Raw genomic sequence first — 72,089 nt, 5'->3', positions numbered from 1 at the left:
CTGCAGCTCTGAAGAGAATGTTAGCAAAGAGGTAACCGGGACACTGAAAACTGTACTCAAAGACAGGGAGAGCAAGCTCTACATTACTCTCTTGGCACTTTGGATGTGGGACATACAGCGAGATGTTTGCTGCTTTTACATTTGGCTGTTGGGAGATTTACAGCACAAAGATATCTAGTTGATTTGAAGCAGTTCCGAGAAAGTCTAAACATAAGCCCCACTTTTCCCTCCTGGCATTTTCCATGTGGGAGATATAGCAGGATGTATATTGGTTTTGAGGACAACTCAATGGACAGTGTGGGCAGAAAAGTTCCTGGCTCCTTGAATGCCGTTTCTGGAGACACTGCGATCAATGTGGGAGATATGTCAAGATGTGTGTTGGTTTTGAGGACGGCTCTCTGGAGAGTCTTAGCAAAGAGGTCACACGGATAATCAGAGCAATTCTCAGAGACACTGAGAACAAGATCGAGAATTACCTCTTGGCACTTTCCCTGTAGGAGATACCGCAAGACGTTTCTGTATATTGGGCACTGCGCTCTGCAGGGTGTTAGCAGAGACTTTCCCGGGACAGTGAAACCCTATGTCAGAGACACTGAGAAGAAGCCCCAATGTTCCTTCCAGTCATTTTCAGTGTGGGTGCCTTCTCCACGTGGTTCCTGGTTTCACTGCAGCTCTGAAGAGAATGTTAGCAAAGAGGTAACCGGGACACTGAAAACTGTACTCAAAGACAGGGAGAGCAAGCTCTACATTACTCTCTTGGCACTTTGGATGTGGGACATACAGCGAGATGTTTGCTGCTTTTACATTTGGCTGTTGGGAGATTTACAGCACAAAGATATCTAGTTGATTTGAAGCAGTTCCGAGAAAGTCTAAACATAAGCCCCACTTTTGCCTCCTGGCATTTTCCATGTGGGAGATATAGCAGGATGTATATTGGTTTTGAGGACAACTCAATGGACAGTGTGGGCAGAAAAGTTCCTGGCTCCTTGAATGCCGTTTCTGGAGACACTGCGATCAATGTGGGAGATATGTCAAGATGTGTGTTGGTTTTGGGGACGGCTCTCTGGAGAGTCTTAGCAAAGAGGTCACACGGATAATCAGAGCAATTCTCAGAGACACTGAGAACAAGATCGAGAATTCCCTCTTGGCACTTTCCCTGTAGGAGATACCGCAAGACGTTTCTGTATATTGGGCACTGCGCTCTGCAGGGTGTTAGCAGAGACTTTCCCGGGACAGTGAAACCCGACATCAGAGACACTGAGAAGAAGCCCCAATGTTCCTTCCAGTCATTTTCAGTGTGGGTGCCTTCTCCACGTGGTTCCTGGTTTCACTGCAGCTCTGAAGAGAATGTTAGCAAAGAGGTAACCGGGACACTGAAAACTGTACTCAAAGACAGGGAGAGCAAGCTCTACATTACTCTCTTGGCACTTTGGATGTGGGACATACAGGGAGATGTTTGCTGCTTTTGCGTTTGTCTGTTGGGAGATTTACAGCACAAAGATATCTAGTTGATTTGAAGCAGTTCCGAGAAAGTCTAAACATAATCCCCACTTTTGCATCCTGGCATTTTCCATGTGGGAGATATAGCAGGATGTATATTGGTTTTGAGGACAACTCAATGGACAGTGTGGGCAGAAAAGTTCCTGGCTCCTTGAATGCCGTTTCTGGAGACACTGCGATCAATGCGGGAGATATGTCAAGATGTGTGTTGGTTTTGAGGAAGGCTCTCTGGAGAGTCTTAGCAAAGAGGTCACACGGATAATCAGAGCAATTCTCAGAGACACTGAGAACAAGATTGAGAATTCCCTCTTGGCACTTTCCCTGTAGGAGATACCGCAAGACGTTTCTGTATATTGGGCACTGCGCTCTGCAGGGTGTTAGCAGAGACTTTCCCGGGACAGTGAAACCCTATGTCAGAGACACTGAGAAGAAGCCCCAATGTTCCTTCCAGTCATTTTCAGTGTGGGTGCCTTCTCCACGTGGTTCCTGGTTTCACTGCAGCTCTGAAGAGAATGTTAGCAAAGAGGTAACCGGGACACTGAAAACTGTACTCAAAGACAGGGAGAGCAAGCTCTACATTACTCTCTTGGCACTTTGGATGTGGGACATACAGCGAGATGTTTGCTGCTTTTGCGTTTGTCTGTTGGGAGATTTACAGCACAAAGATATCTAGTTGATTTGAAGCAGTTCCGAGAAAGTCTAAACATAAGCCCCACTTTTGCCTCCTGGCATTTTCCATGTGGGAGATATAGCAGGATGTTTATTGGTTTTGAGGACAACTCAATGGACAGTGTGGGCAGAAAAGTTCCTGGCTCCTTGAATGCCGTTTCTGGAGACACTGCGATCAATGCGGGAGATATGTCAAGATGTGTGTTGGTTTTGAGGAAGGCTCTCTGGAGAGTCTTAGCAAAGAGGTCACACGGATAATCAGAGCAATTCTCAGAGACACTGAGACCAAGCTCCACAATTCCTCCTGGCGCTTTCCCTGTAGGAGATACCGCAAGACGTTTCTGTATATTGGGCACTGCGCTCTGCAGGGTGTTAGCAGAGACTTTCCCGGGACAGTGAAACCCGACATCAGAGACACTGAGAAGAAGCCCCAATGTTCCTTCCAGTCATTTTCAGTGTGGGTGCCTTCTCCACGTGGTTCCTGGTTTCACTGCAGCTCTGAAGAGAATGTTAGCAAAGAGGTAACCGGGACACTGAAAACTGTAATCAAAGACAGGGAGAGCAAGCTCTACATTACTCTCTTGGCACTTTGGATGTGGGACATACAGCGAGATGTTTGCTGCTTTTACATTTGGCTGTTGGGAGATTTACAGCACAAAGATATCTAGTTGATTTGAAGCAGTTCCGAGAAAGTCTAAACATAATCCCCACTTTTCCCTCCTGGCATTTTCCATGTGGGAGATATAGCAGGATGTATATTGGTTTTGAGGACAACTCAATGGACAGTGTGGGCAGAAAAGTTCCTGGCTCCTTGAATGCCGTTTCTGGAGACACTGCGATCAATGTGGGAGATATGTCAAGATGTGTGTTGGTTTTGGGGACGGCTCTCTGGAGAGTCTTAGCAAAGAGGTCACACGGATAATCAGAGCAATTCTCAGAGACACTGAGACCAAGCTCCACAATTCCTCCTGGCGCTTTCCCTGTAGGAGATACCGCAAGACGTTTCTGTATATTGGGCACTGCGCTCTGCAGGGTGTTAGCAGAGACTTTCCCGGGACAGTGAAACCCGACATCAGAGACACTGAGAAGAAGCCCCAATGTTCCTTCCAGTCATTTTCAGTGTGGGTGCCTTCTCCACGTGGTTCCTGGTTTCACTGCAGCTCTGAAGAGAATGTTAGCAAAGAGGTAACCGGGACACTGAAAACTGTACTCAAAGACAGGGAGAGCAAGCTCTACATTACTCTCTTGGCACTTTGGATGTGGGACATACAGCGAGATGTTTGCTGCTTTTACATTTGGCTGTTGGGAGATTTACAGCACAAAGATATCTAGTTGATTTGAAGCAGTTCCGAGAAAGTCTAAACATAAGCCCCACTTTTCCCTCCTGGCATTTTCCATGTGGGAGATATAGCAGGATGTATATTGGTTTTGAGGACAACTCAATGGACAGTGTGGGCAGAAAAGTTCCTGGCTCCTTGAATGCCGTTTCTGGAGACACTGCGATCAATGTGGGAGATATGTCAAGATGTGTGTTGGTTTTGGGGACGGCTCTCTGGAGAGTCTTAGCAAAGAGGTCACACGGATAATCAGAGCAATTCTCAGAGACACTGAGAACAAGATCGAGAATTCCCTCTTGGCACTTTCCCTGTAGGAGATACCGCAAGACGTTTCTGTATATTGGGCACTGCGCTCTGCAGGGTGTTAGCAGAGACTTTCCCGGGACAGTGAAACCCGACATCAGAGACACTGAGAAGAAGCCCCAATGTTCCTTCCAGTCATTTTCAGTGTGGGTGCCTTCTCCACGTGGTTCCTGGTTTCACTGCAGCTCTGAAGAGAATGTTAGCAAAGAGGTAACCGGGACACTGAAAACTGTACTCAAAGACAGGGAGAGCAAGCTCTACATTACTCTCTTGGCACTTTGGATGTGGGACATACAGGGAGATGTTTGCTGCTTTTGCGTTTGTCTGTTGGGAGATTTACAGCACAAAGATATCTAGTTGATTTGAAGCAGTTCCGAGAAAGTCTAAACATAATCCCCACTTTTGCATCCTGGCATTTTCCATGTGGGAGATATAGCAGGATGTATATTGGTTTTGAGGACAACTCAATGGACAGTGTGGGCAGAAAAGTTCCTGGCTCCTTGAATGCCGTTTCTGGAGACACTGCGATCAATGCGGGAGATATGTCAAGATGTGTGTTGGTTTTGAGGAAGGCTCTCTGGAGAGTCTTAGCAAAGAGGTCACACGGATAATCAGAGCAATTCTCAGAGACACTGAGAACAAGATTGAGAATTCCCTCTTGGCACTTTCCCTGTAGGAGATACCGCAAGACGTTTCTGTATATTGGGCACTGCGCTCTGCAGGGTGTTAGCAGAGACTTTCCCGGGACAGTGAAACCCGACATCAGAGACACTGAGAAGAAGCCCCAATGTTCCTTCCAGTCATTTTCAGTGTGGGTGCCTTCTCCACGTGGTTCCTGGATTCACTGCAGCTCTGAAGAGAATGTTAGCAAAGAGGTAACCGGGACACTGAAAACTGTACTCAAAGACAGGGAGAGCAAGCTCTACATTACTCTCTTGGCACTTTGGATGTGGGACATACAGGGAGATGTTTGCTGCTTTTGCGTTTGTCTGTTGGGAGATTTACAGCACAAAGATATCTAGTTGATTTGAAGCAGTTCCGAGAAAGTCTAAACATAAGCCCCACTTTTGCCTCCTGGCATTTTCCATGTGGGAGATATAGCAGGATGTATATTGGTTTTGAGGACAACTCAATGGACAGTGTGGGCAGAAAAGTTCCTGGCTCCTTGAATGCCGTTTCTGGAGACACTGCGATCAATGTGGGAGATATGTCAAGATGTGTGTTGGTTTTGAGGAAGGCTCTCTGGAGAGTCTTAGCAAAGAGGTCACACGGATAATCAGAGCAATTCTCAGAGACACTGAGACCAAGCTCCACAATTCCTCCTGGCGCTTTCCCTGTAGGAGATACCGCAAGACGTTTCTGTATATTGGGCACTGCGCTCTGCAGGGTGTTAGCAGAGACTTTCCCGGGACAGTGAAACCCGACATCAGAGACACTGAGAAGAAGCCCCAATGTTCCTTCCAGTCATTTTCAGTGTGGGTGCCTTCTCCACGTGGTTCCTGGTTTCACTGCAGCTCTGAAGAGAATGTTAGCAAAGAGGTAACCGGGACACTGAAAACAGTACTCAAAGACAGGGAGAGCAAGCTCTACATTACTCTCTTGGCACTTTGGATGTGGGACATACAGCGAGATGTTTGCTGCTTTTACATTTGGCTGTTGGGAGATTTACAGCACAAAGATATCTAGTTGATTTGAAGCAGTTCCGAGAAAGTCTAAACATAATCCCCACTTTTCCCTCCTGGCATTTTCCATGTGGGAGATATAGCAGGATGTATATTGGTTTTGAGGACAACTCAATGGACAGTGTGGGCAGAAAAGTTCCTGGCTCCTTGAATGCCGTTTCTGGAGACACTGCGATCAATGCGGGAGATATGTCAAGATGTGTGTTGGTTTTGGGGACGGCTCTCTGGAGAGTCTTAGCAAAGAGGTCACACGGATAATCAGAGCAATTCTCAGAGACACTGAGACCAAGCTCCACAATTCCTCCTCGCGGTTTCCCTGTAGGAGATACCGCAAGACGTTTCTGTATATTGGGCACTGCGCTCTGCAGGGTGTTAGCAGAGACTTTCCCGGGACAGTGAAACCCGACATCAGAGACACTGAGAAGAAGCCCCAATGTTCCTTCCAGTCATTTTCAGTGTGGGTGCCTTCTCCACGTGGTTCCTGGTTTCACTGCAGCTCTGAAGAGAATGTTAGCAAAGAGGTAACCGGGACACTGAAAACTGTACTCAAAGACAGGGAGAGCAAGCTCTACATTACTCTCTTGGCACTTTGGATGTGGGACATACAGGGAGATGTTTGCTGCTTTTGCGTTTGTCTGTTGGGAGATTTACAGCACAAAGATATCTAGTTGATTTGAAGCAGTTCCGAGAAAGTCTAAACATAAGCCCCACTTTTGCCTCCTGGCATTTTCTATGTGGGAGATATAGCAGGATGTATATTGGTTTTGAGGACAACTCAATGGACAGTGTGGGCAGAAAAGTTCCTGGCTCCTTGAATGCCGTTTCTGGAGACACTGCGATCAATGTGGGAGATATGTCAAGATGTGTGTTGGTTTTGGGGACGGCTCTCTGGAGAGTCTTAGCAAAGAGGTCACACGGATAATCAGAGCAATTCTCAGAGACACTGAGAACAAGATCGAGAATTCCCTCTTGGCACTTTCCCTGTAGGAGATACCACAAGACGTTTCTGTATATTGGGCACTGCGCTCTGCAGGGTGTTAGCAGAGACTTTCCCGGGACAGTGAAACCCTATGTCAGAGACACTGAGAAGAAGCCCCAATGTTCCTTCCAGTCATTTTCAGTGTGGGTGCCTTCTCCACGTGGTTCCTGGTTTCACTGCAGCTCTGAAGAGAATGTTAGCAAAGAGGTAACCGGGACACTGAAAACTGTACTCAAAGACAGGGAGAGCAAGCTCTACATTACTCTCTTGGCACTTTGGATGTGGGACATACAGCGAGATGTTTGCTGCTTTTGCGTTTGTCTGTTGGGAGATTTACAGCACAAAGATATCTAGTTGATTTGAAGCAGTTCCGAGAAAGTCTAAACATAATCCCCACTTTTGCATCCTGGCATTTTCCATGTGGGAGATATAGCAGGATGTATATTGGTTTTGAGGACAACTCAATGGACAGTGTGGGCAGAAAAGTTCCTGGCTCCTTGAATGCCGTTTCTGGAGACACTGCGATCAATGCGGGAGATATGTCAAGATGTGTGTTGGTTTTGAGGAAGGCTCTCTGGAGAGTCTTAGCAAAGAGGTCACACGGATAATCAGAGCAATTCTCAGAGACACTGAGAACAAGATTGAGAATTCCCTCTTGGCACTTTCCCTGTAGGAGATACCGCAAGACGTTTCTGTATATTGGGCACTGCGCTCTGCAGGGTGTTAGCAGAGACTTTCCCGGGACAGTGAAACCCGACATCAGAGACACTGAGAAGAAGCCCCAATGTTCCTTCCAGTCATTTTCAGTGTGGGTGCCTTCTCCACGTGGTTCCTGGTTTCACTGCAGCTCTGAAGAGAATGTTAGCAAAGAGGTAACCGGGACACTGAAAACTGTACTCAAAGACAGGGAGAGCAAGCTCTACATTACTCTCTTGGCACTTTGGATGTGGGACATACAGCGAGATGTTTGCTGCTTTTGCGTTTGTCTGTTGGGAGATTTACAGCACAAAGATATCTAGTTGATTTGAAGCAGTTCCGAGAAAGTCTAAACATAATCCCCACTTTTGCCTCCTGGCATTTTCCATGTGGGAGATATAGCAGGATGTATATTGGTTTTGAGGACAACTCAATGGACAGTGTGGGCAGAAAAGTTCCTGGCTCCTTGAATGCCGTTTCTGGAGACACTGCGATCAATGTGGGAGATATGTCAAGATGTGTGTTGGTTTTGAGGAAGGCTCTCTGGAGAGTCTTAGCAAAGAGGTCACACGGATAATCAGAGCAATTCTCAGAGACACTGAGACCAAGCTCCACAATTCCTCCTGGCGGTTTCCCTGTAGGAGATACCGCAAGACGTTTCTGTATATTGGGCACTGCGCTCTGCAGGGTGTTAGCAGAGACTTTCCCGGGACAGTGAAACCCGACATCAGAGACACTGAGAAGAAGCCCCAATGTTCCTTCCAGTCATTTTCAGTGTGGGTGCCTTCTCCACGTGGTTCCTGGTTTCACTGCAGCTCTGAAGAGAATGTTAGCAAAGAGGTAACCGGGACACTGAAAACTGTAATCAAAGACAGGGAGAGCAAGCTCTACATTACTCTCTTGGCACTTTGGATGTGGGACATACAGCGAGATGTTTGCTGCTTTTACATTTGGCTGTTGGGAGATTTACAGCACAAAGATATCTAGTTGATTTGAAGCAGTTCCGAGAAAGTCTAAACATAATCCCCACTTTTGCCTCCTGGCATTTTCCATGTGGGAGATATAGCAGGATGTATATTGGTTTTGAGGACAACTCAATGGACAGTGTGGGCAGAAAAGTTCCTGTCTCCTTGAATGCCGTTTCTGGAGACACTGCGATCAATGTGGGAGATATGTCAAGATGTGTGTTGGTTTTGGGGACGGCTCTCTGGAGAGTCTTAGCAAAGAGGTCACACGGATAATCAGAGCAATTCTCAGAGACACTGAGACCAAGCTCCACAATTCCTCCTGGCGGTTTCCCTGTAGGAGATACCGCAAGACGTTTCTGTATATTGGGCACTGCGCTCTGCAGGGTGTTAGCAGAGACTTTCCCGGGACAGTGAAACCCTATGTCAGAGACACTGAGAAGAAGCCCCAATGTTCCTTCCAGTCATTTTCAGTGTGGGTGCCTTCTCCACGTGGTTCCTGGTTTCACTGCAGCTCTGAAGAGAATGTTAGCAAAGAGGTAACCGGGACACTGAAAACTGTACTCAAAGACAGGGAGAGCAAGCTCTCTCGGCACTTTGGATGTGGGACATACAGCGAGATGTTTGCTGCTTTTGCGTTTGGCTGTTGTGAGATTTACAGCACAAAGATATCTAGTTGATTTGAAGCAGTTCCGAGAAAGTCTAAACATAATCCCCACTTTTCCCTCCTGGCATTTTCCATGTGGGAGATATAGCAGGATGTATATTGGTTTTGAGGACAACTCAATGGACAGTGTGGGCAGAAAAGTTCCTGGCTCCTTGAATGCCGTTTCTGGAGACACTGCGATCAATGCGGGAGATATGTCAAGATGTGTGTTGGTTTTGGGGACGGCTCTCTGGAGAGTCTTAGCAAAGAGGTCACACGGATAATCAGAGCAATTCTCAGAGACACTGAGACCAAGCTCCACAATTCCTCCTGGCGGTTTCCCTGTAGGAGATACCGCAAGACGTTTCTGTATATTGGGCACTGCGCTCTGCAGGGTGTTAGCAGAGACTTTCCCGGGACAGTGAAACCCTATGTCAGAGACACTGAGAAGAAGCCCCAATGTTCCTTCCAGTCATTTTCAGTGTGGGTGCCTTCTCCACGTGGTTCCTGGTTTCACTGCAGCTCTGAAGAGAATGTTAGCAAAGAGGTAACCGGGACACTGAAAACTGTACTCAAAGACAGGGAGAGCAAGCTCTACATTACTCTCTTGGCACTTTGGATGTGGGACATACAGCGAGATGTTTGCTGCTTTTGCGTTTGTCTGTTGGGAGATTTACAGCACAAAGATATCTAGCTGATTTGAAGCAGTTCCGAGAAAGTCTAACCATAAGCCCCACTTTTGCCTCCTGGCATTTTCCATGTGGGAGATATAGCAGGATGTATATTGGTTTTGAGGACAACTCAATGGACAGTGTGGGCAGAAAAGTTCCTGGCTCCTTGAATGCCGTTTCTGGAGACACTGCGATCAATGTGGGAGATATGTCAAGATGTGTGTTGGTTTTGAGGAAGGCTCTCTGGAGAGTCTTAGCAAAGAGGTCACACGGATAATCAGAGCAATTCTCAGAGACACTGAGACCAAGCTCCACAATTCCTCCTGGCGCTTTCCCTGTAGGAGATACCGCAAGACGTTTCTGTATATTGGGCACTGCGCTCTGCAGGGTGTTAGCAGAGACTTTCCCGGGACAGTGAAACCCTATGTCAGAGACACTGAGAAGAAGCCCCAATGTTCCTTCCAGTCATTTTCAGTGTGGGTGCCTTCTCCACGTGGTTCCTGGTTTCACTGCAGCTCTGAAGAGAATGTTAGCAAAGAGGTAACCGGGACACTGAAAACTGTACTCAAAGACAGGGAGAGCAAGCTCTACATTACTCTCTTGGCACTTTGGATGTGGGACATACAGCGAGATGTTTGCTGCTTTTGCCTTTGTCTGTTGGGAGATTTACAGCACAAAGATATCTAGTTGATTTGAAGCAGTTCCGAGAAAGTCTAAACATAATCCCCACTTTTGCCTCCTGGCATTTTCCATGTGGGAGATATAGCAGGATGTATATTGGTTTTGAGGACAACTCAATGGACAGTGTGGGCAGAAAAGTTCCTGGCTCCTTGAATGCCGTTTCTGGAGACACTGCGATCAATGTGGGAGATATGTCAAGATGTGTGTTGGTTTTGGGGACGGCTCTCTGGAGAGTCTTAGCAAAGAGGTCACACGGATAATCAGAGCAATTCTCAGAGACACTGAGAACAAGATCGAGAATTCCCTCTTGGCACTTTCCCTGTAGGAGATACCGCAAGACGTTTCTGTATATTGGGCACTGCGCTCTGCAGGGTGTTAGCAGAGACTTTCCCGGGACAGTGAAACCCTATGTCAGAGACACTGAGAAGAAGCCCCAATGTTCCTTCCAGTCATTTTCAGTGTGGGTGCCTTCTCCACGTGGTTCCTGGTTTCACTGCAGCTCTGAAGAGAATGTTAGCAAAGAGGTAACCGGGACACTGAAAACTGTACTCAAAGACAGGGAGAGCAAGCTCTACATTACTCTCTTGGCACTTTGGATGTGGGACATACAGCGAGATGTTTGCTGCTTTTGTGTTTGTCTGTTGGGAGATTTACAGCACAAAGATATCTAGTTGATTTGAAGCAGTTCCGAGAAAGTCTAAACATAATCCCCACTTTTGCATCCTGGCATTTTCCATGTGGGAGATATAGCAGGATGTATATTGGTTTTGAGGACAACTCAATGGACAGTGTGGGCAGAAAAGTTCCTGGCTCCTTGAATGCCGTTTCTGGAGACACTGCGATCAATGCGGGAGATATGTCAAGATGTGTGTTGGTTTTGAGGAAGGCTCTCTGGAGAGTCTTAGCAAAGAGGTCACACGGATAATCAGAGCAATTCTCAGAGACACTGAGAACAAGATCGAGAATTCCCTCTTGGCACTTTCCCTGTAGGAGATACCGCAAGACGTTTCTGTATATTGGGCACTGCGCTCTGCAGGGTGTTAGCAGAGACTTTCCCGGGACAGTGAAACCCTATGTCAGAAGCACTGAGAAGAAGCCCCAATGTTCCTTCCAGTCATTTTCAGTGTGGGTGCCTTCTCCACGTGGTTCCTGGTTTCACTGCAGCTCTGAAGAGAATGTTAGCAAAGAGGTAACCGGGACACTGAAAACTGTACTCAAAGACAGGGAGAGCAAGCTCTACATTACTCTCTTGGCACTTTGGATGTGGGACATACAGCGAGATGTTTGCTGCTTTTGCGTTTGTCTGTTGGGAGATTTACAGCACAAAGATATCTAGTTGATTTGAAGCAGTTCCGAGAAAGTCTAAACATAATCCCCACTTTTGCCTCCTGGCATTTGCCATGTGGGAGATATAGCAGGATGTATATTGGTTTTGAGGACAACTCAATGGACAGTGTGGGCAGAAAAGTTCCTGGCTCCTTGAATGCCGTTTCTGGAGACACTGCGATCAATGTGGGAGATATGTCAAGATGTGTGTTGGTTTTGAGGAAGGCTCTCTGGAGAGTCTTAGCAAAGAGGTCACACGGATAATCAGAGCAATTCTCAGAGACACTGAGACCAAGCTCCACAATTCCTCCTGGCGCTTTCCCTGTAGGAGATACCGCAAGACGTTTCTGTATATTGGGCACTGCGCTCTGCAGGGTGTTAGCAGAGACTTTCCCGGGACAGTGAAACCCGACATCAGAGACACTGAGAAGAAGCCCCAATGTTCCTTCCAGTCATTTTCAGTGTGGGTGCCTTCTCCACGTGGTTCCTGGTTTCACTGCAGCTCTGAAGAGAATGTTAGCAAAGAGGTAACCGGGACACTGAAAACTGTACTCAAAGACAGGGAGAGCAAGCTCTACATTACTCTCTTGGCACTTTGGATGTGGGACATACAGCGAGATGTTTGCTGCTTTTGCCTTTGTCTGTTGGGAGATTTACAGCACAAAGATATCTAGTTGATTTGAAGCAGTTCCGAGAAAGTCTAAACATAATCCCCACTTTTGCCTCCAGGCATTTTCCATGTGGGAGATATAGCAGGATGTATATTGGTTTTGAGGACAACTCAATGGACAGTGTGGGCAGAAAAGTTCCTGGCTCCTTGAATGCCGTTTCTGGAGACACTGCGATCAGTGAGGGAGATATGTCAAGATGTGTGTTGGTTTTGAGGACGTCTCTCTGGAGAGTCTTAGCAAAGAGGTCACACGGATAATCAGAGCAATTCTCAGAGACACTGAGAACAAGATCGAGAATTCCCTCTTGGCACTTTCCCTGTAGGAGATACCGCAAGACGTTTCTGTATATTGGGCACTGCGCTCTGCAGGGTGTTAGCAGAGACTTTCCCGGGACAGTGAAACCCGACATCAGAGACACTGAGAAGAAGCCCCAATGTTCCTTCCAGTCATTTTCAGTGTGGGTGCCTTCTCCACGTGGTTCCTGGTTTCACTGCAGCTCTGAAGAGAATGTTAGCAAAGAGGTAACCGGGACACTGAAAACTGTACTCAAAGACAGGGAGAGCAAGCTCTCTCTCGGCACTTTGGATGTGGGACATACAGCGAGATGTTTGCTGCTTTTGCGTTTGGCTGTTGTGAGATTTACAGCACAAAGATATCTAGTTGATTTGAAGCAGTTCCGAGAAAGTCTAAACATAATCCCCACTTTTGCCTCCTGGCATTTTCCATGTGGGAGATATAGCAGGATGTATATTGGTTTTGAGGACAACTCAATGGACAGTGTGGGCAGAAAAGTTCCTGGCTCCTTGAATGCCGTTTCTGGAGACACTGCGATCAATGCGGGAGATATGTCAAGATGTGTGTTGGTTTTGAGGAAGGCTCTCTGGAGAGTCTTAGCAAAGAGGTCACACGGATAATCAGAGCAATTCTCAGAGACACTGAGAACAAGATCGAGAATTCCCTCTTGGCACTTTCCCTGTAGGAGATACCGCAAGACGTTTCTGTATATTGGGCACTGCGCTCTGCAGGGTGTTAGCAGAGACTTTCCCGGGACAGTGAAACCCTATGTCAGAAGCACTGAGAAGAAGCCCCAATGTTCCTTCCAGGCATTTTCAGTGTGGGTGCCTTCTCCACGTGGTTCCTGGTTTCACTGCAGCTCTGAAGAGAATGTTAGCAAAGAGGTAACCGGGACACTGAAAACTGTACTCAAAGACAGGGAGAGCAAGCTCTACATTACTCTCTTGGCACTTTGGATGTGGGACATACAGCGAGATGTTTGCTGCTTTTGCGTTTGTCTGTTGGGAGATTTACAGCACAAAGATATCTAGTTGATTTGAAGCAGTTCCGAGAAAGTCTAAACATAAGCCCCACTTTTGCCTCCTGGCATTTGCCATGTGGGAGATATAGCAGGATGTATATTGGTTTTGAGGACAACTCAATGGACAGTGTGGGCAGAAAAGTTCCTGGCTCCTTGAATGCCGTTTCTGGAGACACTGCGATCAATGTGGGAGATATGTCAAGATGTGTGTTGGTTTTGAGGAAGGCTCTCTGGAGAGTCTTAGCAAAGAGGTCACACGGATAATCAGAGCAATTCTCAGAGACACTGAGAACAAGATCGAGAATTCCCTCTTGGCACTTTCCCTGTAGGAGATACCGCAAGACGTTTCTGTATATTGGGCACAGCGCTCTGCAGGGTGTTAGCAGAGACTTTCCCGGGACAGTGAAACCCGACATCAGAGACACTGAGAAGAAGCCCCAATGTTCCTTCCAGTCATTTTCAGTGTGGGTGCCTTCTCCACGTGGTTCCTGGTTTCACTGCAGCTCTGAAGAGAATGTTAGCAAAGAGGTAACCGGGACACTGAAAACTGTACTCAAAGACAGGGAGAGCAAGCTCTACATTACTCTCTTGGCACTTTGGATGTGGGACATACAGCGAGATGTTTGCTGCTTTTGCCTTTGTCTGTTGGGAGATTTACAGCACAAAGATATCTAGTTGATTTGAAGCAGTTCCGAGAAAGTCTAAACATAATCCCCACTTTTCCCTCCTGGCATTTTCCATGTGGGAGATATAGCAGGATGTATATTGGTTTTGAGGACAACTCAATGGACAGTGTGGGCAGAAAAGTTCCTGGCTCCTTGAATGCCGTTTCTGGAGACACTGCGATCAATGCGGGAGATATGTCAAGATGTGTGTTGGTTTTGAGGAAGGCTCTCTGGAGAGTCTTAGCAAAGAGGTCACACGGATAATCAGAGCAATTCTCAGAGACACTGAGAACAAGATCGAGAATTCCCTCTTGGCACTTTCCCTGTAGGAGATACCGCAAGACGTTTCTGTATATTGGGCACTGCGCTCTGCAGGGTGTTAGCAGAGACTTTCCCGGGACAGTGAAACCCTATGTCAGAAGCACTGAGAAGAAGCCCCAATGTTCCTTGCAGTCATTTTCAGTGTGGGTGCCTTCTCCACGTGGTTCCTGGTTTCACTGCAGCTCTGAAGAGAATGTTAGCAAAGAGGTAACCGGGACACTGAAAACTGTACTCAAAGACAGGGAGAGCAAGCTCTACATTACTCTCTTGGCACTTTGGATGTGGGACATACAGCGAGATGTTTGCTGCTTTTGCCTTTGTCTGTTGGGAGATTTACAGCACAAAGATATCTAGTTGATTTGAAGCAGTTCCGAGAAAGTCTAAACATAATCCCCACTTTTGCCTCCTGGCATTTGCCATGTGGGAGATATAGCAGGATGTATATTGGTTTTGAGGACAACTCAATGGACAGTGTGGGCAGAAAAGTTCCTGGCTCCTTGAATGCCGTTTCTGGAGACACTGCGATCAATGCGGGAGATATGTCAAGATGTGTGTTGGTTTTGAGGAAGGCTCTCTGGAGAGTCTTAGCAAAGAGGTCACACGGATAATCAGAGCAATTCTCAGAGACACTGAGAACAAGATCGAGAATTCCCTCTTGGCACTTTCCCTGTAGGAGATACCGCAAGACGTTTCTGTATATTGGGCACAGCGCTCTGCAGGGTGTTAGCAGAGACTTTCCCGGGACAGTGAAACCCTATGTCAGAGACACTGAGAAGAAGCCCCAATGTTCCTTCCAGTCATTTTCAGTGTGGGTGCCTTCTCCACGTGGTTCCTGGTTTCACTGCAGCTCTGAAGAGAATGTTAGCAAAGAGGTAACCGGGACACTGAAAACTGTACTCAAAGACAGGGAGAGCAAGCTCTACATTACTCTCTTGGCACTTTGGATGTGGGACATACAGCGAGATGTTTGCTGCTTTTGCCTTTGTCTGTTGGGAGATTTACAGCACAAAGATATCTAGTTGATTTGAAGCAGTTCCGAGAAAGTCTAAACATAATCCCCACTTTTGCCTCCAGGCATTTTCCATGTGGGAGATATAGCAGGATGTATATTGGTTTTGAGGACAACTCAATGGACAGTGTGGGCAGAAAAGTTCCTGGCTCCTTGAATGCCGTTTCTGGAGACACTGCGATCAGTGAGGGAGATATGTCAAGATGTGTGTTGGTTTTGAGGACGTCTCTCTGGAGAGTCTTAGCAAAGAGGTCACACGGATAATCAGAGCAATTCTCAGAGACACTGAGAACAAGATCGAGAATTCCCTCTTGGCACTTTCCCTGTAGGAGATACCGCAAGACGTTTCTGTATATTGGGCACTGCGCTCTGCAGGGTGTTAGCAGAGACTTTCCCGGGACAGTGAAACCCGACATCAGAGACACTGAGAAGAAGCCCCAATGTTCCTTCCAGTCATTTTCAGTGTGGGTGCCTTCTCCACGTGGTTCCTGGTTTCACTGCAGCTCTGAAGAGAATGTTAGCAAAGAGGTAACCGGGACACTGAAAACTGTACTCAAAGACAGGGAGAGCAAGCTCTCTCTCGGCACTTTGGATGTGGGACATACAGCGAGATGTTTGCTGCTTTTGCGTTTGGCTGTTGTGAGATTTACAGCACAAAGATATCTAGTTGATTTGAAGCAGTTCCGAGAAAGTCTAAACATAATCCCCACTTTTGCCTCCTGGCATTTTCCATGTGGGAGATATAGCAGGATGTATATTGGTTTTGAGGACAACTCAATGGACAGTGTGGGCAGAAAAGTTCCTGGCTCCTTGAATGCCGTTTCTGGAGACACTGCGATCAATGTGGGAGATATGTCAAGATGTGTGTTGGTTTTGGGGACGGCTCTCTGGAGAGTCTTAGCAAAGAGGTCACACGGATAATCAGAGCAATTCTCAGAGACACTGAGAACAAGATCGAGAATTCCCTCTTGGCACTTTCCCTGTAGGAGATACCGCAAGACGTTTCTTTATATTGGGCACTGCGCTCTGCAGGGTGTTAGCAGAGACTTTCCCGGGACAGTGAAACCCTATGTCAGAGACACTGAGAAGAAGCCCCAATGTTCCTTCCAGTCATTTTCAGTGTGGGTGCCTTCTCCACGTGGTTCCTGGTTTCACTGCAGCTCTGAAGAGAATGTTAGCAAAGAGGTAACCGGGACACTGAAAACTGTACTCAAAGACAGGGAGAGCAAGCTCTACATTACTCTCTTGGCACTTTGGATGTGGGACATACAGCGAGATGTTTGCTGCTTTTGCCTTTGTCTGTTGGGAGATTTACAGCACAAAGATATCTAGTTGATTTGAAGCAGTTCCGAGAAAGTCTAAACATAATCCCCACTTTTCCCTCCTGGCATTTTCCATGTGGGAGATATAGCAGGATGTATATTGGTTTTGAGGACAACTCAATGGACAGTGTGGGCAGAAAAGTTCCTGGCTCCTTGAATGCCGTTTCTGTAGACACTGCGATCAATGTGGGAGATATGTCAAGATGTGTGTTGGTTTTGGGGACGGCTCTCTGGAGAGTCTTAGCAAAGAGGTCACACGGATAATCAGAGCAATTCTCAGAGACACTGAGAACAAGATCGAGAATTCCCTCTTGGCACTTTCCCTGTAGGAGATACCGCAAGACGTTTCTGTATATTGGGCACTGCGCTCTGCAGGGTGTTAGCAGAGACTTTCCCGGGACAGTGAAACCCTATGTCAGAGACACTGAGAAGAAGCCCCAATGTTCCTTCCAGTCATTTTCAGTGTGGGTGCCTTCTCCACGTGGTTCCTGGTTTCACTGCAGCTCTGAAGAGAATGTTAGCAAAGAGGTAACCGGGACACTGAAAACTGTACTCAAAGACAGGGAGAGCAAGCTCTACATTACTCTCTTGGCACTTTGGATGTGGGACATACAGCGAGATGTTTGCTGCTTTTGTGTTTGTCTGTTGGGAGATTTACAGCACAAAGATATCTAGTTGATTTGAAGCAGTTCCGAGAAAGTCTAAACATAATCCCCACTTTTGCATCCTGGCATTTTCCATGTGGGAGATATAGCAGGATGTATATTGGTTTTGAGGACAACTCAATGGACAGTGTGGGCAGAAAAGTTCCTGGCTCCTTGAATGCCGTTTCTGGAGACACTGCGATCAATGCGGGAGATATGTCAAGATGTGTGTTGGTTTTGAGGAAGGCTCTCTGGAGAGTCTTAGCAAAGAGGTCACACGGATAATCAGAGCAATTCTCAGAGACACTGAGAACAAGATCGAGAATTCCCTCTTGGCACTTTCCCTGTAGGAGATACCGCAAGACGTTTCTGTATATTGGGCACTGCGCTCTGCAGGGTGTTAGCAGAGACTTTCCCGGGACAGTGAAACCCTATGTCAGAAGCACTGAGAAGAAGCCCCAATGTTCCTTCCAGGCATTTTCAGTGTGGGTGCCTTCTCCACGTGGTTCCTGGTTTCACTGCAGCTCTGAAGAGAATGTTAGCAAAGAGGTAACCGGGACACTGAAAACTGTACTCAAAGACAGGGAGAGCAAGCTCTACATTACTCTCTTGGCACTTTGGATGTGGGACATACAGCGAGATGTTTGCTGCTTTTGCGTTTGTCTGTTGGGAGATTTACAGCACAAAGATATCTAGTTGATTTGAAGCAGTTCCGAGAAAGTCTAAACATAAGCCCCACTTTTGCCTCCTGGCATTTGCCATGTGGGAGATATAGCAGGATGTATATTGGTTTTGAGGACAACTCAATGGACAGTGTGGGCAGAAAAGTTCCTGGCTCCTTGAATGCCGTTTCTGGAGACACTGCGATCAATGTGGGAGATATGTCAAGATGTGTGTTGGTTTTGAGGAAGGCTCTCTGGAGAGTCTTAGCAAAGAGGTCACACGGATAATCAGAGCAATTCTCAGAGACACTGAGAACAAGATCGAGAATTCCCTCTTGGCACTTTCCCTGTAGGAGATACCGCAAGACGTTTCTGTATATTGGGCACAGCGCTCTGCAGGGTGTTAGCAGAGACTTTCCCTGGACAGTGAAACCCGACATCAGAGACACTGAGAAGAAGCCCCAATGTTCCTTCCAGTCATTTTCAGTGTGGGTGCCTTCTCCACGTGGTTCCTGGTTTCACTGCAGCTCTGAAGAGAATGTTAGCAAAGAGGTAACCGGGACACTGAAAACTGTACTCAAAGACAGGGAGAGCAAGCTCTACATTACTCTCTTGGCACTTTGGATGTGGGACATACAGCGAGATGTTTGCTGCTTTTGCCTTTGTCTGTTGGGAGATTTACAGCACAAAGATATCTAGTTGATTTGAAGCAGTTCCGAGAAAGTCTAAACATAATCCCCACTTTTCCCTCCTGGCATTTTCCATGTGGGAGATATAGCAGGATGTATATTGGTTTTGAGGACAACTCAATGGACAGTGTGGGCAGAAAAGTTCCTGGCTCCTTGAATGCCGTTTCTGGAGACACTGCGATCAATGCGGGAGATATGTCAAGATGTGTGTTGGTTTTGAGGAAGGCTCTCTGGAGAGTCTTAGCAAAGAGGTCACACGGATAATCAGAGCAATTCTCAGAGACACTGAGAACAAGATCGAGAATTCCCTCTTGGCACTTTCCCTGTAGGAGATACCGCAAGACGTTTCTGTATATTGGGCACTGCGCTCTGCAGGGTGTTAGCAGAGACTTTCCCGGGACAGTGAAACCCTATGTCAGAAGCACTGAGAAGAAGCCCCAATGTTCCTTCCAGTCATTTTCAGTGTGGGTGCCTTCTCCACGTGGTTCCTGGTTTCACTGCAGCTCTGAAGAGAATGTTAGCAAAGAGGTAACCGGGACACTGAAAACTGTACTCAAAGACAGGGAGAGCAAGCTCTACATTACTCTCTTGGCACTTTGGATGTGGGACATACAGCGAGATGTTTGCTGCTTTTGCCTTTGTCTGTTGGGAGATTTACAGCACAAAGATATCTAGTTGATTTGAAGCAGTTCCGAGAAAGTCTAAACATAATCCCCACTTTTGCCTCCTGGCATTTGCCATGTGGGAGATATAGCAGGATGTATATTGGTTTTGAGGACAACTCAATGGACAGTGTGGGCAGAAAAGTTCCTGGCTCCTTGAATGCCGTTTCTGGAGACACTGCGATCAATGCGGGAGATATGTCAAGATGTGTGTTGGTTTTGAGGAAGGCTCTCTGGAGAGTCTTAGCAAAGAGGTCACACGGATAATCAGAGCAATTCTCAGAGACACTGAGAACAAGATCGAGAATTCCCTCTTGGCACTTTCCCTGTAGGAGATACCGCAAGACGTTTCTGTATATTGGGCACAGCGCTCTGCAGGGTGTTAGCAGAGACTTTCCCGGGACAGTGAAACCCTATGTCAGAGACACTGAGAAGAAGCCCCAATGTTCCTTCCAGTCATTTTCAGTGTGGGTGCCTTCTCCACGTGGTTCCTGGTTTCACTGCAGCTCTGAAGAGAATGTTAGCAAAGAGGTAACCGGGACACTGAAAACTGTACTCAAAGACAGGGAGAGCAAGCTCTACATTACTCTCTTGGCACTTTGGATGTGGGACATACAGCGAGATGTTTGCTGCTTTTGCCTTTGTCTGTTGGGAGATTTACAGCACAAAGATATCTAGTTGATTTGAAGCAGTTCCGAGAAAGTCTAAACATAAGCCCCACTTTTGCCTCCTGGCATTTTCCATGTGGGAGATATAGCAGGATGTATATTGGTTTTGAGGACAACTCAATGGACAGTGTGGGCAGAAAAGTTCCTGGCTCCTTGAATGCCGTTTCTGTAGACACTGCGATCAATGCGGGAGATATGTCAAGATGTGTGTTGGTTTTGAGGAAGGCTCTCTGGAGAGTCTTAGCAAAGAGGTCACACGGATAATCAGAGCAATTCTCAGAGACACTGAGAACAAGATCGAGAATTCCCTCTTGGCACTTTCCCTGTAGGAGATACCGCAAGACGTTTCTGTATATTGGGCACTGCGCTCTGCAGGGTGTTAGCAGAGACTTTCCCGGGACAGTGAAACCCGACATCAGAGACACTGAGAAGAAGCCCCAACGTTCCTTCCAGTCATTTTCAGTGTGGGTGCCTTCTCCACGTGGTTCCTGGTTTCACTGCAGCTCTGAAGAGAATGTTAGCAAAGAGGTAACCGGGACACTGAAAACTGTACTCAAAGACAGGGAGAGCAAGCTCTACATTACTCTCTTGGCACTTTGGATGTGGGACATACAGCGAGATGTTTGCTGCTTTTGCGTTTGTCTGTTGGGAGATTTACAGCACAAAGATATCTAGTTGATTTGAAGCAGTTCCGAGAAAGTCTAAACATAATCCCCACTTTTGCCTCCTGGCATTTTCCATGTGGGAGATATAGCAGGATGTATATTGGTTTTGAGGACAACTCAATGGACAGTGTGGGCAGAAAAGTTCCTGGCTCCTTGAATGCCGTTTGTGGAGACACTGCGATCAATGCGGGAGATATGTCAAGATGTGTGTTGGTTTTGAGGAAGGCTCTCTGGAGAGTCTTAGCAAAGAGGTCACACGGATAATCAGAGCAATTCTCAGAGACACTGAGAACAAGATCGAGAATTCCCTCTTGGCACTTTCCCTGTAGGAGATACCGCAAGACGTTTCTGTATATTGGGCACTGCGCTCTGCAGGGTGTTAGCAGAGACTTTCCCGGGACAGTGAAACCCTATGTCAGAGACACTGAGAAGAAGCCCCAATGTTCCTTCCAGTCATTTTCAGTGTGGGTGCCTTCTCCACGTGGTTCCTGGTTTCACTGCAGCTCTGAAGAGAATGTTAGCAAAGAGGTAACCGGGACACTGAAAACTGTACTCAAAGACAGGGAGAGCAAGCTCTACATTACTCTCTTGGCACTTTGGATGTGGGACATACAGCGAGATGTTTGCTGTTTTTGCCTTTGGCTGTTGGGAGATTTACAGCACAAAGATATCTAGTTGATTTGAAGCAGTTCCGAGAAAGTCTAAACATAATCCCCACTTTTGCCTCCTGGCATTTTCCATGTGGGAGATATAGCAGGATGTATATTGGTTTTGAGGACAACTCAATGGACAGTGTGGGCAGAAAAGTTCCTGGCTCCTTGAATGCCATTTCTGGAGACACTGCGATCAATGCGGGAGATATGTCAAGATGTGTGTTGGTTTTGAGGAAGGCTCTCTGGAGAGTCTTAGCAAAGAGGTCACACGGATAATCAGAGCAATTCTCAGAGACACTGAGACCAAGCTCCACAATTCCTCCTGGCACTTTCCCCGTAGGAGATACCGCAAGACGTTTCTGTATATTGGGCACAGCGCTCTGCAGGGTGTTAGCAGAGACTTTCCCGGGACAGTGAAACCCTATGTCAGAGACACTGAGAAGAAGCCCCAATGTTCCTTCCAGTCATTTTCAGTGTGGGTGCCTTCTCCACGTGGTTCCTGGTTTCACTGCAGCTCTGAAGAGAATGTTAGCAAAGAGGTAACCGGGACACTGAAAACAGTACTCAAAGACAGGGAGAGCAAGCTCTACATTACTCTCTTGGCACTTTGGATGTGGGACATACAGCGAGATGTTTGCTGCTTTTGCGTTTGTCTGTTGGGAGATTTACAGCACAAAGATATCTAGTTGATTTGAAGCAGTTCCGAGAAAGTCTAAACATAATCCCCACTTTTGCCTCCTGGCATTTTCCATGTGGGAGATATAGCAGGATGTATATTGGTTTTGAGGACAACTCAATGGACAGTGTGGGCAGAAAAGTTCCTGGCTCCTTGAATGCCGTTTCTGGAGACACTGCGATCAATGCGGGAGATATGTCAAGATGTGTGTTGGTTTTGAGGAAGGCTCTCTGGAGAGTCTTAGCAAAGAGGTCACACGGATAATCAGAGCAATTCTCAGAGACACTGAGAACAAGATCGAGAATTCCCTCTTGGCACTTTCCCTGTAGGAGATACCGCAAGACGTTTCTGTATGTTGGGCACTGCGCTCTGCAGGGTGTTAGCAGAGACTTTCCCGGGACAGTGAAACCCTATGTCAGAGACACTGAGAAGAAGCCCCAATGTTCCTTCCAGTCATTTTCAGTGTGGGTGCCTTCTCCACGTGGTTCCTGGTTTCACTGCAGCTCTGAAGAGAATGTTAGCAAAGAGGTAACCGGGACACTGAAAACTGTACTGAAAGACAGGGAGAGCAAGCTCTACATTACTCTCTTGGCACTTTGGATGTGGGACATACAGCGAGATGTTTGCTGTTTTTGCCTTTGGCTGTTGGGAGATTTACAGCACAAAGATATCTAGTTGATTTGAAGCAGTTCCGAGAAAGTCTAAACATAATCCCCACTTTTCCCTCCTGGCATTTTCCATGTGGGAGATATAGCAGGATGTATATTGGTTTTGAGGACAACTCAATGGACAGTGTGGGCAGAAAAGTTCCTGGCTCCTTGAATGCCATTTCTGGAGACACTGCGATCAATGCGGGAGATATGTCAAGATGTGTGTTGGTTTTGGGGACGGCTCTCTGGAGAGTCTTAGCAAAGAGGTCACACGGATAATCAGAGCAATTCTCAGAGACACTGAGACCAAGCTCCACAATTCCTCCTGGCACTTTCCCCGTAGGAGATACCGCAAGACGTTTCTGTATATTGGGCACAGCGCTCTGCAGGGTGTTAGCAGAGACTTTCCCGGGACAGTGAAACCCTATGTCAGAGACACTGAGAAGAAGCCCCAATGTTCCTTCCAGTCATTTTCAGTGTGGGTGCCTTCTCCACGTGGTTCCTGGTTTCACTGCAGCTCTGAAGAGAATGTTAGCAAAGAGGTAACCGGGACACTGAAAACTGTACTCAAAGACAGGGAGAGCAAGCTCTACATTACTCTCTTGGCACTTTGGATGTGGGACATACAGCGAGATGTTTGCTGCTTTTGCGTTTGGCTGTTGGGAGATTTACAGCACAAAGATATCTAGTTGATTTGAAGCAGTTCCGAGCAAGTCTAAACATAATCCCCACTTTTGCCTCCTGGCATTTTCCATGTGGGAGATATAGCAGGATGTATATTGGTTTTGAGGACAACTCAATGGACAGTGTGGGCAGAAAAGTTCCTGGCTCCTTGAATGCTGTTTCTGGAGACACTGCGATCAATGCGGGAGATATGTCAAGATGTGTGTTGGTTTTGAGGACGGCTCTCTGGAGAGTCTTAGCAAAGAGGTCACACGGATAATCAGAGCAATTCTCAGAGACACTGAGAACAAGATCGAGAATTCCCTCTTGGCACTTTCCCTGTAGGAGATACCGCAAGACGTTTCTGTATATTGGGCACTGCGCTCTGCAGGGTGTTAGCAGAGACTTTCCCGGGACAGTGAAACCCGACATCAGAGACACTGAGAAGAAGCCCCAATGTTCCTTCCAGTCATTTTCAGTGTGGGTGCCTTCTCCACGTGGTTCCTGGTTTCACTGCAGCTCTGAAGAGAATGTTAGCAAAGAGGTAACCGGGACACTGAAAACTGTACTGAAAGACAGGGAGAGCAAGCTCTACATTACTCTCTTGGCACTTTGGATGTGGGACATACAGCGAGATGTTTGCTGCTTTTGCGTTTGGCTGTTGGGAGATTTACAGCACAAAGATATCTAGTTGATTTGAAGCAGTTCCGAGAAAGTCTAAACATAATCCCCACTTTTGCCTCCTGGCATTTTCCATGTGGGAGATATAGCAGGATGTATATTGGTTTTGAGGACAACTCAATGGACAGTGTGGGCAGAAAAGTTCCTGGCTCCTTGAATGCCGTTTCTGGAGACACTGCGATCAATGCGGGAGATATGTCAAGATGTGTGTTGGTTTTGAGGAAGGCTCTCTGGAGAGTCTTAGCAAAGAGGTCACACGGATAATCAGAGCAATTCTCAGAGACACTGAGAACAAGATCGAGAATTCCCTCTTGGCACTTTCCCTGTAGGAGATACCGCAAGACGTTTCTGTATATTGGGCACTGCGCTCTGCAGGGTGTTAGCAGAGACTTTCCCGGGACAGTGAAACCCTATGTCAGAGACACTGAGAAGAAGCCCCAATGTTCCTTCCAGTCATTTTCAGTGTGGGTGCCTTCTCCACGTGGTTCCTGGTTTCACTGCAGCTCTGAAGAGAATGTTAGCAAAGAGGTAACCGGGACACTGAAAACTGTACTCAAAGACAGGGAGAGCAAGCTCTACATTACTCTCTTGGCACTTTGGATGTGGGACATACAGCGAGATGTTTGCTGCTTTTGCCTTTGTCTGTTGGGAGATTTACAGCACAAAGATATCTAGTTGATTTGAAGCAGTTCCGAGAAAGTCTAAACATAATCCCCACTTTTGCCTCCTGGCATTTTCCATGTGGGAGATATAGCAGGATGTATATTGGTTTGGAGGACAACTCAATGGACAGTGTGGGCAGAAAAGTTCCTGGCTCCTTGAATGCCGTTTCTGGAGACACTGCGATCAATGAGGGAGATATGTCAAGATGTGTGTTGGTTTTGAGGAAGGCTCTCTGGAGAGTCTTAGCAAAGAGGTCACACGGATAATCAGAGCAATTCTCAGAGACACTGAGACCAAGCTCCACAATTCCTCCTGGCACTTTCCCTGTAGGAGATACCGCAAGATGTTTCTGTATATTGGGCACTGCGCTCTGCAGGGTGTTAGCAGAGACTTTCCCGGGACAGTGAAACCCTATGTCAGAGACACTGAGAAGAAGCCCCAATGTTCCTTCCAGTCATTTTCAGTGTGGGTGCCTTCTCCATGTGGTTCCTGGTTTCACTGCAGCTCTGAAGAGAATGTTAGCAAAGAGGTAACCGGGACACTGAAAACTGTACTCAAAGACAGGGAGAGCAAGCTCTACATTACTCTCTTGGCACTTTGGATGTGGGACATACAGCGAGATGTTTGCTGCTTTTGCGTTTGGCTGTTGTGAGATTTACAGCACAAAGATATCTAGTTGATTTGAAGCAGTTCCGAGAAAGTCTAAACATAATCCCCACTTTTGCCTCCTGGCATTTTCCATGTGGGAGATATAGCAGGATGTATATTGGTTTTGAGGACAACTCAATGGACAGTGTGGGCAGAAAAGTTCCTGGCTCCTTGAATGCCGTTTCTGTAGACACTGCGATCAATGCGGGAGATATGTCAAGATGTGTGTTGGTTTTGAGGAAGGCTCTCTGGAGAGTCTTAGCAAAGAGGTCACACGGATAATCAGAGCAATTCTCAGAGACACTGAGAACAAGATCGAGAATTCCCTCTTGGCACTTTCCCTGTAGGAGATACCGCAAGACGTTTCTGTATATTGGGCACTGCGCTCTGCAGGGTGTTAGCAGAGACTTTCCCGGGACAGTGAAACCCTATGTCAGAAGCACTGAGAAGAACCCCCAATGTTCCTTCCAGTCATTTTCAGTGTGGGTGCCTTCTCCACGTGGTTCCTGGTTTCACTGCAGCTCTGAAGAGAATGTTAGCAAAGAGGTAACCGGGACACTGAAAACTGTACTCAAAGACAGGGAGAGCAAGCTCTACATTACTCTCTTGGCACTTTGGATGTGGGACATACAGCGAGATGTTTGCTGCTTTTGCGTTTGTCTGTTGGGAGATTTACAGCACAAAGATATCTAGTTGATTTGAAGCAGTTCCGAGAAAGTCTAAACATAATCCCCACTTTTGCCTCCTGGCATTTTCCATGTGGGAGATATAGCAGGATGTATATTGGTTTGGAGGACAACTCAATGGACAGTGTGGGCAGAAAAGTTCCTGGCTCCTTGAATGCCGTTTCTGGAGACACTGCGATCAATGAGGGAGATATGTCAAGATGTGTGTTGGTTTTGAGGAAGGCTCTCTGGAGAGTCTTAGCAAAGAGGTCACACGGATAATCAGAGCAATTCTCAGAGACACTGAGACCAAGCTCCACAATTCCTCCTGGCACTTTCCCTGTAGGAGATACCGCAAGATGTTTCTGTATATTGGGCACTGCGCTCTGCAGGGTGTTAGCAGAGACTTTCCCGGGACAGTGAAACCCTATGTCAGAGACACTGAGAAGAAGCCCCAATGTTCCTTCCAGTCATTTTCAGTGTGGGTGCCTTCTCCATGTGGTTCCTGGTTTCACTGCAGCTCTGAAGAGAATGTTAGCAAAGAGGTAACCGGGACACTGAAAACTGTACTCAAAGACAGGGAGAGCAAGCTCTACATTACTCTCTTGGCACTTTGGATGTGGGACATACAGCGAGATGTTTGCTGCTTTTGCGTTTGGCTGTTGTGAGATTTACAGCACAAAGATATCTAGTTGATTTGAAGCAGTTCCGAGAAAGTCTAAACATAATCCCCACTTTTGCCTCCTGGCATTTTCCATGTGGGAGATATAGCAGGATGTATATTGGTTTTGAGGACAACTCAATGGACAGTGTGGGCAGAAAAGTTCCTGGCTCCTTGAATGCCGTTTCTGTAGACACTGCGATCAATGCGGGAGATATGTCAAGATGTGTGTTGGTTTTGAGGAAGGCTCTCTGGAGAGTCTTAGCAAAGAGGTCACACGGATAATCAGAGCAATTCTCAGAGACACTGAGAACAAGATCGAGAATTCCCTCTTGGCACTTTCCCTGTAGGAGATACCGCAAGACGTTTCTGTATATTGGGCACTGCGCTCTGCAGGGTGTTAGCAGAGACTTTCCCGGGACAGTGAAACCCTATGTCAGAAGCACTGAGAAGAACCCCCAATGTTCCTTCCAGTCATTTTCAGTGTGGGTGCCTTCTCCACGTGGTTCCTGGTTTCACTGCAGCTCTGAAGAGAATGTTAGCAAAGAGGTAACCGGGACACTGAAAACTGTACTCAAAGACAGGGAGAGCAAGCTCTACATTACTCTCTTGGCACTTTGGATGTGGGACATACAGCGAGATGTTTGCTGCTTTTGCGTTTGTCTGTTGGGAGATTTACAGCACAAAGATATCTAGTTGATTTGAAGCAGTTCCGAGAAAGTCTAAACATAATCCCCACTTTTGCCTCCTGGCATTTTCCATGTGGGAGATATAGCAGGATGTATATTGGTTTGGAGGACAACTCAATGGACAGTGTGGGCAGAAAAGTTCCTGGCTCCTTGAATGCCGTTTCTGGAGACACTGCGATCAATGAGGGAGATATGTCAAGATGTGTGTTGGTTTTGAGGAAGGCTCTCTGGAGAGTCTTAGCAAAGAGGTCACACGGATAATCAGAGCAATTCTCAGAGACACTGAGACCAAGCTCCACAATTCCTCCTGGCACTTTCCCTGTAGGAGATACCGCAAGATGTTTCTGTATATTGGGCACTGCGCTCTGCAGGGTGTTAGCAGAGACTTTCCCGGGACAGTGAAACCCTATGTCAGAGACACTGAGAAGAAGCCCCAATGTTCCTTCCAGTCATTTTCAGTGTGGGTGCCTTCTCCATGTGGTTCCTGGTTTCACTGCAGCTCTGAAGAGAATGTTAGCAAAGAGGTAACCGGGACACTGAAAACAGTACTCAAAGACAGGGAGAGCAAGCTCTACATTACTCTCTTGGCACTTTGGATGTGGGACATACAGCGAGATGTTTGCTGCTTTTGCGTTTGGCTGTTGTGAGATTTACAGCACAAAGATATCTAGTTGATTTGAAGCAGTTCCGAGAAAGTCTAAACATAATCCCCACTTTTGCCTCCTGGCATTTTCCATGTGGGAGATATAGCAGGATGTATATTGGTTTTGAGGACAACTCAATGGACAGTGTGGGCAGAAAAGTTCCTGGCTCCTTGAATGCCGTTTCTGTAGACACTGCGATCAATGCGGGAGATATGTCAAGATGTGTGTTGGTTTTGAGGAAGGCTCTCTGGAGAGTCTTAGCAAAGAGGTCACACGGATAATCAGAGCAATTCTCAGAGACACTGAGAACAAGATCGAGAATTCCCTCTTGGCACTTTCCCTGTAGGAGATACCGCAAGACGTTTCTGTATATTGGGCACTGCGCTCTGCAGGGTGTTAGCAGAGACTTTCCCGGGACAGTGAAACCCTATGTCAGAAGCACTGAGAAGAACCCCCAATGTTCCTTCCAGTCATTTTCAGTGTGGGTGCCTTCTCCACGTGGTTCCTGGTTTCACTGCAGCTCTGAAGAGAATGTTAGCAAAGAGGTAACCGGGACACTGAAAACTGTACTCAAAGACAGGGAGAGCAAGCTCTACATTACTCTCTTGGCACTTTGGATGTGGGACATACAGCGAGATGTTTGCTGCTTTTGCGTTTGTCTGTTGGGAGATTTACAGCACAAAGATATCTAGTTGATTTGAAGCAGTTCCGAGAAAGTCTAAACATAATCCCCACTTTTGCCTCCTGGCATTTTCCATGTGGGAGATATAGCAGGATGTATATTGGTTTTGAGGACAACTCAATGGACAGTGTGGGCAGAAAAGTTCCTGGCTCCTTGAATGCCGTTTCTGGAGACACTGCGATCAATGCGGGAGATATGTCAAGATGTGTGTTGGTTTTGAGGAAGGCTCTCTGGAGAGTCTTAGCAAAGAGGTCACACGGATAATCAGAGCAATTCTCAGAGACACTGAGAACAAGATCGAGAATTCCCTCTTGGCACTTTCCCTGTAGGAGATACCGCAAGACGTTTCTGTATATTGGGCACTGCGCTCTGCAGGGTGTTAGCAGAGACTTTCCCGGGACAGTGAAACCCTATGTCAGAGACACTGAGAAGAAGCCCCAATGTTCCTTCCAGTCATTTTCAGTGTGGGTGCCTTCTCCACGTGGTTCCTGGTTTCACTGCAGCTCTGAAGAGAATGTTAGCAAAGAGGTAACCGGGACACTGAAAACTGTACTCAAAGACAGGGAGAGCAAGCTCTACATTACTCTCTTGGCACTTTGGATGTGGGACATACAGCGAGATGTTTGCTGCTTTTGCGTTTGTCTGTTGGGAGATTTACAGCACAAAGATATCTAGTTGATTTGAAGCAGTTCCGAGAAAGTCTAAACATAATCCCCACTTTTGCCTCCTGGCATTTTCCATGTGGGAGATATAGCAGGATGTATATTGGTTTGGAGGACAACTCAATGGACAGTGTGGGCAGAAAAGTTCCTGGCTCCTTGAATGCCGTTTCTGGAGACACTGCGATCAATGAGGGAGATATGTCAAGATGTGTGTTGGTTTTGAGGAAGGCTCTCTGGAGAGTCTTAGCAAAGAGGTCACACGGATAATCAGAGCAATTCTCAGAGACACTGAGACCAAGCTCCACAATTCCTCCTGGCACTTTCCCTGTAGGAGATACCGCAAGATGTTTCTGTATATTGGGCACTGCGCTCTGCAGGGTGTTAGCAGAGACTTTCCCGGGACAGTGAAACCCTATGTCAGAGACACTGAGAAGAAGCCCCAATGTTCCTTCCAGTCATTTTCAGTGTGGGTGCCTTCTCCACGTGGTTCCTGGTTTCACTGCAGCTCTGAAGAGAATGTTAGCAAAGAGGTAACCGGGACACTGAAAACAGTACTCAAAGACAGGGAGAGCAAGCTCTACATTACTCTCTTGGCACTTTGTATGTGGGACATACAGCGAGATGTTTGCTGCTTTTGCGTTTGGCTGTTGTGAGATTTACAGCACAAAGATATCTAGTTGATTTGAAGCAGTTCCGAGAAAGTCTAAACATAAGCCCCACTTTTGCCTCCTGGCATTTTCCATGTGGGAGATATAGCAGGATGTATATTGGTTTTGAGGACAACTCAATGGACAGTGTGGGCAGAAAAGTTCCTGGCTCCTTGAATGCCGTTTCTGGAGACACTGCGATCAATGCGGGAGATATGTCAAGATGTGTGTTGGTTTTGAGGAAGGCTCTCTGGAGAGTCTTAGCAAAGAGGTCACACGGATAATCAGAGCAATTCTCAGAGACACTGAGAACAAGATCGAGAATTCCCTCTTGGCACTTTCCCTGTAGGAGATACCGCAAGACGTTTCTGTATATTGGGCACAGCGCTCTGCAGGGTGTTAGCAGAGACTTTCCCGGGACAGTGAAACCCTATGTCAGAGACACTGAGAAGAAGCCCCAATGTTCCTTCCAGTCATTTTCAGTGTGGGTGCCTTCTCCACGTGGTTCCTGGTTTCACTGCAGCTCTGAAGAGAATGTTAGCAAAGAGGTAACCGGGACACTGAAAACAGTACTCAAAGACAGGGAGAGCAAGCTCTACATTACTCTCTTGGCACTTTGGATGTGGGACATACAGCGAGATGTTTGCTGCTTTTGTGTTTGTCTGTTGGGAGATTTACAGCACAAAGATATCTAGTTGATTTGAAGCAGTTCCGAGAAAGTCTAAACATAATCCCCACTTTTGCATCCTGGCATTTTCCATGTGGGAGATATAGCAGGATGTATATTGGTTTTGAGGACAACTCAATGGACAGTGTGGGCAGAAAAGTTCCTGGCTCCTTGAATGCCGTTTCTGGAGACACTGCGATCAATGCGGGAGATATGTCAAGATGTGTGTTGGTTTTGAGGAAGGCTCTCTGGAGAGTCTTAGCAAAGAGGTCACACGGATAATCAGAGCAATTCTCAGAGACACTGAGAACAAGATCGAGAATTCCCTCTTGGCACTTTCCCTGTAGGAGATACCGCAAGACGTTTCTGTATATTGGGCACTGCGCTCTGCAGGGTGTTAGCAGAGACTTTCCCGGGACAGTGAAACCCTATGTCAGAGACACTGAGAAGAAGCCCCAATGTTCCTTCCAGTCATTTTCAGTGTGGGTGCCTTCTCCACGTGGTTCCTGGTTTCACTGCAGCTCTGAAGAGAATGTTAGCAAAGAGGTAACCGGGACACTGAAAACTGTACTCAAAGACAGGGAGAGCAAGCTCTACATTACTCTCTTGGCACTTTGGATGTGGGACATACAGCGAGATGTTTGCTGCTTTTGCGTTTGTCTGTTGGGAGATTTACAGCACAAAGATATCTAGTTGATTTGAAGCAGTTCCGAGAAAGTCTAAACATAATCCCCACTTTTGCCTCCTGGCATTTTCCATGTGGGAGATATAGCAGGATGTATATTGGTTTTGAGGACAACTCAATGGACAGTGTGGGCAGAAAAGTTCCTGGCTCCTTGAATGCCGTTTCTGGAGACACTGCGATCAATGCGGGAGATATGTCAAGATGTGTGTTGGTTTTGAGGAAGGCTCTCTGGAGAGTCTTAGCAAAGAGGTCACACGGATAATCAGAGCAATTCTCAGAGACACTGAGAACAAGATCGAGAATTCCCTCTTGGCACTTTCCCTGTAGGAGATACCGCAAGACGTTTCTGTATATTGGGCACTGCGCTCTGCAGGGTGTTAGCAGAGACTTTCCCGGGACAGTGAAACCCTATGTCAGAGACACTGAGAAGAAGCCCCAATGTTCCTTCCAGTCATTTTCAGTGTGGGTGCCTTCTCCACGTGGTTCCTGGTTTCACTGCAGCTCTGAAGAGAATGTTAGCAAAGAGGTAACCGGGACACTGAAAACTGTACTCAAAGACAGGGAGAGCAAGCTCTACATTACTCTCTTGGCACTTTGGATGTGGGACATACAGCGAGATGTTTGCTGCTTTTGCGTTTGTCTGTTGGGAGATTTACAGCACAAAGATATCTAGTTGATTTGAAGCAGTTCCGAGAAAGTCTAAACATAATCCCCACTTTTGCCTCCTGGCATTTTCCATGTGGGAGATATAGCAGGATGTATATTGGTTTGGAGGACAACTCAATGGACAGTGTGGGCAGAAAAGTTCCTGGCTCCTTGAATGCCGTTTCTGGAGACACTGCGATCAATGCGGGAGATATGTCAAGATGTGTGTTGGTTTTGAGGAAGGCTCTCTGGAGAGTCTTAGCAAAGAGGTCACACGGATAATCAGAGCAATTCTCAGAGACACTGAGACCAAGCTCCACAATTCCTCCTGGCACTTTCCCTGTAGGAGATACCGCAAGATGTTTCTGTATATTGGGCACTGCGCTCTGCAGGGTGTTAGCAGAGACTTTCCCGGGACAGTGAAACCCTATGTCAGAGACACTGAGAAGAAGCCCCAATGTTCCTTCCAGTCATTTTCAGTGCGGGTGCCTTCTCCACGTGGTTCCTGGTTTCACTGCAGCTCTGAAGAGAATGTTAGCAAAGAGGTAACCGGGACACTGAAAACAGTACTCAAAGACAGGGAGAGCAAGCTCTACATTACTCTCTTGGCACTTTGTATGTGGGACATACAGCGAGATGTTTGCTGCTTTTGCGTTTGGCTGTTGTGAGATTTACAGCACAAAGATATCTAGTTGATTTGAAGCAGTTCCGAGAAAGTCTAAACATAAGCCCCACTTTTGCCTCCTGGCATTTTCCATGTGGGAGATATAGCAGGATGTATATTGGTTTTGAGGACAACTCAATGGACAGTGTGGGCAGAAAAGTTCCTGGCTCCTTGAATGCCGTTTCTGTAGACACTGCGATCAATGCGGGAGATATGTCAAGATGTGTGTTGGTTTTGAGGAAGGCTCTCTGGAGAGTCTTAGCAAAGAGGTCACACGGATAATCAGAGCAATTCTCAGAGACACTGAGAACAAGATCGAGAATTCCCTCTTGGCACTTTCCCTGTAGGAGATACCGCAAGACGTTTCTGTATATTGGGCACAGCGCTCTGCAGGGTGTTAGCAGAGACTTTCCCGGGTCAGTGAAACCCTATGTCAGAGACACTGAGAAGAAGCCCCAATGTTCCTTCCAGTCATTTTCAGTGTGGGTGCCTTCTCCACGTGGTTCCTGGTTTCACTGCAGCTCTGAAGAGAATGTTAGCAAAGAGGTAACCGGGACACTGAAAACAGTACTCAAAGACAGGGAGAGCAAGCTCTACATTACTCTCTTGGCACTTTGGATGTGGGACATACAGCGAGATGTTTGCTGCTTTTGCGTTTGTCTGTTGGGAGATTTACAGCACAAAGATATCTAGTTGATTTGAAGCAGTTCCGAGAAAGTCTAAACATAATCCCCACTTTTGCCTCCTGGCATTTTCCATGTGGGAGATATAGCAGGATGTATATTGGTTTTGAGGACAACTCAATGGACAGTGTGGGCAGAAAAGTTCCTGGCTCCTTGAATGCCGTTTCTGGAGACACTGCGATCAATGCGGGAGATATGTCAAGATGTGTGTTGGTTTTGAGGAAGGCTCTCTGGAGAGTCTTAGCAAAGAGGTCACACGGATAATCAGAGCAATTCTCAGAGACACTGAGAACAAGATCGAGAATTCCCTCTTGGCACTTTCCCTGTAGGAGATACCGCAAGACGTTTCTGTATATTGGGCACTGCGCTCTGCAGGGTGTTAGCAGAGACTTTCCCGGGACAGTGAAACCCTATGTCAGAGACACTGAGAAGAAGCCCCAATGTTCCTTCCAGGCATTTTCAGTGTGGGTGCCTTCTCCACGTGGTTCCTGGTTTCACTGCAGCTCTGAAGAGAATGTTAGCAAAGAGGTAACCGGGACACTGAAAACTGTACTCAAAGACAGGGAGAGCAAGCTCTACCTTACTCTCTTGGCACTTTGGATGTGGGACATACAGCGAGATGTTTGCTGCTTTTGCGTTTGTCTGTTGGGAGATTTACAGCACAAAGATATCTAGTTGATTTGAAGCAGTTCCGAGAAAGTCTAAACATAATCCCCACTTTTGCCTCCTGGCATTTTCCATGTGGGAGATATAGCAGGATGTATATTGGTTTTGAGGACAACTCAATGGACAGTGTGGGCAGAAAAGTTCCTGGCTCCTTGAATGCCGTTTCTGGAGACACTGCGATCAATGCGGGAGATATGTCAAGATGTGTGTTGGTTTTGAGGAAGGCTCTCTGGAGAGTCTTAGCAAAGAGGTCACACGGATAATCAGAGCAATTCTCAGAGACACTGAGAACAAGATCGAGAATTCCCTCTTGGCACTTTCCCTGTAGGAGATACCGCAAGACGTTTCTGTATATTGGGCACTGCGCTCTGCAGGGTGTTAGCAGAGACTTTCCCGGGACAGTGAAACCCTATGTCAGAGACACTGAGAAGAAGCCCCAATGTTCCTTCCAGTCATTTTCAGTGTGGGTGCCTTCTCCACGTGGTTCCTGGTTTCACTGCAGCTCTGAAGAGAATGTTAGCAAAGAGGTAACCGGGACACTGAAAACTGTACTCAAAGACAGGGAGAGCAAGCTCTACATTACTCTCTTGGCACTTTGGATGTGGGACATACAGCGAGATGTTTGCTGCTTTTGCGTTTGTCTGTTGGGAGATTTACAGCACAAAGATATCTAGTTGATTTGAAGCAGTTCCGAGAAAGTCTAAACATAATCCCCACTTTTGCCTCCTGGCATTTTCCATGTGGGAGATATAGCAGGATGTATATTGGTTTGGAGGACAACTCAATGGACAGTGTGGGCAGAAAAGTTCCTGGCTCCTTGAATGCCGTTTCTGGAGACACTGCGATCAATGAGGGAGATATGTCAAGATGTGTGTTGGTTTTGAGGAAGGCTCTCTGGAGAGTCTTAGCAAAGAGGTCACACGGATAATCAGAGCAATTCTCAGAGACACTGAGACCAAGCTCCACAATTCCTCCTGGCACTTTCCCTGTAGGAGATACCGCAAGATGTTTCTGTATATTGGGCACTGCGCTCTGCAGGGTGTTAGCAGAGACTTTCCCGGGACAGTGAAACCCTATGTCAGAGACACTGAGAAGAAGCCCCAATGTTCCTTCCAGTCATTTTCAGTGTGGGTGCCTTCTCCACGTGGTTCCTGGTTTCACTGCAGCTCTGAAGAGAATGTTAGCAAAGAGGTAACCGGGACACTGAAAACAGTACTCAAAGACAGGGAGAGCAAGCTCTACATTACTCTCTTGGCACTTTGTATGTGGGACATACAGCGAGATGTTTGCTGCTTTTGCGTTTGGCTGTTGTGAGATTTACAGCACAAAGATATCTAGTTGATTTGAAGCAGTTCCGAGAAAGTCTAAACATAAGCCCCACTTTTGCCTCCTGGCATTTTCCATGTGGGAGATATAGCAGGATGTATATTGGTTTTGAGGACAACTCAATGGACAGTGTGGGCAGAAAAGTTCCTGGCTCCTTGAATGCCGTTTCTGTAGACACTGCGATCAATGCGGGAGATATGTCAAGATGTGTGTTGGTTTTGAGGAAGGCTCTCTGGAGAGTCTTAGCAAAGAGGTCACACGGATAATCAGAGCAATTCTCAGAGACACTGAGAACAAGATCGAGAATTCCCTCTTGGCACTTTCCCTGTAGGAGATACCGCAAGACGTTTCTGTATATTGGGCACAGCGCTCTGCAGGGTGTTAGCAGAGACTTTCCCGGGACAGTGAAACCCTATGTCAGAGACACTGAGAAGAAGCCCCAATGTTCCTTCCAGTCATTTTCAGTGTGGGTGCCTTCTCCACGTGGTTCCTGGTTTCACTGCAGCTCTGAAGAGAATGTTAGCAAAGAGGTAACCGGGACACTGAAAACAGTACTCAAAGACAGGGAGAGCAAGCTCTACATTACTCTCTTGGCACTTTGGATGTGGGACATACAGCGAGATGTTTGCTGCTTTTGTGTTTGTCTGTTGGGAGATTTACAGCACAAAGATATCTAGTTGATTTGAAGCAGTTCCGAGAAAGTCTAAACATAATCCCCACTTTTGCCTCCTGGCATTTTCCATGTGGGAGATATAGCAGGATGTATATTGGTTTTGAGGACAACTCAATGGACAGTGTGGGCAGAAAAGTTCCTGGCTCCTTGAATGCCGTTTCTGGAGACACTGCGATCAATGTGGGAGATATGTCAAGATGTGTGTTGGTTTTGAGGAAGGCTCTCTGGAGAGTCTTAGCAAAGAGGTCACACGGATAATCAGAGCAATTCTCAGAGACACTGAGAACAAGATCGAGAATTCCCTCTTGGCACTTTCCCTGTAGGAGATACCGCAAGACGTTTCTGTATATTGGGCACTGCGCTCTGCAGGGTGTTAGCAGAGACTTTCCCGGGACAGTGAAACCCTATGTCAGAAGCACTGAGAAGAACCCCCAATGTTCCTTCCAGTCATTTTCAGTGTGGGTGCCTTCTCCACGTGGTTCCTGGTTTCACTGCAGCTCTGAAGAGAATGTTAGCAAAGAGGTAACCGGGACACTGAAAACAGTACTCAAAGACAGGGAGAGCAAGCTCTACATTACTCTCTTGGCACTTTGGATGTGGGACATACAGCGAGATGTTTGCTGCTTTTGCGTTTGTCTGTTGGGAGATTTACAGCACAAAGATATCTAGTTGATTTGAAGCAGTTCCGAGAAAGTCTAAACATAATCCCCACTTTTGCCTCCTGGCATTTTCCATGTGGGAGATATAGCAGGATGTATATTGGTTTTGAGGACAACTCAATGGACAGTGTGGGCAGAAAAGTTCCTGGCTCCTTGAATGCCGTTTCTGGAGACACTGCGATCAATGCGGGAGATATGTCAAGATGTGTGTTGGTTTTGAGGAAGGCTCTCTGGAGAGTCTTAGCAAAGAGGTCACACGGATAATCAGAGCAATTCTCAGAGACACAGAGAACAAGATCGAGAATTCCCTCTTGGCACTTTCCCTGTAGGAGATACCGCAAGACGTTTCTGTATATTGGGCACTGCGCTCTGCAGGGTGTTAGCAGAGACTTTCCCGGGACAGTGAAACCCTATGTCAGAAGCACTGAGAAGAAGCCCCAATGTTCCTTCCAGGCATTTTCAGTGTGGGTGCCTTCTCCACGTGGTTCCTGGTTTCACTGCAGCTCTGAAGAGAATGTTAGCAAAGAGGTAACCGGGACACTGAAAACAGTACTCAAAGACAGGGAGAGCAAGCTCTACATTACTCTCTTGGCACTTTGGATGTGGGACATACAGCGAGATGTTTGCTGCTTTTGCGTTTGTCTGTTGGGAGATTTACAGCACAAAGATATCTAGTTGATTTGAAGCAGTTCCGAGAAAGTCTAAACATAATCCCCACTTTTGCCTCCTGGCATTTTCCATGTGGGAGATATAGCAGGATGTATATTGGTTTTGAGGACAACTCAATGGACAGTGTGGGCAGAAAAGTTCCTGGCTCCTTGAATGCCGTTTCTGGAGACACTGCGATCAATGCGGGAGATATGTCAAGATGTGTGTTGGTTTTGAGGAAGGCTCTCTGGAGAGTCTTAGCAAAGAGGTCACACGGATAATCAGAGCAATTCTCAGAGACACTGAGAACAAGATCGAGAATTCCCTCTTGGCACTTTCCCTGTAGGAGATACCGCAAGACGTTTCTGTATATTGGGCACTGCGCTCTGCAGGGTGTTAGCAGAGACTTTCCCGGGACAGTGAAACCCTATGTCAGAGACACTGAGAAGAAGCCCCAATGTTCCTTCCAGTCATTTTCAGTGTGGATGCCTTCTCCACGTGGTTCCTGGTTTCACTGCAGCTCTGAAGAGAATGTTAGCAAAGAGGTAACCGGGACACTGAAAACTGTACTCAAAGACAGGGAGAGCAAGCTCTACATTACTCTCTTGGCACTTTGGATGTGGGACATACAGCGAGATGTTTGCTGCTTTTGCGTTTGTCTGTTGGGAGATTTACAGCACAAAGATATCTAGTTGATTTGAAGCAGTTCCGAGAAAGTCTAAACATAATCCCCACTTTTGCCTCCTGGCATTTTCCATGTGGGAGATATAGCAGGATGTATATTGGTTTGGAGGACAACTCAATGGACAGTGTGGGCAGAAAAGTTCCTGGCTCCTTGAATGCCGTTTCTGGAGACACTGCGATCAATGAGGGAGATATGTCAAGATGTGTGTTGGTTTTGAGGAAGGCTCTCTGGAGAGTCTTAGCAAAGAGGTCACACGGATAATCAGAGCAATTCTCAGAGACACTGAGACCAAGCTCCACAATTCCTCCTGGCACTTTCCCTGTAGGAGATACCGCAAGATGTTTCTGTATATTGGGCACTGCGCTCTGCAGGGTGTTAGCAGAGACTTTCCCGGGACAGTGAAACCCTATGTCAGAGACACTGAGAAGAAGCCCCAATGTTCCTTCCAGTCATTTTCAGTGCGGGTGCCTTCTCCACGTGGTTCCTGGTTTCACTGCAGCTCTGAAGAGAATGTTAGCAAAGAGGTAACCGGGACACTGAAAACAGTACTCAAAGACAGGGAGAGCAAGCTCTACATTACTCTCTTGGCACTTTGTATGTGGGACATACAGCGAGATGTTTGCTGCTTTTGCGTTTGGCTGTTGTGAGATTTACAGCACAAAGATATCTAGTTGATTTGAAGCAGTTCCGAGAAAGTCTAAACATAATCCCCACTTTTGCCTCCTGGCATTTTCCGTGTGGGAGATATAGCAGGATGTATATTGGTTTGGAGGACAACTCAATGGACAGTGTGGGCAGAAAAGTTCCTGGCTCCTTGAATGCCGTTTCTGGAGACACTGCGATCAATGAGGGAGATATGTCAAGATGTGTGTTGGTTTTGAGGAAGGCTCTCTGGAGAGTCTTAGCAAAGAGGTCACACGGATAATCAGAGCAATTCTCAGAGACACTGAGACCAAGCTCCACAATTCCTCCTGGCACTTTCCCTGTAGGAGATACCGCAAGATGTTTCTGTATATTGGGCACTGCGCTCTGCAGGGTGTTAGCAGAGACTTTCCCGGGACAGTGAAACCCTATGTCAGAGACACTGAGAAGAAGCCCCAATGTTCCTTCCAGTCATTTTCAGTGTGGGTGCCTTCTCCACGTGGTTCCTGGTTTCACTGCAGCTCTGAAGAGAATGTTAGCAAAGAGGTAACCGGGACACTGAAAACAGTACTCAAAGACAGGGAGAGCAAGCTCTACATTACTCTCTTGGCACTTTGTATGTGGGACATACAGCGAGATGTTTGCTGCTTTTGCGTTTGGCTGTTGTGAGATTTACAGCACAAAGATATCTAGTTGATTTGAAGCAGTTCCGAGAAAGTCTAAACATAAGCCCCACTTTTGCCTCCTGGCATTTTCCATGTGGGAGATATAGCAGGATGTATATTGGTTTTGAGGACAACTCAATGGACAGTGTGGGCAGAAAAGTTCCTGGCTCCTTGAATGCCGTTTCTGGAGACACTGCGATCAATGCGGGAGATATGTCAAGATGTGTGTTGGTTTTGAGGAAGGCTCTCTGGAGAGTCTTAGCAAAGAGGTCACACGGATAATCAGAGCAATTCTCAGAGACACTGAGAACAAGATCGAGAATTCCCTCTTGGCACTTTCCCTGTAGGAGATACCGCAAGACGTTTCTGTATATTGGGCACAGCGCTCTGCAGGGTGTTAGCAGAGACTTTCCCGGGACAGTGAAACCCTATGTCAGAGACACTGAGAAGAAGCCCCAATGTTCCTTCCAGTCATTTTCAGTGTGGGTGCCTTCTCCACGTGGTTCCTGGTTTCACTGCAGCTCTGAAGAGAATGTTAGCAAAGAGGTAACCGGGACACTGAAAACAGTACTCAAAGACAGGGAGAGCAAGCTCTACATTACTCTCTTGGCACTTTGGATGTGGGACATACAGCGAGATGTTTGCTGCTTTTGTGTTTGTCTGTTGGGAGATTTACAGCACAAAGATATCTAGTTGATTTGAAGCAGTTCCGAGAAAGTCTAAACATAATCCCCACTTTTGCCTCCTGGCATTTTCCATGTGGGAGATATAGCAGGATGTATATTGGTTTTGAGGACAACTCAATGGACAGTGTGGGCAGAAAAGTTCCTGGCTCCTTGAATGCCGTTTCTGGAGACACTGCGATCAATGTGGGAGATATGTCAAGATGTGTGTTGGTTTTGAGGAAGGCTCTCTGGAGAGTCTTAGCAAAGAGGTCACACGGATAATCAGAGCAATTCTCAGAGACACTGAGAACAAGATCGAGAATTCCCTCTTGGCACTTTCCCTGTAGGAGATACCGCAAGACGTTTCTGTATATTGGGCACTGCGCTCTGCAGGGTGTTAGCAGAGACTTTCCCGGGACAGTGAAACCCTATGTCAGAAGCACTGAGAAGAACCCCCAATGTTCCTTCCAGTCATTTTCAGTGTGGGTGCCTTCTCCACGTGGTTCCTGGTTTCACTGCAGCTCTGAAGAGAATGTTAGCAAAGAGGTAACCGGGACACTGAAAACAGTACTCAAAGACAGGGAGAGCAAGCTCTACATTACTCTCTTGGCACTTTGGATGTGGGACATACAGCGAGATGTTTGCTGCTTTTGCGTTTGTCTGTTGGGAGATTTACAGCACAAAGATATCTAGTTGATTTGAAGCAGTTCCGAGAAAGTCTAAACATAATCCCCACTTTTGCCTCCTGGCATTTTCCATGTGGGAGATATAGCAGGATGTATATTGGTTTTGAGGACAACTCAATGGACAGTGTGGGCAGAAAAGTTCCTGGCTCCTTGAATGCCGTTTCTGGAGACACTGCGATCAATGCGGGAGATATGTCAAGATGTGTGTTGGTTTTGAGGAAGGCTCTCTGGAGAGTCTTAGCAAAGAGGTCACACGGATAATCAGAGCAATTCTCAGAGACACAGAGAACAAGATCGAGAATTCCCTCTTGGCACTTTCCCTGTAGGAGATACCGCAAGACGTTTCTGTATATTGGGCACTGCGCTCTGCAGGGTGTTAGCAGAGACTTTCCCGGGACAGTGAAACCCTATGTCAGAAGCACTGAGAAGAAGCCCCAATGTTCCTTCCAGGCATTTTCAGTGTGGGTGCCTTCTCCACGTGGTTCCTGGTTTCACTGCAGCTCTGAAGAGAATGTTAGCAAAGAGGTAACCGGGACACTGAAAACAGTACTCAAAGACAGGGAGAGCAAGCTCTACATTACTCTCTTGGCACTTTGGATGTGGGACATACAGCGAGATGTTTGCTGCTTTTGCGTTTGTCTGTTGGGAGATTTACAGCACAAAGATATCTAGTTGATTTGAAGCAGTTCCGAGAAAGTCTAAACATAATCCCCACTTTTGCCTCCTGGCATTTTCCATGTGGGAGATATAGCAGGATGTATATTGGTTTTGAGGACAACTCAATGGACAGTGTGGGCAGAAAAGTTCCTGGCTCCTTGAATGCCGTTTCTGGAGACACTGCGATCAATGCGGGAGATATGTCAAGATGTGTGTTGGTTTTGAGGAAGGCTCTCTGGAGAGTCTTAGCAAAGAGGTCACACGGATAATCAGAGCAATTCTCAGAGACACTGAGAACAAGATCGAGAATTCCCTCTTGGCACTTTCCCTGTAGGAGATACCGCAAGACGTTTCTGTATATTGGGCACTGCGCTCTGCAGGGTGTTAGCAGAGACTTTCCCGGGACAGTGAAACCCTATGTCAGAGACACTGAGAAGAAGCCCCAATGTTCCTTCCAGTCATTTTCAGTGTGGATGCCTTCTCCACGTGGTTCCTGGTTTCACTGCAGCTCTGAAGAGAATGTTAGCAAAGAGGTAACCGGGACACTGAAAACTGTACTCAAAGACAGGGAGAGCAAGCTCTACATTACTCTCTTGGCACTTTGGATGTGGGACATACAGCGAGATGTTTGCTGCTTTTGCGTTTGGCTGTTGGGAGATTTACAGCACAAAGATATCTAGTTGATTTGAAGCAGTTCCGAGAAAGTCTAAACATAATCCCCACTTTTGCATCCTGGCATTTTCCATGTGGGAGATATAGCAGGATGTATATTGGTTTGGAGGACAACTCAATGGACAGTGTGGGCAGAAAAGTTCCTGGCTCCTTGAATGCCGTTTCTGGAGACACTGCGATCAATGCGGGAGATATGTCAAGATGTGTGTTGGTTTTGAGGAAGGCTCTCTGGAGAGTCTTAGCAAAGAGGTCACACGGATAATCAGAGCAATTCTCAGAGACACTGAGAACAAGATCGAGAATTCCCTCTTGGCACTTTCCCTGTAGGAGATACCGCAAGACGTTTCTGTATATTGGGCACTGCGCTCTGCAGGGTGTTAGCAGAGACTTTCCCGGGACAGTGAAACCCTATGTCAGAAGCACTGAGAAGAAGCCCCAATGTTCCTTCCAGTCATTTTCAGTGTGGGTGCCTTCTCCACGTGGTTCCTGGTTTCACTGCAGCTCTGAAGAGAATGTTAGCAAAGAGGTAACCGGGACACTGAAAACTGTACTCAAAGACAGGGAGAGCAAGCTCTACATTACTCTCTTGGCACTTTGGATGTGGGACATACAGCGAGATGTTTGCTGCTTTTGCGTTTGTCTGTTGGGAGATTTACAGCACAAAGATATCTAGTTGATTTGAAGCAGTTCCGAGAAAGTCTAAACATAATCCCCACTTTTCCCTCCTGGCATTTTCCATGTGGGAGATATAGCAGGATGTATATTGGTTTGGAGGACAACTCAATGGACAGTGTGGGCAGAAAAGTTCCTGGCTCCTTGAATGCCGTTTCTGGAGACACTGCGATCAATGCGGGAGATATGTCAAGATGTGTGTTGGTTTTGAGGAAGGCTCTCTGGAGAGTCTTAGCAAAGAGGTCACACGGATAATCAGAGCAATTCTCAGAGACACTGAGAACAAGATCGAGAATTCCCTCTTGGCACTTTCCCTGTAGGAGATACCGCAAGACGTTTCTGTATATTGGGCACTGCGCTCTGCAGGGTGTTAGCAGAGACTTTCCCGGGACAGTGAAACCCTATGTCAGAGACACTGAGAAGAAGCCCCAATGTTCCTTCCAGTCATTTTCAGTGTGGGTGCCTTCTCCACGTGGTTCCTGGTTTCACTGCAGCTCTGAAGAGAATGTTAGCAAAGAGGTAACCGGGACACTGAAAACTGTACTCAAAGACAGGGAGAGCAAGCTCTACATTACTCTCTTGGCACTTTGGATGTGGGACATACAGCGAGATGTTTGCTGCTTTTGCGTTTGTCTGTTGGGAGATTTACAGCACAAAGATATCTAGTTGATTTGAAGCAGTTCCGAGAAAGTCTAAACATAATCCCCACTTTTGCCTCCTGGCATTTTCCATGTGGGAGATATAGCAGGATGTATATTGGTTTGGAGGACAACTCAATGGACAGTGTGGGCAGAAAAGTTCCTGGCTCCTTGAATGCCGTTTCTGGAGACACTGCGATCAATGAGGGAGATATGTCAAGATGTGTGTTGGTTTTGAGGAAGGCTCTCTGGAGAGTCTTAGCAAAGAGGTCACACGGATAATCAGAGCAATTCTCAGAGACACTGAGACCAAGCTCCACAATTCCTCCTGGCACTTTCCCTGTAGGAGATACCGCAAGATGTTTCTGTATATTGGGCACTGCGCTCTGCAGGGTGTTAGCAGAGACTTTCCCGGGACAGTGAAACCCTATGTCAGAGACACTGAGAAGAAGCCCCAATGTTCCTTCCAGTCATTTTCAGTGTGGGTGCCTTCTCCACGTGGTTCCTGGTTTCACTGCAGCTCTGAAGAGAATGTTAGCAAAGAGGTAACCGGGACACTGAAAACAGTACTCAAAGACAGGGAGAGCAAGCTCTACATTACTCTCTTGGCACTTTGGATGTGGGACATACAGCGAGATGTTTGCTGCTTTTGCGTTTGTCTGTTGGGAGATTTACAGCACAAAGATATCTAGTTGATTTGAAGCAGTTCCGAGAAAGTCTAAACATAATCCCCACTTTTGCCTCCTGGCATTTTCCGTGTGGGAGATATAGCAGGATGTATATTGGTTTTGAGGACAACTCAATGGACAGTGTGGGCAGAAAAGTTCCTGGCTCCTTGAATGCCGTTTCTGGAGACACTGCGATCAATGCGGGAGATATGTCAAGATGTGTGTTGGTTTTGAGGAAGGCTCTCTGGAGAGTCTTAGCAAAGAGGTCACACGGATAATCAGAGCAATTCTCAGAGACACTGAGAACAAGATCGAGAATTCCCTCTTGGCACTTTCCCTGTAGGAGATACCGCAAGACGTTTCTGTATATTGGGCACTGCGCTCTGCAGGGTGTTAGCAGAGACTTTCCCGGGACAGTGAAACCCTATGTCAGAGACACTGAGAAGAAGCCCCAATGTTCCTTCCAGGCATTTTCAGTGTGGGTGCCTTCTCCACATGGTTCCTGGTTTCACTGCAGCTCTGAAGAGAATGTTAGCAAAGAGGTAACCGGGACACTGAAAACTGTACTCAAAGACAGGGAGAGCAAGCTCTACATTACTCTCTTGGCACTTTGGATGTGGGACATACAGCGAGATGTTTGCTGCTTTTGCGTTTGTCTGTTGGGAGATTTACAGCACAAAGATATCTAGTTGATTTGAAGCAGTTCCGAGAAAGTCTAAACATAATCCCCACTTTTGCCTCCTGGCATTTTCCATGTGGGAGATATAGCAGGATGTATATTGGTTTGGAGGACAACTCAATGGACAGCGTGGGCAGAAAAGTTCCTGGCTCCTTGAATGCCGTTTCTGGAGACACTGCGATCAATGAGGGAGATATGTCAAGATGTGTGTTGGTTTTGAGGAAGGCTCTCTGGAGAGTCTTAGCAAAGAGGTCACACGGATAATCAGAGCAATTCTCAGAGACACTGAGACCAAGCTCCACAATTCCTCCTGGCACTTTCCCTGTAGGAGATACCGCAAGATGTTTCTGTATATTGGGCACTGCGCTCTGCAGGGTGTTAGCAGAGACTTTCCCGGGACAGTGAAACCCTATGTCAGAGACACTGAGAAGAAGCCCCAATGTTCCTTCCAGGCATTTTCAGTGTGGGTGCCTTCTCCACGTGGTTCCTGGTTTCACTGCAGCTCTGAAGAGAATGTTAGCAAAGAGGTAACCGGGACACTGAAAACTGTACTCAAAGACAGGGAGAGCAAGCTCTACATTACTCTCTTGGCACTTTGGATGTGGGACATACAGCGAGATGTTTGCTGCTTTTGCGTTTGTCTGTTGGGAGATTTACAGCACAAAGATATCTAGTTGATTTGAAGCAGTTCCGAGAAAGTCTAAACATAAGCCCCACTTTTGCCTCCTGGCATTTTCCATGTGGGAGATATAGCAGGATGTATATTGGTTTGGAGGACAACTCAATGGACAGCGTGGGCAGAAAAGTTCCTGGCTCCTTGAATGCCGTTTCTGGAGACACTGCGATCAATGCGGGAGATATGTCAAGATGTGTGTTGGTTTTGAGGAAGGCTCTCTGGAGAGTCTTAGCAAAGAGGTCACACGGATAATCAGAGCAATTCTCAGAGACACTGAGACCAAGCTCCACAATTCCTCCTGGCACTTTCCCTGTAGGAGATACCGCAAGATGTTTCTGTATATTGGGCACTGCACTCTGCAGGGTGTTAGCAGAGACTTTCCCGGGACAGTGAAACCCTATGTCAGAGACACTGAGAAGAAGCCCCAATGTTCCTTCCAGTCATTTTCAGTGTGGGTGCCTTCTCCACGTGGTTCCTGGTTTCACTGCAGCTCTGAAGAGAATGTTAGCAAAGAGGTAACCGGGACACTGAAAACTGTACTGAAAGACAGGGAGAGCAAGCTCTACATTACTCTCTTGGCACTTTGGATGTGGGACATACAGCGAGATGTTTGCTGTTTTTGCCTTTGGCTGTTGGGAGATTTACAGCACAAAGATATCTAGTTGATTTGAAGCAGTTCCGAGAAAGTCTAAACATAATCCCCACTTTTGCCTCCTGGCATTTTCCATGTGGGAGATATAGCAGGATGTATATTGGTTTTGAGGACAACTCAATGGACAGTGTGGGCAGAAAAGTTCCTGGCTCCTTGAATGCCATTTCTGGAGACACTGCGATCAATGCGGGAGATATGTCAAGATGTGTGTTGGTTTTGGGGACGGCTCTCTGGAGAGTCTTAGCAAAGAGGTCACACGGATAATCAGAGCAATTCTCAGAGACACTGAGACCAAGCTCCACAATTCCTCCTGGCACTTTCCCCGTAGGAGATACCGCAAGACGTTTCTGTATATTGGGCACAGCGCTCTGCAGGGTGTTAGCAGAGACTTTCCCGGGACAGTGAAACCCTATGTCAGAGACACTGAGAAGAAGCCCCAATGTTCCTTCCAGTCATTTTCAGTGTGGGTGCCTTCTCCACGTGGTTCCTGGTTTCACTGCAGCTCTGAAGAGAATGTTAGCAAAGAGGTAACCGGGACACTGAAAACTGTACTCAAAGACAGGGAGAGCAAGCTCTACATTACTCTCTTGGCACTTTGGATGTGGGACATACAGCGAGATGTTTGCTGCTTTTGCGTTTGGCTGTTGGGAGATTTACAGCACAAAGATATCTAGTTGATTTGAAGCAGTTCCGAGAAAGTCTAAACATAATCCCCACTTTTGCCTCCTGGCATTTTCCATGTGGGAGATATAGCAGGATGTATATTGGTTTTGAGGACAACTCAATGGACAGTGTGGGCAGAAAAGTTCCTGGCTCCTTGAATGCCGTTTCTGGAGACACTGCGATCAATGCGGGAGATATGTCAAGATGTGTGTTGGTTTTGAGGAAGGCTCTCTGGAGAGTCTTAGCAAAGAGGTCACACGGATAATCAGAGCAATTCTCAGAGACACTGAGACCAAGCTCCACAATTCCTCCTGGCACTTTCCCTGTAGGAGATACCGCAAGACGTTTCTGTATATTGGGCACTGCGCTCTGCAGGGTGTTAGCAGAGACTTTCCCGGGACAGTGAAACCCTATGTCAGAGACACTGAGAAGAAGCCCCAATGTTCCTTCCAGTCATTTTCAGTGTGGGTGCCTTCTCCACGTGGTTCCTGGTTTCACTGCAGCTCTGAAGAGAATGTTAGCAAAGAGGTAACCGGGACACTGAAAACTGTACTCAAAGACAGGGAGAGCAAGCTCTACATTACTCTCTTGGCACTTTGGATGTGGGACATACAGCGAGATGTTTGCTGCTTTTGCGTTTGGCTGTTGGGAGATTTACAGCACAAAGATATCTAGTTGATTTGAAGCAGTTCCGAGAAAGTCTAAACATAATCCCCACTTTTGCCTCCTGGCATTTTCCATGTGGGAGATATAGCAGGATGTATATTGGTTTTGAGGACAACTCAATGGACAGTGTGGGCAGAAAAGTTCCTGGCTCCTTGAATGCCGTTTCTGGAGACACTGCGATCAATGCGGGAGATATGTCAAGATGTGTGTTGGTTTTGAGGAAGGCTCTCTGGAGAGTCTTAGCAAAGAGGTCACACGGATAATCAGAGCAATTCTCAGAGACACTGAGACCAAGCTCCACAATTCCTCCTGGCACTTTCCCTGTAGGAGATACCGCAAGACGTTTCTGTATATTGGGCACTGCGCTCTGCAGGGTGTTAGCAGAGACTTTCCCGGGACAGTGAAACCCTATGTCAGAGACACTGAGAAGAAGCCCCAATGTTCCTTCCAGTCATTTTCAGTGTGGGTGCCTTCTCCACGTGGTTCCTGGTTTCACTGCAGCTCTGAAGAGAATGTTAGCAAAGAGGTAACCGGGACACTGAAAACTGTACTCAAAGACAGGGAGAGCAAGCTCTACATTACTCTCTTGGCACTTTGGATGTGGGACATACAGCGAGATGTTTGCTGCTTTTGCGTTTGGCTGTTGTGAGATTTACAGCACAAAGATATCTAGTTGATTTGAAGCAGTTCCGAGAAAGTCTAAACATAATCCCCACTTTTGCCTCCTGGCATTTTCCATGTGGGAGATATAGCAGGATGTATATTGGTTTTGAGGACAACTCAATGGACAGTGTGGGCAGAAAAGTTCCTGGCTCCTTGAATGCCGTTTCTGGAGACACTGCGATCAATGCGGGAGATATGTCAAGATGTGTGTTGGTTTTGAGGAAGGCTCTCTGGAGAGTCTTAGCAAAGAGGTCACACGGATAATCAGAGCAATTCTCAGAGACACTGAGAACAAGATCGAGAATTCCCTCTTGGCACTTTCCCTGTAGGAGATACCGCAAGACGTTTCTGTATATTGGGCACTGCGCTCTGCAGGGTGTTAGCAGAGACTTTCCCGGGACAGTGAAACCCTATGTCAGAAGCACTGAGAAGAACCCCCAATGTTCCTTCCAGTCATTTTCAGTGTGGGTGCCTTCTCCACGTGGTTCCTGGTTTCACTGCAGCTCTGAAGAGAATGTTAGCAAAGAGGTAACCGGGACACTGAAAACAGTACTCAAAGACAGGGAGAGCAAGCTCTACATTACTCTCTTGGCACTTTGGATGTGGGACATACAGCGAGATGTTTGCTGCTTTTGCGTTTGGCTGTTGGGAGATTTACAGCACAAAGATATCTAGTTGATTTGAAGCAGTTCCGAGAAAGTCTAAACATAATCCCCACTTTTGCCTCCTGGCATTTTCCATGTGGGAGATATAGCAGGATGTATATTGGTTTTGAGGACAACTCAATGGACAGTGTGGGCAGAAAAGTTCCTGGCTCCTTGAATGCCGTTTCTGGAGACACTGCGATCAATGCGGGAGATATGTCAAGATGTGTGTTGGTTTTGAGGAAGGCTCTCTGGAGAGTCTTAGCAAAGAGGTCACACGGATAATCAGAGCAATTCTCAGAGACACTGAGAACAAGATCGAGAATTCCCTCTTGGCACTTTCCCTGTAGGAGATACCGCAAGACGTTTCTGTATATTGGGCACTGCGCTCTGCAGGGTGTTAGCAGAGACTTTCCCGGGACAGTGAAACCCTATGTCAGAGACACTGAGAAGAAGCCCCAATGTTCCTTCCAGTCATTTTCAGTGTGGGTGCCTTCTCCACGTGGTTCCTGGTTTCACTGCAGCTCTGAAGAGAATGTTAGCAAAGAGGTAACCGGGACACTGAAAACTGTACTCAAAGACAGGGAGAGCAAGCTCTACATTACTCTCTTGGCACTTTGGATGTGGGACATACAGCGAGATGTTTGCTGCTTTTGCGTTTGTCTGTTGGGAGATTTACAGCACAAAGATATCTAGTTGATTTGAAGCAGTTCCGAGAAAGTCTAAACATAATCCCCACTTTTGCATCCTGGCATTTTCCATGTGGGAGATATAGCAGGATGTATATTGGTTTTGAGGACAACTCAATGGACAGTGTGGGCAGAAAAGTTCCTGGCTCCTTGAATGCCGTTTCTGGAGACACTGCGATCAATGAGGGAGATATGTCAAGATGTGTGTTGGTTTTGAGGAAGGCTCTCTGGAGAGTCTTAGCAAAGAGGTCACACGGATAATCAGAGCAATTCTCAGAGACACTGAGACCAAGCTCCACAATTCCTCCTGGCACTTTCCCTGTAGGAGATACCGCAAGATGTTTCTGTATATTGGGCACTGCGCTCTGCAGGGTGTTAGCAGAGACTTTCCCGGGACAGTGAAACCCTATGTCAGAGACACTGAGAAGAAGCCCCAATGTTCCTTCCAGTCATTTTCAGTGTGGGTGCCTTCTCCACGTGGTTCCTGGTTTCACTGCAGCTCTGAAGAGAATGTTAGCAAAGAGGTAACCGGGACACTGAAAACTGTACTCAAAGACAGGGAGAGCAAGCTCTACATTACTCTCTTGGCACTTTGGATGTGGGACATACAGCGAGATGTTTGCTGCTTTTGCGTTTGTCTGTTGGGAGATTTACAGCACAAAGATATCTAGTTGATTTGAAGCAGTTCCGAGAAAGTCTAAACATAATCCCCACTTTTGCCTCCTGGCATTTTCCATGTGGGAGATATAGCAGGATGTATATTGGTTTGGAGGACAACTCAATGGACAGTGTGGGCAGAAAAGTTCCTGGCTCCTTGAATGCCGTTTCTGGAGACACTGCGATCAATGCGGGAGATATGTCAAGATGTGTGTTGGTTTTGAGGAAGGCTCTCTGGAGAGTCTTAGCAAAGAGGTCACACGGATAATCAGAGCAATTCTCAGAGACACTGAGACCAAGCTCCACAATTCCTCCTGGCACTTTCCCTGTAGGAGATACCGCAAGATGTTTCTGTATATTGGGCACTGCGCTCTGCAGGGTGTTAGCAGAGACTTTCCCGGGACAGTGAAACCCTATGTCAGAGACACTGAGAAGAAGCCCCAATGTTCCTTCCAGTCATTTTCAGTGTGGGTGCCTTCTCCACGTGGTTCCTGGTTTCACTGCAGCTCTGAAGAGAATGTTAGCAAAGAGGTAACCGGGACACTGAAAACTGTACTCAAAGACAGGGAGAGCAAGCTCTACATTACTCTCTTGGCACTTTGGATGTGGGACATACAGCGAGATGTTTGCTGCTTTTGCGTTTGTCTGTTGGGAGATTTACAGCACAAAGATATCTAGTTGATTTGAAGCAGTTCCGAGAAAGTCTAAACATAATCCCCACTTTTGCCTCCTGGCATTTTCCATGTGGGAGATATAGCAGGATGTATATTGGTTTTGAGGACAACTTAATGGACAGTGTGGGCAGAAAAGTTCCTGGCTCCTTGAATGCCGTTTCTGGAGACACTGCGATCAATGCGGGAGATATGTCAAGATGTGTGTTGGTTTTGAGGAAGGCTCTCTGGAGAGTCTTAGCAAAGAGGTCACACGGATAATCAGAGCAATTCTCAGAGACACTGAGAACAAGATCGAGAATTCCCTCTTGGCACTTTCCCTGTAGGAGATACCGCAAGACGTTTCTGTATATTGGGCACTGCGCTCTGCAGGGTGTTAGCAGAGACTTTCCCGGGACAGTGAAACCCTATGTCAGAGACACTGAGAAGAAGCCCCAATGTTCCTTCCAGTCATTTTCAGTGTGGGTGCCTTCTCCACGTGGTTCCTGGTTTCACTGCAGCTCTGAAGAGAATGTTAGCAAAGAGGTAACCGGGACACTGAAAACAGTACTCAAAGACAGGGAGAGCAAGCTCTACATTACTCTCTTGGCACTTTGTATGTGGGACATACAGCGAGATGTTTGCTGCTTTTGCGTTTGGCTGTTGTGAGATTTACAGCACAAAGATATCTAGTTGATTTGAAGCAGTTCCGAGAAAGTCTAAACATAAGCCCCACTTTTGCCTCCTGGCATTTTCCATGTGGGAGATATAGCAGGATGTATATTGGTTTTGAGGACAACTCAATGGACAGTGTGGGCAGAAAAGTTCCTGGCTCCTTGAATGCCGTTTCTGTAGACACTGCGATCAATGCGGGAGATATGTCAAGATGTGTGTTGGTTTTGAGGAAGGCTCTCTGGAGAGTCTTAGCAAAGAGGTCACACGGATAATCAGAGCAATTCTCAGAGACACTGAGACCAAGCTCCACAATTCCTCCTGGCACTTTCCCTGTAGGAGATACCGCAAGATGTTTCTGTATATTGGGCACTGCGCTCTGCAGGGTGTTAGCAGAGACTTTCCCGGGACAGTGAAACCCTATGTCAGAGACACTGAGAAGAAGCCCCAATGTTCCTTCCAGTCATTTTCAGTGTGGGTGCCTTCTCCACGTGGTTCCTGGTTTCACTGCAGCTCTGAAGAGAATGTTAGCAAAGAGGTAACCGGGACACTGAAAACTGTACTCAAAGACAGGGAGAGCAAGCTCTACATTACTCTCTTGGCACTTTGGATGTGGGACATACAGCGAGATGTTTGCTGCTTTTGCGTTTGTCTGTTGGGAGATTTACAGCACAAAGATATCTAGTTGATTTGAAGCAGTTCCGAGAAAGTCTAAACATAATCCCCACTTTTGCCTCCTGGCATTTTCCATGTGGGAGATATAGCAGGATGTATATTGGTTTTGAGGACAACTCAATGGACAGTGTGGGCAGAAAAGTTCCTGGCTCCTTGAATGCCGTTTCTGGAGACACTGCGATCAATGCGGGAGATATGTCAAGATGTGTGTTGGTTTTGAGGAAGGCTCTCTGGAGAGTCTTAGCAAAGAGGTCACACGGATAATCAGAGCAATTCTCAGAGACACTGAGAACAAGATCGAGAATTCCCTCTTGGCACTTTCCCTGTAGGAGATACCGCAAGACGTTTCTGTATATTGGGCACTGCGCTCTGCAGGGTGTTAGCAGAGACTTTCCCGGGACAGTGAAACCCTATGTCAGAGACACTGAGAAGAAGCCCCAATGTTCCTTCCAGGCATTTTCAGTGTGGGTGCCTTCTCCACGTGGTTCCTGGTTTCACTGCAGCTCTGAAGAGAATGTTAGCAAAGAGGTAACCGGGACACTGAAAACTGTACTCAAAGACAGGGAGAGCAAGCTCTACATTACTCTCTTGGCACTTTGGATGTGGGACATACAGCGAGATGTTTGCTGCTTTTGCGTTTGTCTGTTGGGAGATTTACAGCACAAAGATATCTAGTTGATTTGAAGCAGTTCCGAGAAAGTCTAAACATAAGCCCCACTTTTGCCTCCTGGCATTTTCCATGTGGGAGATATAGCAGGATGTATATTGGTTTGGAGGACAACTCAATGGACAGTGTGGGCAGAAAAGTTCCTGGCTCCTTGAATGCCGTTTCTGGAGACACTGCGATCAATGCGGGAGATATGTCAAGATGTGTGTTGGTTTTGAGGAAGGCTCTCTGGAGAGTCTTAGCAAAGAGGTCACACGGATAATCAGAGCAATTCTCAGAGACACTGAGACCAAGCTCCACAATTCCTCCTGGCACTTTCCCTGTAGGAGATACCGCAAGATGTTTCTGTATATTGGGCACTGCGCTCTGCAGGGTGTTAGCAGAGACTTTCCCGGGACAGTGAAACCCTATGTCAGAGACACTGAGAAGAAGCCCCAATGTTCCTTCCAGTCATTTTCAGTGTGGGTGCCTTCTCCACGTGGTTCCTGGTTTCACTGCAGCTCTGAAGAGAATGTTAGCAAAGAGGTAACCGGGACACTGAAAACTGTACTCAAAGACAGGGAGAGCAAGCTCTACATTACTCTCTTGGCACTTTGGATGTGGGACATACAGCGAGATGTTTGCTGCTTTTGCGTTTGTCTGTTGGGAGATTTACAGCACAAAGATATCTAGTTGATTTGAAGCAGTTCCGAGAAAGTCTAAACATAATCCCCACTTTTGCCTCCTGGCATTTTCCATGTGGGAGATATAGCAGGATGTATATTGGTTTTGAGGACAACTTAATGGACAGTGTGGGCAGAAAAGTTCCTGGCTCCTTGAATGCCGTTTCTGGAGACACTGCGATCAATGCGGGAGATATGTCAAGATGTGTGTTGGTTTTGAGGAAGGCTCTCTGGAGAGTCTTAGCAAAGAGGTCACACGGATAATCAGAGCAATTCTCAGAGACACTGAGAACAAGATCGAGAATTCCCTCTTGGCACTTTCCCTGTAGGAGATACCGCAAGACGTTTCTGTATATTGGGCACTGCGCTCTGCAGGGTGTTAGCAGAGACTTTCCCGGGACAGTGAAACCCTATGTCAGAGACACTGAGAAGAAGCCCCAATGTTCCTTCCAGTCATTTTCAGTGTGGGTGCCTTCTCCACGTGGTTCCTGGTTTCACTGCAGCTCTGAAGAGAATGTTAGCAAAGAGGTAACCGGGACACTGAAAACAGTACTCAAAGACAGGGAGAGCAAGCTCTACATTACTCTCTTGGCACTTTGTATGTGGGACATACAGCGAGATGTTTGCTGCTTTTGCGTTTGGCTGTTGTGAGATTTACAGCACAAAGATATCTAGTTGATTTGAAGCAGTTCCGAGAAAGTCTAAACATAAGCCCCACTTTTGCCTCCTGGCATTTTCCATGTGGGAGATATAGCAGGATGTATATTGGTTTTGAGGACAACTCAATGGACAGTGTGGGCAGAAAAGTTCCTGGCTCCTTGAATGCCGTTTCTGTAGACACTGCGATCAATGCGGGAGATATGTCAAGATGTGTGTTGGTTTTGAGGAAGGCTCTCTGGAGAGTCTTAGCAAAGAGGTCACACGGATAATCAGAGCAATTCTCAGAGACACTGAGAACAAGATCGAGAATTCCCTCTTGGCACTTTCCCTGTAGGAGATACCGCAAGACGTTTCTGTATATTGGGCACAGCGCTCTGCAGGGTGTTAGCAGAGACTTTCCCGGGACAGTGAAACCCTATGTCAGAGACACTGAGAAGAAGCCCCAATGTTCCTTCCAGGCATTTTCAGTGTGGGTGCCTTCTCCACGTGGTTCCTGGTTTCACTGCAGCTCTGAAGAGAATGTTAGCAAAGAGGTAACCGGGACACTGAAAACAGTACTCAAAGACAGGGAGAGCAAGCTCTACATTACTCTCTTGGCACTTTGGATGTGGGACATACAGCGAGATGTTTGCTGCTTTTGCGTTTGTCTGTTGGGAGATTTACAGCACAAAGATATCTAGTTGATTTGAAGCAGTTCCGAGAAAGTCTAAACATAATCCCCACTTTTCCCTCCTGGCATTTTCCATGTGGGAGATATAGCAGGATGTATATTGGTTTTGAGGACAACTCAATGGACAGTGTGGGCAGAAAAGTTCCTGGCTCCTTGAATGCCGTTTCTGGAGACACTGCGATCAATGCGGGAGATATGTCAAGATGTGTGTTGGTTTTGAGGAAGGCTCTCTGGAGAGTCTTAGCAAAGAGGTCACACGGATAATCAGAGCAATTCTCAGAGACACTGAGAACAAGATCGAGAATTCCCTCTTGGCACTTTCCCTGTAGGAGATACCGCAAGACGTTTCTGTATATTGGGCACTGCGCTCTGCAGGGTGTTAGCAGAGACTTTCCCGGGACAGTGAAACCCTATGTCAGAGACACTGAGAAGAAGCCCCAATGTTCCTTCCAGTCATTTTCAGTGTGGGTGCCTTCTCCACGTGGTTCCTGGTTTCACTGCAGCTCTGAAGAGAATGTTAGCAAAGAGGTAACCGGGACACTGAAAACTGTACTCAAAGACAGGGAGAGCAAGCTCTACATTACTCTCTTGGCACTTTGGATGTGGGACATACAGCGAGATGTTTGCTGCTTTTGCGTTTGTCTGTTGGGAGATTTACAGCACAAAGATATCTAGTTGATTTGAAGCAGTTCCGAGAAAGTCTAAACATAATCCCCACTTTTGCCTCCTGGCATTTTCCATGTGGGAGATATAGCAGGATGTATATTGGTTTGGAGGACAACTCAATGGACAGTGTGGGCAGAAAAGTTCCTGGCTCCTTGAATGCCGTTTCTGGAGACACTGCGATCAATGAGGGAGATATGTCAAGATGTGTGTTGGTTTTGAGGAAGGCTCTCTGGAGAGTCTTAGCAAAGAGGTCACACGGATAATCAGAGCAATTCTCAGAGACACTGAGACCAAGCTCCACAATTCCTGCTGGCACTTTCCCTGTAGGAGATACCGCAAGATGTTTCTGTATATTGGGCACTGCGCTCTGCAGGGTGTTAGCAGAGACTTTCCCGGGACAGTGAAACCCTATGTCAGAGACACTGAGAAGAAGCCCCAATGTTCCTTCCAGTCATTTTCAGTGTGGGTGCCTTCTCCACGTGGTTCCTGGTTTCACTGCAGCTCTGAAGAGAATGTTAGCAAAGAGGTAACCGGGACACTGAAAACTGTACTCAAAGACAGGGAGAGCAAGCTCTACATTACTCTCTTGGCACTTTGGATGTGGGACATACAGCGAGATGTTTGCTGCTTTTGCGTTTGTCTGTTGGGAGATTTACAGCACAAAGATATCTAGTTGATTTGAAGCAGTTCCGAGAAAGTCTAAACATAATCCCCACTTTTGCCTCCTGGCATTTTCCATGTGGGAGATATAGCAGGATGTATATTGGTTTTGAGGACAACTCAATGGACAGTGTGGGCAGAAAAGTTCCTGGCTCCTTGAATGCCGTTTCTGGAGACACTGCGATCAATGCGGGAGATATGTCAAGATGTGTGTTGGTTTTGAGGAAGGCTCTCTGGAGAGTCTTAGCAAAGAGGTCACACGGATAATCAGAGCAATTCTCAGAGACACTGAGAACAAGATCGAGAATTCCCTCTTGGCACTTTCCCTGTAGGAGATACCGCAAGACGTTTCTGTATATTGGGCACTGCGCTCTGCAGGGTGTTAGCAGAGACTTTCCCGGGACAGTGAAACCCTATGTCAGAGACACTGAGAAGAAGCCCCAATGTTCCTTCCAGTCATTTTCAGTGTGGGTGCCTTCTCCACGTGGTTCCTGGTTTCACTGCAGCTCTGAAGAGAATGTTAGCAAAGAGGTAACCGGGACACTGAAAACTGTACTCAAAGACAGGGAGAGCAAGCTCTACATTACTCTCTTGGCACTTTGGATGTGGGACATACAGCGAGATGTTTGCTGCTTTTGCGTTTGTCTGTTGGGAGATTTACAGCACAAAGATATCTAGTTGATTTGAAGCAGTTCCGAGAAAGTCTAAACATAATCCCCACTTTTGCCTCCTGGCATTTTCCATGTGGGAGATATAGCAGGATGTATATTGGTTTGGAGGACAACTCAATGGACAGTGTGGGCAGAAAAGTTCCTGGCTCCTTGAATGCCGTTTCTGGAGACACTGCGATCAATGAGGGAGATATGTCAAGATGTGTGTTGGTTTTGAGGAAGGCTCTCTGGAGAGTCTTAGCAAAGAGGTCACACGGATAATCAGAGCAATTCTCAGAGACACTGAGACCAAGCTCCACAATTCCTCCTGGCACTTTCCCTGTAGGAGATACCGCAAGATGTTTCTGTATATTGGGCACTGCGCTCTGCAGGGTGTTAGCAGAGACTTTCCCGGGACAGTGAAACCCTATGTCAGAGACACTGAGAAGAAGCCCCAATGTTCCTTCCAGTCATTTTCAGTGTGGGTGCCTTCTCCACGTGGTTCCTGGTTTCACTGCAGCTCTGAAGAGAATGTTAGCAAAGAGGTAACCGGGACACTGAAAACAGTACTCAAAGACAGGGAGAGCAAGCTCTACATTACTCTCTTGGCACTTTGTATGTGGGACATACAGCGAGATGTTTGCTGCTTTTGCGTTTGGCTGTTGTGAGATTTACAGCACAAAGATATCTAGTTGATTTGAAGCAGTTCCGAGAAAGTCTAAACATAAGCCCCACTTTTGCCTCCTGGCATTTTCCATGTGGGAGATATAGCAGGATGTATATTGGTTTTGAGGACAACTCAATGGACAGTGTGGGCAGAAAAGTTCCTGGCTCCTTGAATGCCGTTTCTGTAGACACTGCGATCAATGCGGGAGATATGTCAAGATGTGTGTTGGTTTTGAGGAAGGCTCTCTGGAGAGTCTTAGCAAAGAGGTCACACGGATAATCAGAGCAATTCTCAGAGACACTGAGAACAAGATCGAGAATTCCCTCTTGGCACTTTCCCTGTAGGAGATACCGCAAGACGTTTCTGTATATTGGGCACAGCGCTCTGCAGGGTGTTAGCAGAGACTTTCCCGGGACAGTGAAACCCTATGTCAGAGACACTGAGAAGAAGCCCCAATGTTCCTTCCAGTCATTTTCAGTGTGGGTGCCTTCTCCACGTGGTTCCTGGTTTCACTGCAGCTCTGAAGAGAATGTTAGCAAAGAGGTAACCGGGACACTGAAAACAGTACTCAAAGACAGGGAGAGCAAGCTCTACATTACTCTCTTGGCACTTTGGATGTGGGACATACAGCGAGATGTTTGCTGCTTTTGTGTTTGTCTGTTGGGAGATTTACAGCACAAAGATATCTAGTTGATTTGAAGCAGTTCCGAGAAAGTCTAAACATAATCCCCACTTTTGCCTCCTGGCATTTTCCATGTGGGAGATATAGCAGGATGTATATTGGTTTTGAGGACAACTCAATGGACAGTGTGGGCAGAAAAGTTCCTGGCTCCTTGAATGCCGTTTCTGGAGACACTGCGATCAATGCGGGAGATATGTCAAGATGTGTGTTGGTTTTGAGGAAGGCTCTCTGGAGAGTCTTAGCAAAGAGGTCACACGGATAATCAGAGCAATTCTCAGAGACACTGAGAACAAGATCGAGAATTCCCTCTTGGCACTTTCCCTGTAGGAGATACCGCAAGACGTTTCTGTATATTGGGCACTGCGCTCTGCAGGGTGTTAGCAGAGACTTTCCCGGGACAGTGAAACCCTATGTCAGAAGCACTGAGAAGAACCCCCAATGTTCCTTCCAGTCATTTTCAGTGTGGGTGCCTTCTCCACGTGGTTCCTGGTTTCACTGCAGCTCTGAAGAGAATGTTAGCAAAGAGGTAACCGGGACACTGAAAACAGTACTCAAAGACAGGGAGAGCAAGCTCTACATTACTCTCTTGGCACTTTGGATGTGGGACATACAGCGAGATGTTTGCTGCTTTTGCGTTTGTCTGTTGGGAGATTTACAGCACAAAGATATCTAGTTGATTTGAAGCAGTTCCGAGAAAGTCTAAACATAATCCCCACTTTTGCCTCCTGGCATTTTCCATGTGGGAGATATAGCAGGATGTATATTGGTTTTGAGGACAACTCAATGGACAGTGTGGGCAGAAAAGTTCCTGGCTCCTTGAATGCCGTTTCTGGAGACACTGCGATCAATGCGGGAGATATGTCAAGATGTGTGTTGGTTTTGAGGAAGGCTCTCTGGAGAGTCTTAGCAAAGAGGTCACACGGATAATCAGAGCAATTCTCAGAGACACAGAGAACAAGATCGAGAATTCCCTCTTGGCACTTTCCCTGTAGGAGATACCGCAAGACGTTTCTGTATATTGGGCACTGCGCTCTGCAGGGTGTTAGCAGAGACTTTCCCGGGACAGTGAAACCCTATGTCAGAAGCACTGAGAAGAAGCCCCAATGTTCCTTCCAGGCATTTTCAGTGTGGGTGCCTTCTCCACGTGGTTCCTGGTTTCACTGCAGCTCTGAAGAGAATGTTAGCAAAGAGGTAACCGGGACACTGAAAACAGTACTCAAAGACAGGGAGAGCAAGCTCTACATTACTCTCTTGGCACTTTGGATGTGGGACATACAGCGAGATGTTTGCTGCTTTTGCGTTTGTCTGTTGGGAGATTTACAGCACAAAGATATCTAGTTGATTTGAAGCAGTTCCGAGAAAGTCTAAACATAATCCCCACTTTTGCCTCCTGGCATTTTCCATGTGGGAGATATAGCAGGATGTATATTGGTTTTGAGGACAACTCAATGGACAGTGTGGGCAGAAAAGTTCCTGGCTCCTTGAATGCCGTTTCTGGAGACACTGCGATCAATGCGGGAGATATGTCAAGATGTGTGTTGGTTTTGAGGAAGGCTCTCTGGAGAGTCTTAGCAAAGAGGTCACACGGATAATCAGAGCAATTCTCAGAGACACTGAGAACAAGATCGAGAATTCCCTCTTGGCACTTTCCCTGTAGGAGATACCGCAAGACGTTTCTGTATATTGGGCACTGCGCTCTGCAGGGTGTTAGCAGAGACTTTCCCGGGACAGTGAAACCCTATGTCAGAGACACTGAGAAGAAGCCCCAATGTTCCTTCCAGTCATTTTCAGTGTGGATGCCTTCTCCACGTGGTTCCTGGTTTCACTGCAGCTCTGAAGAGAATGTTAGCAAAGAGGTAACCGGGACACTGAAAACTGTACTCAAAGACAGGGAGAGCAAGCTCTACATTACTCTCTTGGCACTTTGGATGTGGGACATACAGCGAGATGTTTGCTGCTTTTGCGTTTGTCTGTTGGGAGATTTACAGCACAAAGATATCTAGTTGATTTGAAGCAGTTCCGAGAAAGTCTAAACATAATCCCCACTTTTGCATCCTGGCATTTTCCATGTGGGAGATATAGCAGGATGTATATTGGTTTGGAGGACAACTCAATGGACAGTGTGGGCAGAAAAGTTCCTGGCTCCTTGAATGCCGTTTCTGGAGACACTGCGATCAATGCGGGAGATATGTCAAGATGTGTGTTGGTTTTGAGGAAGGCTCTCTGGAGAGTCTTAGCAAAGAGGTCACACGGATAATCAGAGCAATTCTCAGAGACACTGAGAACAAGATCGAGAATTCCCTCTTGGCACTTTCCCTGTAGGAGATACCGCAAGACGTTTCTGTATATTGGGCACTGCGCTCTGCAGGGTGTTAGCACAGACTTTCCCGGGACAGTGAAACCCTATGTCAGAAGCACTGAGAAGAAGCCCCAATGTTCCTTCCAGTCATTTTCAGTGTGGGTGCCTTCTCCACGTGGTTCCTGGTTTCACTGCAGCTCTGAAGAGAATGTTAGCAAAGAGGTAACCGGGACACTGAAAACTGTACTCAAAGACAGGGAGAGCAAGCTCTACATTACCCTCTTGGCACTTTGGATGTGGGACATACAGCGAGATGTTTGCTGCTTTTGCGTTTGTCTGTTGGGAGATTTACAGCACAAAGATATCTAGTTGATTTGAAGCAGTTCCGAGAAAGTCTAAACATAATCCCCACTTTTCCCTCCTGGCATTTTCCATGTGGGAGATATAGCAGGATGTATATTGGTTTGGAGGACAACTCAATGGACAGTGTGGGCAGAAAAGTTCCTGGCTCCTTGAATGCCGTTTCTGGAGACACTGCGATCAATGCGGGAGATATGTCAAGATGTGTGTTGGTTTTGAGGAAGGCTCTCTGGAGAGTCTTAGCAAAGAGGTCACACGGATAATCAGAGCAATTCTCAGAGACACTGAGAACAAGATCGAGAATTCCCTCTTGGCACTTTCCCTGTAGGAGATACCGCAAGACGTTTCTGTATATTGGGCACTGCGCTCTGCAGGGTGTTAGCAGAGACTTTCCCGGGACAGTGAAACCCTATGTCAGAGACACTGAGAAGAAGCCCCAATGTTCCTTCCAGTCATTTTCAGTGTGGGTGCCTTCTCCACGTGGTTCCTGGTTTCACTGCAGCTCTGAAGAGAATGTTAGCAAAGAGGTAACCGGGACACTGAAAACTGTACTCAAAGACAGGGAGAGCAAGCTCTACATTACTCTCTTGGCACTTTGGATGTGGGACATACAGCGAGATGTTTGCTGCTTTTGCGTTTGTCTGTTGGGAGATTTACAGCACAAAGATATCTAGTTGATTTGAAGCAGTTCCGAGAAAGTCTAAACATAATCCCCACTTTTGCCTCCTGGCATTTTCCATGTGGGAGATATAGCAGGATGTATATTGGTTTGGAGGACAACTCAATGGACAGTGTGGGCAGAAAAGTTCCTGGCTCCTTGAATGCCGTTTCTGGAGACACTGCGATCAATGCGGGAGATATGTCAAGATGTGTGTTGGTTTTGAGGAAGGCTCTCTGGAGAGTCTTAGCAAAGAGGTCACACGGATAATCAGAGCAATTCTCAGAGACACTGAGACCAAGCTCCACAATTCCTCCTGGCACTTTCCCTGTAGGAGATACCGCAAGATGTTTCTGTATATTGGGCACTGCGCTCTGCAGGGTGTTAGCAGAGACTTTCCCGGGACAGTGAAACCCTATGTCAGAGACACTGAGAAGAAGCCCCAATGTTCCTTCCAGTCATTTTCAGTGTGGGTGCCTTCTCCACGTGGTTCCTGGTTTCACTGCAGCTCTGAAGAGAATGTTAGCAAAGAGGTAACCGGGACACTGAAAACAGTACTCAAAGACAGGGAGAGCAAGCTCTACATTACTCTCTTGGCACTTTGGATGTGGGACATACAGCGAGATGTTTGCTGCTTTTGCGTTTGGCTGTTGTGAGATTTACAGCACAAAGATATCTAGTTGATTTGAAGCAGTTCCGAGAAAGTCTAAACATAATCCCCACTTTTGCCTCCTGGCATTTTCCATGTGGGAGATATAGCAGGATGTATATTGGTTTTGAGGACAACTCAATGGACAGTGTGGGCAGAAAAGTTCCTGGCTCCTTGAATGCCGTTTCTGGAGACACTGCGATCAATGCGGGAGATATGTCAAGATGTGTGTTGGTTTTGAGGAAGGCTCTCTGGAGAGTCTTAGCAAAGAGGTCACACGGATAATCAGAGCAATTCTCAGAGACACTGAGAACAAGATCGAGAATTCCCTCTTGGCACTTTCCCTGTAGGAGATACCGCAAGACGTTTCTGTATATTGGGCACTGCGCTCTGCAGGGTGTTAGCAGAGACTTTCCCGGGACAGTGAAACCCTATGTCAGAAGCACTGAGAAGAACCCCCAATGTTCCTTCCAGTCATTTTCAGTGTGGGTGCCTTCTCCACGTGGTTCCTGGTTTCACTGCAGCTCTGAAGAGAATGTTAGCAAAGAGGTAACCGGGACACTGAAAACAGTACTCAAAGACAGGGAGAGCAAGCTCTACATTACTCTCTTGGCACTTTGGATGTGGGACATACAGCGAGATGTTTGCTGCTTTTGCGTTTGTCTGTTGGGAGATTTACAGCACAAAGATATCTAGTTGATTTGAAGCAGTTCCGAGAAAGTCTAAACATAAGCCCCACTTTTGCCTCCTGGCATTTTCCATGTGGGAGATATAGCAGGATGTATATTGGTTTGGAGGACAACTCAATGGACAGTGTGGGCAGAAAAGTTCCTGGCTCCTTGAATGCCGTTTCTGGAGACACTGCGATCAATGCGGGAGATATGTCAAGATGTGTGTTGGTTTTGAGGAAGGCTCTCTGGAGAGTCTTAGCAAAGAGGTCACACGGATAATCAGAGCAATTCTCAGAGACACTGAGAACAAGATCGAGAATTCCCTCTTGGCACTTTCCCTGTAGGAGATACCGCAAGACGTTTCTGTATATTGGGCACTGCGCTCTGCAGGGTGTTAGCAGAGACTTTCCCGGGACAGTGAAACCCGACATCAGAGACACTGAGAAGAAGCCCCAATGTTCCTTCCAGTCATTTTCAGTGTGGGTGCCTTCTCCACGTGGTTCCTGGTTTCACTGCAGCTCTGAAGAGAATGTTAGCAAAGAGGTAACCGGGACACTGAAAACAGTACTCAAAGACAGGGAGAGCAAGCTCTACATTACTCTCTTGGCACTTTGGATGTGGGACATACAGCGAGATGTTTGCTGCTTTTGCCTTTGTCTGTTGGGAGATTTACAGCACAAAGATATCTAGTTGATTTGAAGCAGTTCCGAGAAAGTCTAAACATAATCCCCACTTTTGCCTCCTGGCATTTTCCATGTGGGAGATATAGCAGGATGTATATTGGTTTTGAGGACAACTCAATGGACAGTGTGGGCAGAAAAGTTCCTGGCTCCTTGAATGCCGTTTCTGGAGACACTGCGATCAATGCGGGAGATATGTCAAGATGTGTGTTGGTTTTGAGGAAGGCTCTCTGGAGAGTCTTAGCAAAGAGGTCACACGGATAATCAGAGCAATTCTCAGAGACACTGAGAACAAGATCGAGAATTCCCTCTTGGCACTTTCCCTGTAGGAGATACCGCAAGACGTTTCTGTATATTGGGCACTGCGCTCTGCAGGGTGTTAGCAGAGACTTTCCCGGGACAGTGAAACCCTATGTCAGAGACACTGAGAAGAAGCCCCAATGTTCCTTCCAGTCATTTTCAGTGTGGGTGCCTTCTCCACGTGGTTCCTGGTTTCACTGCAGCTCTGAAGAGAATGTTAGCAAAGAGGTAACCGGGACACTGAAAACTGTACTCAAAGACAGGGAGAGCAAGCTCTACATTACTCTCTTGGCACTTTGGATGTGGGACATACAGCGAGATGTTTGCTGCTTTTGCGTTTGTCTGTTGGGAGATTTACAGCACAAAGATATCTAGTTGATTTGAAGCAGTTCCGAGAAAGTCTAAACATAAGCCCCACTTTTGCCTCCTGGCATTTTCCATGTGGGAGATATAGCAGGATGTATATTGGTTTTGAGGACAACTCAATGGACAGTGTGGGCAGAAAAGTTCCTGGCTCCTTGAATGCCGTTTCTGGAGACACTGCGATCAATGCGGGAGATATGTCAAGATGTGTGTTGGTTTTGAGGAAGGCTCTCTGGAGAGTCTTAGCAAAGAGGTCACACGGATAATCAGAGCAATTCTCAGAGACACTGAGAACAAGATCGAGAATTCCCTCTTGGCACTTTCCCTGTAGGAGATACCGCAAGACGTTTCTGTATATTGGGCACTGCGCTCTGCAGGGTGTTAGCAGAGACTTTCCCGGGACAGTGAAACCCTATGTCAGAGACACTGAGAAGAAGCCCCAATGTTCCTTCCAGGCATTTTCAGTGTGGGTGCCTTCTCCACGTGGTTCCTGGTTTCACTGCAGCTCTGAAGAGAATGTTAGCAAAGAGGTAACCGGGACACTGAAAACTGTACTCAAAGACAGGGAGAGCAAGCTCTACATTACTCTCTTGGCACTTTGGATGTGGGACATACAGCGAGATGTTTGCTGCTTTTGCGTTTGTCTGTTGGGAGATTTACAGCACAAAGATATCTAGCTGATTTGAAGCAGTTCCGAGAAAGTCTAACCATAATCCCCACTTTTGCCTCCTGGCATTTTCCATGTGGGAGATATAGCAGGATGTATATTGGTTTTGAGGACAACTCAATGGACAGTGTGGGCAGAAAAGTTCCTGGCTCCTTGAATGCCGTTTCTGGAGACACTGCGATCAATGCGGGAGATATGTCAAGATGTGTGTTGGTTTTGAGGAAGGCTCTCTGGAGAGTCTTAGCAAAGAGGTCACACGGATAATCAGAGCAATTCTCAGAGACACTGAGAACAAGATCGAGAATTCCCTCTTGGCACTTTCCCTGTAGGAGATACCGCAAGACGTTTCTGTATATTGGGCACTGCGCTCTGCAGGGTGTTAGCAGAGACTTTCCCGGGACAGTGAAACCCTATGTCAGAGACACTGAGAAGAAGCCCCAATGTTCCTTCCAGTCATTTTCAGTGTGGGTGCCTTCTCCACGTGGTTCCTGGTTTCACTGCAGCTCTGAAGAGAATGTTAGCAAAGAGGTAACCGGGACACTGAAAACTGTACTCAAAGACAGGGAGAGCAAGCTCTACATTACTCTCTTGGCACTTTGGATGTGGGACATACAGCGAGATGTTTGCTGCTTTTGCGTTTGGCTGTTGGGAGATTTACAGCACAAAGATATCTAGCTGATTTGAAGCAGTTCCGAGAAAGTCTAACCATAAGCCCCACTTTTGCCTCCTGGCATTTTCCATGTGGGAGATATAGCAGGATGTATATTGGTTTTGAGGACAACTCAATGGACAGTGTGGGCAGAAAAGTTCCTGGCTCCTTGAATGCCGTTTCTGGAGACACTGCGATCAATGCGGGAGATATGTCAAGATGTGTGTTGGTTTTGAGGAAGGCTCTCTGGAGAGTCTTAGCAAAGAGGTCACACGGATAATCAGAGCAATTCTCAGAGACACTGAGAACAAGATCGAGAATTCCCTCTTGGCACTTTCCCTGTAGGAGATACCGCAAGACGTTTCTGTATATTGGGCACTGCGCTCTGCAGGGTGTTAGCAGAGACTTTCCCGGGACAGTGAAACCCGACATCAGAGACACTGAGAAGAAGCCCCAATGTTCCTTCCAGTCATTTTCAGTGTGGGTGCCTTCTCCACGTGGTTCCTGGTTTCACTGCAGCTCTGAAGAGAATGTTAGCAAAGAGGTAACCGGGACACTGAAAACTGTACTCAAAGACAGGGAGAGCAAGCTCTACATTACTCTCTTGGCACTTTGGATGTGGGACATACAGCGAGATGTTTGCTGCTTTTGCGTTTGTCTGTTGGGAGATTTACAGCACAAAGATAACTAGCTGATTTGAAGCAGTTCCGAGAAAGTCTAACCATAAGCCCCACTTTTGCCTCCTGGCATTTTCCATGTGGGAGATATAGCAGGATGTATATTGGTTTTGAGGACAACTCAATGGACAGTGTGGGCAGAAAAGTTCCTGGCTCCTTGAATGCCGTTTCTGGAGACACTGCGATCAATGTGGGAGATATGTCAAGATGTGTGTTGGTTTTGAGGAAGGCTCTCTGGAGAGTCTTAGCAAAGAGGTCACACGGATAATCAGAGCAATTCTCAGAGACACTGAGACCAAGATCGAGAATTCCCTCTTGGCACTTTCCCTGTAGGAGATACCGCAAGACGTTTCTGTATATTGGGCACTGCGCTCTGCAGGGTGTTAGCAGAGACTTTCCCGGGACAGTGAAACCCGACATCAGAGACACTGAGAAGAAGCCCCAATGTTCCTTCCAGTCATTTTCAGTGTGGGTGCCTTCTCCACGTGGTTCCTGGTTTCACTGCAGCTCTGAAGAGAATGTTAGCAAAGAGGTAACCGGGACACTGAAAACAGTACTCAAAGACAGGGAGAGCAAGCTCTACATTACTCTCTTGGCACTTTGGATGTGGGACATACAGCGAGATGTTTGCTGCTTTTGCCTTTGTCTGTTGGGAGATTTACAGCACAAAGATATCTAGTTGATTTGAAGCAGTTCCGAGAAAGTCTAAACATAATCCCCACTTTTGCCTCCTGGCATTTTCCATGTGGGAGATATAGCAGGATGTATATTGGTTTTGAGGACAACTCAATGGACAGTGTGGGCAGAAAAGTTCCTGGCTCCTTGAATGCCGTTTCTGGAGACACTGCGATCAATGCGGGAGATATGTCAAGATGTGTGTTGGTTTTGAGGAAGGCTCTCTGGAGAGTCTTAGCAAAGAGGTCACACGGATAATCAGAGCAATTCTCAGAGACACTGAGAACAAGATCGAGAATTCCCTCTTGGCACTTTCCCTGTAGGAGATACCGCAAGACGTTTCTGTATATTGGGCACTGCGCTCTGCAGGGTGTTAGCAGAGACTTTCCCGGGACAGTGAAACCCTATGTCAGAGACACTGAGAAGAAGCCCCAATGTTCCTTCCAGTCATTTTCAGTGTGGGTGCCTTCTCCACGTGGTTCCTGGTTTCACTGCAGCTCTGAAGAGAATGTTAGCAAAGAGGTAACCGGGACACTGAAAACTGTACTCAAAGACAGGGAGAGCAAGCTCTACATTACTCTCTTGGCACTTTGGATGTGGGACATACAGCGAGATGTTTGCTGCTTTTGCGTTTGTCTGTTGGGAGATTTACAGCACAAAGATATCTAGTTGATTTGAAGCAGTTCCGAGAAAGTCTAAACATAAGCCCCACTTTTGCCTCCTGGCATTTTCCATGTGGGAGATATAGCAGGATGTATATTGGTTTTGAGGACAACTCAATGGACAGTGTGGGCAGAAAAGTTCCTGGCTCCTTGAATGCCGTTTCTGGAGACACTGCGATCAATGCGGGAGATATGTCAAGATGTGTGTTGGTTTTGAGGAAGGCTCTCTGGAGAGTCTTAGCAAAGAGGTCACACGGATAATCAGAGCAATTCTCAGAGACACTGAGAACAAGATCGAGAATTCCCTCTTGGCACTTTCCCTGTAGGAGATACCGCAAGACGTTTCTGTATATTGGGCACTGCGCTCTGCAGGGTGTTAGCAGAGACTTTCCCGGGACAGTGAAACCCGACATCAGAGGCACTGAGAAGAAGCCCCAATGTTCCTTCCAGGCATTTTCAGTGTGGGTGCCTTCTCCACGTGGTTCCTGGTTTCACTGCAGCTCTGAAGAGAATGTTAGCAAAGAGGTAACCGGGACACTGAAAACTGTACTCAAAGACAGGGAGAGCAAGCTCTACATTACTCTCTTGGCACTTTGGATGTGGGACATACAGCGAGATGTTTGCTGCTTTTGCGTTTGTCTGTTGGGAGATTTACAGCACAAAGATATCTAGTTGATTTGAAGCAGTTCCGAGAAAGTCTAACCATAAGCCCCACTTTTGCCTCCTGGCATTTTCCATGTGGGAGATATAGCAGGATGTATATTGGTTTTGAGGACAACTCAATGGACAGTGTGGGCAGAAAAGTTCCTGGCTCCTTGAATGCCGTTTCTGGAGACACTGCGATCAATGCGGGAGATATGTCAAGATGTGTGTTGGTTTTGAGGAAGGCTCTCTGGAGAGTCTTAGCAAAGAGGTCACACGGATAATCAGAGCAATTCTCAGAGACACTGAGACCAAGCTCCACAATTCCTCCTGGCACTTTCCCTGTAGGAGATACCGCAAGATGTTTCTGTATATTGGGCACTGCGCTCTGCAGGGTGTTAGCAGAGACTTTCCCGGGACAGTGAAACCCTATGTCAGAGACACTGAGAAGAAGTCCCAATGTTCCTTCCAGTCATTTTCAGTGTGGGTGCCTTCTCCACGTGGTTCCTGGTTTCACTGCAGCTCTGAAGAGAATGTTAGCAAAGAGGTAACCGGGACACTGAAAACTGTACTCAAAGACAGGGAGAGCAAGCTCTACATTACTATCTTGGCACTTTGGATGTGGGACATACAGCGAGATGTTTGCTGCTTTTGCGTTTGTCTGTTGGGAGATTTACAGCACAAAGATATCTAGCTGATTTGAAGCAGTTCCGAGAAAGTCTAACCATAATCCCCACTTTTGCCTCCTGGCATTTTCCATGTGGGAGATATAGCAGGATGTATATTGGTTTTGAGGACAACTCAATGGACAGTGTGGGCAGAAAAGTTCCTGGCTCCTTGAATGCCGTTTCTGGAGACACTGCGATCAATGCGGGAGATATGTCAAGATGTGTGTTGGTTTTGAGGAAGGCTCTCTGGAGAGTCTTAGCAAAGAGGTCACACGGATAATCAGAGCAATTCTCAGAGACACTGAGAACAAGATCGAGAATTCCCTCTTGGCACTTTCCCTGTAGGAGATACCGCAAGACGTTTCTGTATATTGGGCACTGCGCTCTGCAGGGTGTTAGCAGAGACTTTCCCGGGACAGTGAAACCCTATGTCAGAGACACTGAGAAGAAGCCCCAATGTTCCTTCCAGTCATTTTCAGTGTGGGTGCCTTCTCCACGTGGTTCCTGGTTTCACTGCAGCTCTGAAGAGAATGTTAGCAAAGAGGTAACCGGGACACTGAAAACTGTACTCAAAGACAGGGAGAGCAAGCTCTACATTACTCTCTTGGCACTTTGGATGTGGGACATACAGCGAGATGTTTGCTGCTTTTGCGTTTGGCTGTTGGGAGATTTACAGCACAAAGATATCTAGCTGATTTGAAGCAGTTCCGAGAAAGTCTAACCATAAGCCCCACTTTTGCCTCCTGGCATTTTCCATGTGGGAGATATAGCAGGATGTATATTGGTTTTGAGGACAACTCAATGGACAGTGTGGGCAGAAAAGTTCCTGGCTCCTTGAATGCCGTTTCTGGAGACACTGCGATCAATGCGGGAGATATGTCAAGATGTGTGTTGGTTTTGAGGAAGGCTCTCTGGAGAGTCTTAGCAAAGAGGTCACACGGATAATCAGAGCAATTCTCAGAGACACTGAGAACAAGATCGAGAATTCCCTCTTGGCACTTTCCCTGTAGGAGATACCGCAAGACGTTTCTGTATATTGGGCACTGCGCTCTGCAGGGTGTTAGCAGAGACTTTCCCGGGACAGTGAAACCCGACATCAGAGACACTGAGAAGAAGCCCCAATGTTCCTTCCAGTCATTTTCAGTGTGGGTGCCTTCTCCACGTGGTTCCTGGTTTCACTGCAGCTCTGAAGAGAATGTTAGCAAAGAGGTAACCGGGACACTGAAAACTGTACTCAAAGACAGGGAGAGCAAGCTCTACATTACTCTCTTGGCACTTTGGATGTGGGACATACAGCGAGATGTTTGCTGCTTTTGCGTTTGTCTGTTGGGAGATTTACAGCACAAAGATAACTAGCTGATTTGAAGCAGTTCCGAGAAAGTCTAACCATAAGCCCCACTTTTGCCTCCTGGCATTTTCCATGTGGGAGATATAGCAGGATGTATATTGGTTTTGAGGACAACTCAATGGACAGTGTGGGCAGAAAAGTTCCTGGCTCCTTGAATGCCGTTTCTGGAGACACTGCGATCAATGTGGGAGATATGTCAAGATGTGTGTTGGTTTTGAGGAAGGCTCTCTGGAGAGTCTTAGCAAAGAGGTCACACGGATAATCAGAGCAATTCTCAGAGACACTGAGACCAAGATCGAGAATTCCCTCTTGGCACTTTCCCTGTAGGAGATACCGCAAGACGTTTCTGTATATTGGGCACTGCGCTCTGCAGGGTGTTAGCAGAGACTTTCCCGGGACAGTGAAACCCGACATCAGAGACACTGAGAAGAAGCCCCAATGTTCCTTCCAGGCATTTTCAGTGTGGGTGCCTTCTCCACGTGGTTCCTGGTTTCACTGCAGCTCTGAAGAGAATGTTAGCAAAGAGGTAACCGGGACACTGAAAACTGTACTCAAAGACAGGGAGAGCAAGCTCTCTCGGCACTTTGGATGTGGGACATACAGCGAGATGTTTGCTGCTTTTGCGTTTGTCTGTTGGGAGATTTACAGCACAAAGATATCTAGTTGATTTGAAGCAGTTCCGAGAAAGTCTAAACATAATCCCCACTTTTGCCTCCTGGCATTTTCCATGTGGGAGATATAGCAGGATGTATATTGGTTTTGAGGACAACTCAATGGACAGTGTGGGCAGAAAAGTTCCTGGCTCCTTGAATGCCGTTTCTGGAGACACTGCGATCAATGCGGGAGATATGTCAAGATGTGTGTTGGTTTTGAGGAAGGCTCTCTGGAGAGTCTTAGCAAAGAGGTCACACGGATAATCAGAGCAATTCTCAGAGACACTGAGACCAAGCTCCACAGTTCCTCCTGGCACTTTCCCTGTAGGAGATACCGCAAGATGTTTCTGTATATTGGGCACTGCGCTCTGCAGGGTGTTAGCAGAGACTTTCCCGGGACAGTGAAACCCTATGTCAGAGACACTGAGAAGAAGCCCCAACGTTCCTTCCAGTCATTTTCAGTGTGGGTGCCTTCTCCACGTGGTTCCTGGTTTCGCTGCAGCTCTGAAGAGAATGTTAGCAAAGAGGTAACCGGGACACTGAAAACAGTACTCAAAGACAGGGAGAGCAAGCTCTACATTACTCTCTTGGCACTTTGTATGTGGGACATACAGCGAGATGTTTGCTGCTTTTGCGTTTGGCTGTTGTGAGATTTACAGCACAAAGATATCTAGTTGATTTGAAGCAGTTCCGAGAAAGTCTAAACATAATCCCCACTTTTGCCTCCTGGCATTTTCCATGTGGGAGATATAGCAGGATGTATATTGGTTTTGAGGACAACTCAGTGGACAGTGTGGGCAGAAAAGTTCCTGGCTCCTTGAATGCCGTTTCTGGAGACACTGCGATCAATGCGGGAGATATGTCAAGATGTGTGTTGGTTTTGAGGACGGCTCTCTGGAGAGTCTTAGCAAAGAGGTCACACGGATAATCAGAGCAATTCTCAGAGACACTGAGAACAAGATCGAGAATTCCCTCTTGGCACTTTCCCTGTAGGAGATACCGCAAGACGTTTCTGTATATTGGGCACTGCGCTCTGCAGGGTGTTAGCAGAGACTTTCCCGGGACAGTGAAACCCTATGTCAGAGACACTGAGAAGAAGCCCCAATGTTCCTTCCAGTCATTTTCAGTGTGGGTGCCTTCTCCACGTGGTTCCTGGTTTCACTGCAGCTCTGAAGAGAATGTTAGCAAAGAGGTAACCGGGACACTGAAAACTGTACTCAAAGACAGGGAGAGCAAGCTCTACATTACTCTCTTGGCACTTTGGATGTGGGACATACAGCGAGATGTTTGCTGCTTTTGCCTTTGTCTGTTGGGAGATTTACAGCACAAAGATATCTAGTTGATTTGAAGCAGTTCCGAGAAAGTCTAAACATAATCCCCACTTTTGCCTCCTGGCATTTTCCATGTGGGAGATATAGCAGGATGCATATTGGTTTTGAGGACAGCTCAATGGACAGTGTGGGCAGAAAAGTTCCTGGCTCCTTGAATGCCGTTTCTGGA

This window comes from Larus michahellis, unplaced genomic scaffold, assembly GCF_964199755.1.
Source record: "Larus michahellis unplaced genomic scaffold, bLarMic1.1 SCAFFOLD_26, whole genome shotgun sequence".
NCBI lineage: Eukaryota > Metazoa > Chordata > Aves > Charadriiformes > Laridae > Larus > Larus michahellis.
Note: the sequence above shows the minus strand (reverse complement) of the source record.